This window comes from Erigeron canadensis, chromosome 8 (assembly GCF_010389155.1).
Source record: "Erigeron canadensis isolate Cc75 chromosome 8, C_canadensis_v1, whole genome shotgun sequence".
NCBI lineage: Eukaryota > Viridiplantae > Streptophyta > Magnoliopsida > Asterales > Asteraceae > Erigeron > Erigeron canadensis.
Genome location: NC_057768.1, coordinates 18,746,637 through 18,818,725, shown reverse-complemented (window position 1 = coordinate 18,818,725; position 72,089 = coordinate 18,746,637). Strand labels below are relative to the sequence as shown.

General features: G+C 36.5%; 1 pseudogene; it reads right to left on the bottom strand.

Annotated features, from left to right (window-relative positions):
* Positions 1-32,545: 32,545 nt before the first annotated feature.
* LOC122610370 lies at positions 32,546-65,515 on the bottom strand (annotated as a pseudogene).
* Positions 65,516-72,089: the final 6,574 nt, after the last annotated feature.

Below are 72,089 nucleotides of genomic sequence, written 5' to 3'. Positions count from 1 at the left end.
GATCGGGCCCGCACTATTCCTACGGCTCGTGGTTCCGCTATTAGACCACCGGGTATTGATCAAACTTTCAACTTGAAGCCGAATCATCTTAAAAGCATTGAGGAGCAGAAGTTTGATGGAAAAGTGAAATGGGATCCGTACAAGTACCTGGAGAGATTTGAGAAGTTGGCACGGCTTTATCAATATAGCCAAAACCAAATGAGTGCCGTGAAACTTGAGACTTTTCCCATTACTCTCACCGGAGAGGCTTTAGACTGGTTTAATGATCTTCCCGAGAATTCCATTACTACTCGGGACCAACTTAAGGAAGCTTTTATTGGTGAGTTTTACTCGGTTAGAACTCAAAGGAAGTTAGAAAACTTGATAAGGTCCTTTTTGCAAGAAGATGGGGAAGATGTTGTTGATGCATGGATCCGTTTCAAAGAAATGCTGAGGAATTCTCTAGGGCATGAATTGACCAAAGAAAAGTATGTTGAGTTGTTCTTTGATGGCTTGAATAGGACGTCTAAAAGAGAAATGGGTTATGCTTTTGGAGGGAGTTTCATTAAGATTACACCAAATCAAGGTTATGAGATCTTGGAGGCTATGTTAAAGGATCATACGAGCAATGCTTATGAAGAACGAGGAGCTGAACTAACATTCAAGGACATAAGAAATGCTTATGAAGATCTGGCAGGCGATGAAAAGCGATCCATATATGACATGAATGGGGAGAATGGGCTTAAAGGTGCAGGTTTTGGTTTAAGGAATTGTGCAAAAGCTGATGAACTTTCTGGTTTGATACATATGATTGAGTTTGTTAAACAACTTCGATATGATCAGCAAGCTATGGAGTTTCAAGTCAGAATTTGGGGACAAGGTGTTTTTGGGGGTGGGAGTAATGATATGGATCTGCTGGAAGTTTATACTATTTAGTAATATAATATTAATTTTATTATTATTATGATTAGGAAAGTATTGTCTTTACTTAGATATCTTATGATATCTTTTATATTATTTAGTTACCTTGATCATCAAGCTATAGGATTAGTATAAAAAGAATATTAGGGTTGTAACTCTAAAGTATGGAATATTAATCAGAAGTTTATTGTTCTTGTTTAATCAATTTAGGAGTTTACTGGTTCTCGAATACCAGCCTATCTTTGTTATTGTTCTTATCATTTGATACAAGCCATTGGTTCGTATCAACTTCATCATCGATTACCTTTTATGACACGTTAGCCTCACCAGCTACCGCTTATTAACGGCTTAAAGGTGCAACCCACGATGGTGGTGTGCACATTGATTAACTTTTAAGCAAGTATTATACAACATTGGTTTTTTAGGTGAATGAACGGAGTGATGTCGCATTAAGAGCGATAACTACTTGATAATTGATTTGAATTATCGGTTAAGAACCTTTTATCTCAAATCAATTTTTTTAAATATAGATGGATGTATATGACTAATTTAATATTTTCATTGTTATAAATGTAGTTTATTTATTATGTGATTATTCTTTTATTCTACCTTACAATCTCATTTATGTTTGTAAAGTTACTAGTATCTTATATATAATGGTCATTGTATAATGATGATGTACCCTCCTTTAAGCCCGCAGCTCAAAGGCTACATCCACTGATTAAGCTGGAGCCTACATTCTCAATTAGGTTCCAAACATATTAGCACTAGTATACCAAAATACTTTGACAAGGCTACGGACCAATCAAGGCTGCGGACATATTAAGGTATTTTGTACTATAGATGACGTATGTTTGAAGGACCAAACACAGACATTTTGTCTTCACTCGACAATAAGACGAAGTTTGTTACGCTACAAGCCACACCGAATAACAACCTCTGACTAATAGACGTCATGATAAAGGGGACCAATTTCTGGATCCTTCCTTAAGGTCCTATAAATACCCCCAACTAATCTTGAAGAAAGACCAATGAAAAACACACACAAACACCTCTCAAATACACTTGGTGGCGTGAAGCAACTGTGATACTTCACACCAATTGGGAAGCGCCAACAAGTCTAAACATTTCATTATCATTTCTTACACCAAATCAATCCATAATAATTTAAGAGTAACTTTACCCTTAAACAAGTGGCGCCATCCGCATAAGAATTTAGTCTAAAATGAATGAAGAGGAGCTGAGGTCACCCCCAGGCTTCGAAACCTCACGAACTTCACCAAATGCTCCACCAACCGCCAGACAGTTGGAGAAGCTCACACCACTTTTAAGAGAATTCCTCCGACAAGTGGACATGCAAAGCGTCCGGACACGTCTAAGCTACTCTGACGAAACAGATAATGCTGAAGAAGTGGAAGCCGGAACTCCAGTCCACAGGGCCTCCAGAAATAGGTTTGGACCGAGAGTACATTTCGACGAAGCACCAAGACGATGCTCCGAGCCCACCAACATCAACTACCATCCACAAGAGCCGAACTTACCACCTATGGCGGAGGAATATGTCCGTAACAACGGAGAAACATACAACCAAAGCTATCATGCATACAGTAATGCTCCACCTACGCACAACCATTATCCTCCATCCCACTCCCACCAATATTTCACACCACAAGCCACCAGAGGGTCCCGAAACCTGAATAACCAACATTTTGCTTCAAATGGCAGCAAACACCAAAATGACCCGTATAGGCCGCAACCTCGAACAAACCACCCAGATTATACACAACCTTTAGCCTGGATACCAGCCGAGGAAGACATGATAATACAAACAAAGCCGGGACCGTTTGTGCAATGGATAGAAGACTATCCCCTTCCAGAAGGAGGGTTACCAAAAGGGATTGAGATGTATGACGGGAAAGATGACCCGGATAACCACTTGAAGCATTTCAACGGAATGATCCGCATGCAAAGGTGGACTGTTCCGGTGGCATGTCACATGTTTGCCCTAACATTGAAAGACGTAGCTCGAGCCTGGCTGGATGCTCAACCAGTTGGGAGCATAGTTAACTTTGAAGACCTAAAGCGCAAATTTCGATCTCATTTCAGCCAGCAGCAAAAGTACAAGAAAATCCATCTAGAAGCCCACAATATAAAAAGAAAAGAGAACGAGTCAATCCGGCAGTTCATTACTCGTTACACCGATGAAACAGCACTAATGAAGGGACTTAGTGAAAATAAAAAAATCTTAGGTTTTGTCCATGGTTTACGTTTCCAGCCTTTAATGGAATTTCTCTCCACAGACTTACCTCAGGAGTGCACAGTAATCATGGATAAAACTTACACCTTCCTTGTTGGAAAGGAAACGGCTGGGGGCCTTAATGGACCAGGTTATGGAAAAGAGCCAGACAGAGGACGAAGAGACCGGCGGTTCCGGCGAGAAAGATTTCGAACAGCTCCATTCAATCGATCCCAAGGAAACACTCCCGGAAACCAGGGCATCATCAGTAATACTCAAAGAAACTCAAGAGACATCTTGTCAACAGAAAAGGCTCCAACAAAGGGAGGGTCACGAAACAAAGATCCCTCCAAGTATTGTGAATTTCACAATCGTCATGGACATGATACAAATGAATGCAAAGTCTTCAAAAGTAAAGTAGAAGAAGCCATGAAGTCAGGAAAGTTGTCATCCCTACTCAAAGGAATCAAAGAGCCCAACACTAGGCAGAATAATGGCAAGAATCCAATAACTGAAGCCCCGAAACCAAGGGTGGAACCTTTGGAAGACCCAATTGCAGCCGTAATCACAGAAAGAACACAGCCAGAAGTTTTCCCGCCAAAAAGGGAAGTCTGGAAAAATGTCGCAATTAGCTTCCCGCCTGTTGAAGATGAAGAGGCTTCGGAGGCTCCAATCATAATCAGTGCCATCATAGGCAACCACCCAGTTAAAAGAATACACCTAGATACAGGCAATGGGTGTGAGATAATGTACGAGCATTGTTTCCTGAAGCTGAAGGCAGCATTACGAAAAACAAGGAAGGATAACATAAGTTGTTGATGTACGTTGATGTGACAACAACAACTTAGATTTGATATGTCGTTTAGATTGAGACATTATGTTAATTGATTTCGTATCTATATATGTAATTGATAGATTATGGTCTTTATGTTTTGGTAATGATCGATTACATGTTTTGGTGTTATATATATGTGTTATGTATGATGTTTGTTGTGTGATATACAAGTACAAACATAATATGTGTTAGGATTCCTTAATAACACTTAGGAATATAACTAAGTCTTATATCTAACGAAGATAAGGTATATCTTCGTTAGAGGCAAACGAAGATAAACTTCGTTTGGTACAAACGAAGATTAACTTCGTTACATGGGCTGGGCAGCTAAGTTCGTAAGAACAAAGCCCAACAAGCCCAGTTCGACCTGAAACATATATATACGAATGAATACCCTAAAATACATGATCACATTCGACATACACGTACACCAGACACCTAAGTTCGTTCTATACCTTATAGAAACGAATATAGCATAATACGGCTGATTATTTACTTGATAATTAGCGATATACCAGTTTACTAATCAAACTAGTTATCTCGTGAGGATTCCGCACTCACGACATAATCATAGACGATCTCGAGAGCGATCTGTAGCTATCGAGGGACTCACAAGTGGTATCAGAGCTTTGGAGGATGATATTTCCTCAAACGAGATCTGAAAATTAGGTTTTTGATGAAGAATTTCGACCAGATCTGCTAAATTCGTTTTGAATCTTGCAAAACGAAGATAGGAAACGAATTTAACTTTGAATTCGTTCTAAGTTCATCTCACGAAGATAGGAAACGAATTTAACTTACGAAGTTAGTTGTTCTTACGAACTTAAGTCTTAACTTCGTAAAGATGAGGTCTTCACCTTACGAACTTAACCCAAAATAGCCAAAAAACACCTCACGAACTTAACCTTTTTCACCTCACGAACTTACACTTACGAACTTAGCATTTGGTTGCAAAGTAACTTTGTTCTTACGAAGTTAGATTGCACTTACGAAGTTAGTTGTTCTTACGAACTTAAACTTCGTTTCATGCAGACTTAGTTCTTACGAAGATAACATCTAAGTTCGTGCTGAAGTCATCAAGAAGTTAGTTTAACTGAGAGTTGATGTCATCACAAAGATAGTCGTTCTAGCTGAGACAAGTTCGTATATGGTTCTTATCAGACGACGAAGATGTTCTCAAGCTACTTTAGAGGTTCAGTGTGTTTCAACATCAGAAGATCAATTACATGGAAGCACACAACAGGGTAGATATAAATAAAAAAAAAATAAAATAAAATAAAATTTGGTAATGGTCGAAAAATTTTGGTCTTAGAAGTAAAATTTAATTTCTTGAGTAAAAAGGCGGGAAATCTTGAGTAAAATTTAATTTCTTCTATGGTCTTAGAAGTGGATTTTTACGCGAGATTCAAAATTTGGTAATGGTCGAAAAATTTTGGTCCGTTTTCGCGCATATTTGGCACGATTTCGGCACAAAATTTCGACAATCATCAAATTTTTCCTACCATCTTAGATTCAATAATTTACGTGAATACCAATGTTTCACGTAAAGGTGTTTTTCCCAGAAAATTTGGAGGGAAAATGGTGTACCCTGTTACCGGCGAAGAGTTTGCAGTTGTTATATGCTCTAGGCCATTTGGAACCTCATACAGGATAGGAGATACCTAAGACAGGCTGCAGTTCAAGATTTTTGCAGAGAAATGGGGGGGATAAAACTTTCAGTCCTCGGTATTTCTAAGCAAAAATATGAACTACTCGACATTCATTGAAGATCAAAGGTTATTCTGTTCATTCATTCAGTTTAACGGTTGATGGTGATTAAAGTATTATAATGTTCGAGTTTGAAGATCATCATGTTATTATTGGAGTATTATTAGAAGTTGATCTTTTTGATATAGCGGTTTGAACTGTTGAAATGTTGGTGCAATGAAGCTGGTTACTTGTTGTTGAGTATTTGAAGATTGAATCTTATCTATATTCCAAGGCATAGAGATGATATCAGGTGACTGAGAGGAGCAGTCACGAAGATAAAGATCTTTATGTATGGCAGCGTATACAACTGAAGAGGATATCTGATTAGAAAGGCTTCGGGTGATTGGTAGAGTTGTGAAGATACAAGACAGAGTCAGACACTGCTAGTTGAGACAGGATTCATGATACTACAGTTTGTGATTCAAGCTACAGAGTTTCTTATTTTTTTGAGAGCTGATTGATTTGATGTTGATTGTTGGAAATTCAACTCAGCCATTACATGCCAATTAAGCAAGATGAGCAGAGTCTCCGACAATAAATCCTAGGGTGGAAGATTGCTGATGTTTAATTTGGAGGTGCTACTACTGAGGGGGAGAACTACAGCGAGAAGTGTTGGGATGGTTAGTTTTCATGAAGATATAGAGATTTTGCAGGTTGAAGATCAGATTGCAGTTTCAGAAGATCGAGTCTCAACATTGAAGATCCGATATCTCAAGTTAAGGGGGAGGCTATTCATTTAGACTTTCTATAATTAATATCGGTTTGTGAAGAATTGATTGCACTGGCCAAGGGGGAGTTTGTTAGAGCACATAAAGTGCACAATTTGTTGTCCGATGCAATAATTCTAAAAGGCTGAGAAATTCGTACAATTATGCTTACGAAGTTTAAGTTCGTAAGAACTATTAACTTCGTACATATATGCTTTACGAAGATTAAGTTCGTAAGAACTATTAAGTTAGTAAGGCCCAGCCCGTTTGTACGAATTTGACAGCCCAGTCTGTTTATACAGCCTATAAATATAAGTCTTAGGTCACGAATTTAGGTTGATGATTTTAGTTGCAACATAGAGTCATTCACTAGGTTCTGGAGGTAGAGATCTATACCTCGAGATACCGCCCAAACTATCACGATTCGTCTCAATGATTGTAATTCGTAATCATTGTAGATGTTTTTCATACGGATTCATCTTGTAATCATATGATTAATGATAGTATTTTTGTGTTTATCTCCTGTTCTTATTATCTTCGTGTGTGTTTATCATGATAATCATTAATTAACCCTAAAGACGATCATAGACGGATTCCGCACATCTATGATTGTTAGATCTCGTGTTAATCGATCCGGGAACGTGCTGAAACACGTTTTCACAAGCAAAACCCTAAATCCCAAACTTTTTTCTTTTCTCTCACTTTAATTCGTTTTTTTGATTCATTGTGCAAACTGAGATCTAAGTAAGTGTTTAATGTTCTTTTCATTCACGAAAACGATTTAGGTTTACATGTATCTTCGATTTGATTTGTTTTGATTATGTTTATAAAATTTTTGTAATCATTCACCTGGTTTACTCAAACGAATTTAGACTTGTGTAAACGAATTTAGACTTTAGTTCAAAAGGAATTTAGATGTGTGCACATGGACTTAGATTTTGAATTGAACGAATTTAACTTGGGTAGAAACGAAGTTACTTTTAGATGATGCCTTACGAACATAGACCCAAGTTGATAAGGAACGAACTTAGCTAAGTTTAACACCCTTAGGTTTATTTAAACGAACTTAGACTTCGTTTATAAGTTACGAACTTAGAAGATAAGTTTTATAACTTACGAACTTGCATGTACAGTTTAGTCTTTACGAACTTAATCTTCGTTAGGCGTAAATTTAGATTTAATTCTTACGAACTTAAAATCTATTTTCGTTTGGACATTGCTTACGAATTTAGCTTTTATCTTCGTTCAGTATACTTAACGAACTTAGTGTTTATCTTCGTTCAGTCTTATTTTGAGAAATTAAGGATTAGGGTTTTTCAAATTAGGGTTTTTCAATTCTGCAATTCATTTATCGTGATTATTTATATTTGTTTCGATATTTTGGTTGGTTTTGCAGAAATGGCTCTCGCTCCACGTCAATTTGTGAAAAAGCATAATCTTGCACTGAATCTAGATCCCGATCAGCACAATTGCGAGCATTTTCATGACATGTTCAACTATATTGCTCGCTCGCGATTTTTATTTGCTTTTTGTGATTCGCCAAGACTGGTTAGGCAGTATATTGATTCTTTCTGGTCCACTGCTCATGAAGTCATGGTTGAAGGACAGAGTTTTGTACGTGCTACTGTTGCAGGCACCACTTTTGATTTCAATGCTGAATCGCTCCGCGCTATTTTACATCTAGGAGCAGAACCAGACGTCGAAGAAAAGGAAGACGTTGAGATGACAAACGAGTTCGCCCTTCTTCTTCGTTGCTTTCAAAGGATGGGATTTGTTGGACAGGTCAAGCTTCCTTTCGACAAAAGTGGGTTTCAAGGATGATGGCGTTATCTAGCATATGAATTGCTCGTCTGTTTGAGCAATCGCAAGGCTGGATTTGATCAACTGTCTGCTCAGATTGCATCGCAGATGGTTGCTTTGGTATATAATCGACCTTATCCTTTCTCCCGATATTTTTATCAAGAGTTTATTGATCAGATTAACGCTAGGGGGAGAAAGCGATTTCTTTTGTATCCTCGCTTTGTGATGGCTATAGTTAGACATTTTTGTCCGGACTTAGAATATGACCAAGGTCCTCGCTACGTTCTTCATGCTTGGCCTTCGCGTCTTTTTGCTGATCTTGAGGCCAATACGAGTAATGTGGCTGGTCTCCATGATCCACCACTTTTTGGTCACCTGATTAATCCAAACTATCAATCTCGTCTTGAGAATGATATGTTTGTGGATGCTGTTGATGCCGATTCTGATTCTGGTTCTTCTGAGAGTTCTGTTGATGGTTCTGATGATGATTCAGGGGATGAGTCTGCTGGTTCGGATGATGGAAATGATGGAGATGATATTGATAGTTCCGACGGTTCTGCTGCTACAAATGCGACAGACACAGATGATTCTGTTGCTACTGAACGTCGCACTAAGATGATTCATGATGTCGCGGCTGCTTCTGAAAGTGATCATTCGCATCAGTCGTTTGATAAAGAGGGTGTTGCGTTCCATAGAGAACGTAGAAGCAAGACTTGTCATGCTATTCCTGCTCTTTCAGATTCAGCTAACTCCACTCCTGTTGCTGCTGCTGAGATTGATCCTGATGTTGCAGCTCAGCATGATTCTGAATTACGTGAGATTTTTGAGGATATGGAAGATCCTGTAAACAGAGCAAGCTCGGTTAGTCTGGCGAAGAGGCACGGGAGTATTGATCTTCAATATACCAGAATTAAGCGTCGACGTGTTGTTGAAGCTTCTTCTGTAGCACTGCCTGATCCTCCAAGACTGACTGCTGCTGTTTCTCCTGTTCTTGGTCGTCGTGTTGATCTTTTGGAGACCAGAGTTCGCACTTTGGAGTCTGATCTCACTGATACTCGCGCTGCCTTAACCTTTTTGATCAACTGGGTCAAGAATCAAGGGGGAGAAGTTCCTGAAGAGGTTTGCAGATTGTCAGCGGTTCAACCAAGACGTCAGAATGACGATGATGATGCTGATAATGCTGGTGAAAGGAATGTTTCTCGCCCAGTTGAAGATATAGGAAAGGGTGCAGCAATCGAGGGGGAGACAGGAGGTGATACTTCTCAGCAAGGTGTTTCTGGTTCTGGTGCTGGTCCTTCTGGTGCTCCTCGTGATTTAGGTTTCTAATTTTGTCTATGATAAAGATTTTTAGATAGAATGTATAATTGATTGTGTGTAATAAGTTATGACATTTTATGTAATGAAAATGTAATTTATCTTATTTCAATACAAGTACATTTCATCTTTATTATAATTATCATGATTATTCTTTCTATTCTGGTGTTCATTTTGTGTAAATTTAAATAGATGATCCAGATTATACAGATTTATTCTTTGATGGTGATGAGCTCGAGGAAGGCGAATTTGTCCCTGAACCAAATCTAGATATATTCAAGAAGCCTTATGGGTTTGATGAAGTATGGGACTCAAAACCTGAAGATCCGTTGATTGAAGAGAATAGAGTGTTGGATCAGAAGAGATCAGATGTTAGGGAAAGAATGCTTCAAGTCCCATTCAGCAGCCTAACTCAAGTTCTACATTTTGTTGTGTATGCTAAGAATGGTGATGTGTCGATTCCATCTGACTATGAGATTAATGTGACAAGACCATTCAATTCAAATGATTTTCCAGTTCCTCTCAGAGATGATGATTCATTACATATTGTTGATCGACGTGTTCCCGAGAAAAGAGTGAATGATTGGATAGTACATAGGGAAACGTGGAAACCGAATTTATATTGGACTCATATCTCAGATAAAGATGCTGCAAAGTACAAGACAATCATCTGGAGTTGGTTTTATGATGATGAATTGAAGCTTTTTGTGCTTAAAAGACCAGAAGGTTGTCAGTACTTAGCGTGGTGTGAGAGACATTTCAGAAGTTTATGTGAAGAAGATTTACATGAGCTTGGAAATAACTGGATTATCAATCCAAGCGATGATGGCTTAGCTGATGTTGTTGGTAAGAATCTCAGAAAAGATTTCTGGTTAAGGAAGAACATGAAAGATTCTGATAAACCAAAGTTTAAGATCGAGCCAAGATCGAAGAAAAGAGTGGTTAAGCCAGATAAAACAATTGAGTTTGTTCAACATGATATTAAATGCATGATCAAGGTCCTTGCCAAGAAATGGGCACAAGATGTCTTGGACAAGATGGATAATTGGGAAATTGATCGAAATTCTGGTGAAGGCAAGATGTATGCAGATTCAAAGAAGCAGATTTTGTTGAGAAGAGTTTATGATCCGATGCAGCTGGTGAACTTCTCAAGAAATGATCTGAGAAAGTTGTACGATACAGAGTGTTCGTTTTTGCCATTTTGGAAGCATGAAGAAAGTAGATATCGTAAGATACTTCAGCTCTGCTTACATGAAGATATTCATGCAAATAGCAAAAGATTGTTGTTTGATGAATGATCAGATTTTGAAGACTAAGAAATCGAAGGTGCTGCTGTCAAGGGGGAGTTTGTTGATGTATGTTGATGTGACAAGAGCAACTTAGATTTGATATGTCGTTTAGATTGAGACATTATGTTAATTTATGTCGTATCTATATATGTAATTGATAGATTATGGTCTTTATGTTTTGGTAATGATCGATTACATGTTTTGGTGTTATATATATGTGTTATGTATGATGTTTGTTGTGTGATATACAAGTACAAACATAATATGTGTTAGGATTCCTTAATAACACTTAGGAATATAACTAAGTCTTATATCTAACGAAGATAAGGTATATCTTTGTTAGAGGCAAACGAAGATAAACTTCGTTTGGTACAAACGAAGATTAACTTCGTTACATGGGCTGGGCAGCTAAGTTCGTAAGAACAAAGCCCAGCAAGCCCAGTTCGACCTGAAACATATATATACGAATGAATACCCTAAAATACATGATCACATTCGACATACACGTACACCAGACACCTAAGTTCGTTCTATACCTTATAGAAACGAATATAGCATAATACGGCTGATTATTTACTTGATAATTAGCGATATACCAGTTTACTAATCAAACTAGTTATCTCGTGAGGATTCCGCACTCACGACATAATCATAGATGATCTCGAGAGCGATCTGTAGCTATCGAGGGACTCACATAAGTCCATTGGTAGACTTTTCAGGCGAAAGGACATGGTCGTTAGGGGAGATAATGCTAAACGTAACGGTAGGAGAAGTCCCAAAATCCAGAACAGAATCACTAACTTTTGTCATCGTTAGAGCAGAGTCTCCATACAATGTAATCTTGGGAAGGTCGGCCATGAGAAAAATGGGAATGGTGCCATCTCCAGTGCATTCAGTCGTCAAATTCCCTACACCCCGAGGGGTGGGGTTAGTCAAAACTGAACCTCGTAAAGAATGGCAGTGTGCCCAGATTAGGGCTCTAGAAGTAGGAGAATCATCAAGCAAGAATGAAACCATTGAAGTTGAAACAGAAAAACTCTTCATTAATGATAAGTACCCAGAGCAACATGTGCTCATTGGAAAACAGCTCCCAACAAAGAACAAGAGAAGGCTGAGGGAAGTTCTATAGAAAAACAACGACGTATTTGCATGGACACCGGCGGATATGACGGGTGTACCTAGAATATTGAAGTTAGGCAATGAAACTTTTGATACTCAACATTATTTAAATACAAAGCCTCACATAGAGCCGATAAAATAAAAGCACCGCAGCCTAGCCCCAGATAAAAGTAAGGCTGCAAAGGAACAAGTGGAGGATCTAGTGAAGGCCGGAATTTTAAGAGAAGTCAAGTATCAAATTTGGATAGCGAACCTGGTGATGGTGAAAAAACATGATGGGGGCTGGAGAATGTGCGTTGACTTCACTGACATCAACAAGGCCTGCCCCAAAGATTGCTACCCATTGCCGGAGATAGATTGGAAAGTTGAATCCCTCATTGGTTTCAAGCTCAAATGTTTCCTGGACGCCTACAAAGGCTACCACCAAATTCAAATGAATCCAGATGACGAAGATAAAACAACCTTCTACACATCTGAAGGTATTTATTGCTACAAGAAAATGCCCATTGGCCTGAAAAATGCCGGGGCAACTTACCAGAGGCTGGTGGATAAAGTATTCGGGAAGCAAATCGGAAGGAACCTAGAAGCTTATGTAGATGACATGGTCATAAAGAGCAGAAGTGAAGAAGACATGTTCTTAGACATTGAAGAAACCTTCAAAACTCTTAGGTCAATCAACATGAAGCTGAACCCTAAAAAATGTTCTTTTGGGGTGGAAGAGGGCCAATTCCTGGGCCATGTGATCACAAAAGAAGGTTTCAAAGCAGACCCTGAGAAGGTTAAAGACATTTAAAATTTGCAGCCTCCAAAAACACTAAAGGAAATGCAAAGCCTTAATGGAAAGTTAGCAGCGCTCCACCGTTTTCTCTCAAAATCGGCTGATAGATCACTCCCTTTTTTCAAAACACTAAAAGGATGTCTAGAAAAACAAAACTTCAAGTGGACAAACGAAGCGCAGAAAGCTTTTCTCGATCTTAAAGAATATTTATGCCATCTACCCACCGTCCATCTCCACTCCCCGGAGAGACACTCCAAATATACTTGGCTACGTCAGCAGAGACTGTCAGCGCGATTTTAGTAACAAACAGAAAAGAAGGGCAACAACCGGTGTATTATGTCAGTAGAATCTTACAAATGCCGGAGACTAGATACCCAGAAATAGAAAAATTGGCACTCGTTCTAGTGCATAGAGCAAGGAGGCTCAGGAGATACTTCCAAGCACATCCCATTCAAGTATTAACAGACAAGCCAATTAAGCAGGTATTAACAAGACCAGAAGTCTCAGGAAGGCTAGCCAAATGGGCAGTGGAGCTAGGCGAACACGAAATTGAGTTTCGACCAAGGAACTCCGCAAAGGGTCAGATATTGGTAGATTTTTTAGCCGAAGTGCCCAAAGAAGAACTGAAAGGCAAGAGAAACACTACAATAGAAGAAAAATTAGAAGAGCAACAAGAAACCTTATCAGAAACTTGGAAGTTATTTACAGATGGACCCTCAAGTGCCGATGCATCAGGGGCGGGCCTCATCCTGACAAACCCAGAAGGCCAAGAATTTACTTATGCCTTGCGTTTCGATTTCAAGGCCTCTAACAATGTTGCAGAGTATGAAGCCTTACTGGCCGGTTTAAGAATTGCCAAAGAAATGAAGGTAAAACACATCCATGCCTGTGTGGATTCCCAGATAGTAGCTTTCCAAGTTGATGGAACATACGAAGTAAAAGAACCAACCATGAAAAAATATTTGGAAAAGGTCAGAGAAATTAGAAGGCAATTTGAAAGTTTTCGGATAGAGAATATCAGCAGGAGCAGGAATAAAATAGCTGATGCACTAAGCAAACTCACATCCACTTCTTTCGCTCACCTCACAAAAGAAGTCTTAGTAGAAACCCTGCAGAAAAGCTCCACAGAAGAAGAGGCTACGATGGCTCCAATAGAAGAAAAAGGAAACACTTGGATGACACCAATAGTGGAGTACTTGACAAGCGGATTGCTACCAGCAGATCAAGATGAAGCACGAAAGATAAGGATCAAGGCTCTACTAATACACCCTCAGAGCAGAAGGGTTATACAGGAAGTCATACTTGTGGCCATGGCTGAGGTGTGTGGGCCCGAGACAGGCCCAAGAAGTTATTAAAGAAGTCCATGAGGGAGCTTGCGGTGCTCATGCAGGACCCAGAACTGTGGTAGCAAAAATCACGAGAATGGGGTATTATTGGCCCTCCATGCACAATGACACGCTAAGGGAGATTCAGAATTGCGACTCATACCAGATCCACGCCACAGTCTCAAGAGTACCAAAAAGCGAGCTAATTCCCGTAACATCAGCATAGCCCTTCTCCAAATGGGGCATCGATATTGTGGGGCCCTTTCCCAAAGCACCGGGGAATGTGAAGTTTTTAGTGGTCGCAGTCAACTTTTTTACAAAATGGGTGGAGGCTAAGCCCTTGGCCACCATTTCAGGAAAAAACATGGAAAAATTTGCATGGGAACAGATAGTAACAAGATTCGGGATCCCCCAGATAATAGTCAGCGATAATGGTAAACAGTTTTGCCAAGGAGTCTTCCCGCAATTCTGCAAGAATCTGGAAATCCAACAATGCTTCACTTCCGTAGCCCATCCACAGGCCAATGACTAGGTGGAGGCGGTGAACAAAGAAATTGTGAAAGGTATCAAGATGAGGCTGGGAAGATGTCAAACCGGATGGTTGGATGAACTCCACCAAGTCCTTTGGGCCCATAGAACCACTCCAAAAACGAGCATCGGCGAGACGCCTTTCAGCCTTGTATATGGCTCAGAAGCCATGATCCCTGCAGAAGCAAGCGTACCCACCATCCAAAGATCTATCACAGAAGTTGAAAATGAAGAACAGTTAAGGATAAATCTCAATCTTTTGGAAGAAAGGAGGGAAATAGCCTCCATCAAAGAAGCGGCTTATAAAAGGCAAATGAAGAAATATTATGACAAGCGAGTATGCAAAGTAGAGAAACAAGGCAAGCTAGGCCCACAATGGGAAGGCCCATACCAGGTAACGGAAGCCCGCGGCAACGGGTCATATAGGCTAGCAACACTTCAAGGGGAAGATCTCCCAAGAACATGGAATATTTCCCAACTCAAACGATCCTACATTTAAATGTCATTCAGAAAGGCTGCGTCTTTAGATTTGTATTTCCAATCAAGTTGAAAAGCTCATTTTAATTAAAATGCCCTAGCCTACGGCCCGACAAGCCTAGGTTAGCGGAATTTCATAAAATTTACAAAATATATAAATTATGATGCGCGCAAGTAATATATATAGATAAAGCTAAATCTGACGCGTAGGCTCGCAACCTTGCGTCCCAGGACCCCAATAGTCCTGTGAGATATAGACGGGAACACTCCCTCAGTATCTAATGGCAGTCCTCTATCACGCCCAGGCTAAGAGTCGACTAGGCCATAAATACAAAATGGTTCAAAAGAAACATAAACCCGAGAACTGGGCAGAATTATGTTTCGAATATGCATATCTATAAATGCAAGTATAAAAAGGTGCACATATTACATGGCAATACGCCCAACCCCCGGTTGGAAGGCCCAGGAAACTACAAGGCTCAACATAAGTAGAACTTGCATACAAAATGCAAAACGAGTCATATACGGCTCCAACCTAAGTTTATAGTTTGTTTAAAACACAAAAACTGACAAACACCAAGTACATATAATATAAGGAAAAGACATTGTCATAATTATGGCCCCAATGGTCGCAGCCTTACTTAGGTCACAATAAGTAGCAGTAATACAAAGTCAGCCAACAGAGGCCTTACAAACCAAAAGCATAAATTGTCCGAGTACATAAAGGATAAAACTACATAACGCTAAATACTTAATTGATGCGAACAGTAGAGTTGGATGGAGCCTTAGATGAAACGGGTACTGAAGCAGGTTTGCTGGACTTTTCCAGTTTCAAAGCCAAAATGGTCGCGGTGGGTAAAGAGGAGCCAACAACAATATTATCAATATAAGCATATTTCTTGTTTTGAAACATGTTTGCGGCCTCTTCCAATTTCGTCATCGCTTCTGAATTACATCCAGGCACTTTGGAAATTTCTAAACCCAGAACTTTTGAAGCAACACGTACCAGTCCTTTATGAATTCCCACCGCCATAGCATGACTTTGCACCGCCCCCATCTCACTTGAAAACTCATCACTTCGGTGCAGTTTATCAACAATAAGAGGAATGCCTTTCACCAACTCGATCTTTTCTTCCTCAGCTTTTTCCAAATCATCCTCCAGCTTTGAAATTCTAACCTCATTCCCCAAGGTACAAGCTTTAAGGACATCAACTTGCCTCAACAAATCTTCATTTCGCGTCTTTAAGGCATCCCTTTCTATCTCCAACTTTTGACATTTTCCCTGCCACACAACGATTTCTTGTTCTGCCATGTCAACTTTCTGTTTCTGAATGAGAGCATTGGTCTCCCAATCTTGTTCCCTCGCTTTCACCATGTCAGGAGCTACACTATTCTCCAAACGACGAAGACGGCGTCGCAGGACATTATTTTGGCGGCTCAGCCGAGCCTTTTCTTTCTCGATGAAGTCAAAATGCCTCTAATAGCCATCCTATTAACAAAAAAGGGGGGGGGGGCGACATACACAAAATGTGTCAAAGCAACAATGTCAATAAATAACAGATATTAAAAAAAAAAAGATGCAAGCAATAGATGTCCCTGAATCAACTAACATGAATAAACAAAACGCGAATAATGGTCTCATTGGTAAAATCCTGAAAGCTTCCGTGGGTTTGCATTGCAGTGGAATGAGCATGGGCCGGCACCAACAGATTCTATACATACTCCCTACGTGCTTCCTCGGAATCCAATGGAGTGTTAAACAGAAGGTTGAGGAATGATATCTGCAAAGGAGCCTCACTGGTGGATTAAGTTCATAATGCCCATTGAAGGAGGTCCCTTACTCTGACTAGGATTAAGTTCATAATAACCCGTAACACTGTCACTGTCATCACCTCCATTCGATTCCCCCATCTCAGAACCCTCTTTCCCCTCGTTATCTTTCATATTTTTTTCGTTTTGTTATTTAAGCCCCTGCAACGCTCTAGGACTTTTACCAACCCCGTATAAGGGCACGACAGTTGATGCATCATCCTCTTGCAAACGATAAGTACCACCGCGGGGTTCTTTAAGTTTAATGCCTTTAAGAGTTTTCTTTTTCTTAAAAGACTCGGTAACAGACACACTTGCCTCCACACTTTTCCTTTTGGAACCTCCCCTTTTCTTAGATACAACGACTCCACTGCCCGTAGCCTCAGATTCGGCTGCATCGATTTTTTTGTTGATCTGTTGTTCAGCATGTGCTTTTAGCACCTGCCGTTTGCGAGAGACAGTGTGAGGAGTATCTTGTAACACCCTCACCTCCCCGTCAAAAGCAATGTTATCAACGGTAGGAAGCTTCTGACCCTCAATGACTTCAACCTCAAACTCAAACTCGACATTATCATCGTCGTCCGCCTCCAGATAATCAAGAAAAGTCATGTCTACAAGCAATGATAACAATAATTAATAAAACTGGGAATACAAAAACAATAATAAGTATAATACAAAAAAAAAATTCCGATAAAAACCCAAAAACAAACGAGAAGTAACATATAATCTACTAAGAAACACGATATCCTAGGCAAGGAAAAAAGATTAGTCGCGAGAGACGTACCCCTCCCTTCAGAGCTGCAGATAAGGGGAGTAACTGGATGATGTGCCCACACCGGACTCAACTTCGCCAAATATAGAATAGGCTCAGGAAGGATACGGCTCCGGATAGCAGGCTTGCACAGTTGTTTGGCAACCTCAAGGTCACACTCTATCGGTGCCTTCGTATCGGCTAAAGTACCACGAACCTCTCCTTCTCTCATGTTAAGAACAGCTCCATATGCGGAGGGATAATAGATGAATCCATATAAAAAAAATTAGTTTTCCAACCTTTCACAGACTCTTTCACACCGAAAATACACTCTGCTAATCCACTACCGGCCCTCTTCTCTATGGTATACCAATCTCCAGTAACCCCTAATCGAAAGAACTTATGAAAGAGCCCGAGAGTAGGCTCCTTCCCACGAGCCCTACACGACGCTTCAAACATAGTAATACGCAAGGCCCCAAAGGGAGTAATTTGAGATATATGACATCTAAAGTGTGCCAACACACTCAAAAAGAAATCGGTAAAAGGGAGACGAACATTCCCCTTTTCAAACATCCGAAAATAAAGCCCTATTTTGCCTACGGGAACCGACTTAATAGTATCTGACGGCCGCGGCACAGTATAACCATACCCTGGCGGGAACCTATATTCCGATAATAATTCTAGAAGTTCACCTCTAGTGGTGGTACAAAACTGGATATGTAGATCTTTTCTATTACCCACACCCATATATAACAAACAAAATATATATAAGAAAGGGATACACTGGAACACACCTACGACGGGATCGAATAAATGGTTCAGCGGCAGGGTCAAGATAAATGGCTGCAAAGGAAGATAATATTATAATAAAATAAAATATATATATATATGAGAGAAAAGACTTGTAAAAGATGGTCAAACAATGGGATAATGGATCTATTTATAGGGGAAGGAGACGGATAGGATATCCAAAGGAGTAGATTGGAATACGTGTCATGAACCAAACAGATTTAATCTAAAGCCCATCAAACGAGGAGACACTGTTCAAGCCTGACAAGCCCACTATGCTTATCACTATTATTGTAAATATCTTTTCTTTTCAATTTTCAAAAAAAAAAAAGGATAGAAGTATATAACAACTTTGAGAACGTATAAGTATGGGCAAATAGCCTAATTTTTGGCTCCACGTGCTCCAGCCTAATATTTGGCTTCAACATCATTCTAGACTCCAATATTATTCATGAAGCAATTAACTTTTCATCACTTTACTAAGGCTCCATCACTCCTTGTACATTTTGGTGATCCAAGTAACTAGCCTATCACCCCAAAGATTTGCAATGCTAGGCTGGGGGGCTTGATGATGTACCCTCCTTTAAGCCCGCAGCTCAAAGGCTACATCCACTGATTAAGCTGGAGCCTACCTTCTCAATTAGGTTCCAAACATATTAGCACCAGTATACCAAAATACTTTGAAAAGGCTACGGACCAATCAAGGTTGCGGACGTATTAAGGTATTTTGTACTATTAAATGACATATGTTTGAAGGACCAAACACAGGCATTTTGTCTTCACTCGACAATAAGACGAAGTTTGTTACGCTACAAGCCACACCGAATAACAGCCTCTGACTAATAGACGTCATGATAAAGGGGACCAATTTCTGGATCCTTCCTTAAGGTCCTATAAATACCCCCAACTAATCTTGAAGAAAGACCAATGAAAAACACACACAAACACCTCTCAAATACACTTGGTGGCGTGAAGCAACTGTGATACTTCACACCAATTGGGAACCGCCAACAAGTCTAAACATTTCATTATCATTTCTTACACCAAATCAATCCATAATAATTTAAGAGTAACTTTACCCTTAAACATATAATATAAACCATATCAATGAAAGAACATTTTCTTAATCCCTAATTCACTAGTCGTGTCATTTGCAAGTCCATTTCATTCCTTGTACTAAAAATCAATTATGGTAAACAAAGATAAGTTCACAATACAACAAAAACAAATAACTAGTACGTGAGTTTCTAAACATGACAACCAAAATATCTTTTGCCAATATTCTCCTTGTTGTCAGATTATATTCTTTGTCATCCCTTCCTTGTTGTGCTAGCCAAAATATTCTTTTGAACATACACACATTATAAAAACAAGCAACCCTTTTTTTCTATTGTTTCTTTTAGCTAATCGGTCTCAAGGAAGAGCCATAGACATACGTGACAAATTCCAAATATTTACTTTGATTTTTAAATTTATGGACATAAACCTTCTTCTTTTAACTAAATCTTTACCAGGAACCTCACTATTCTAAGAGCCATTATAGAGCCACCCTCCTTGATCCCCAATGTGACCAGTTTTTGGTCTCCCTCACCATTTTCCAAACCATCTATCCTCAACCAATCAACCTCCAATTAATAAAACCATGTATTTCACTTATTGCACCATATCTCCACTATTGCAACACTCTAAAACTCCTTTTTTATATATTACTTCTTACTGCTTTGGAGCAACAGAAGCAACCACATACTCATTACGAGTTCATCACCCAACACCACTATTAGAGGTGCACAAAAAAACCGGTTAACCGAACCGATTCGAAAGTTAACCTATAACCGTAACCGGTTAGTAACTGATATCGTACAAATCGATTATAGGTTAGGAAAAACCGCCGGTTAGTAATCGATTTGCACTTTCAAAACCAAAAACCGATTCTTAATCGGTTAACCGGAAATCGATTTTTTTTATATTTAATCGGTTAACGGATTAATTTATAATATTATAAATTAATCGATCGGTTTTCTCTACAGGTTGTTGGTATGTAGGATAATCGATCAATATTACTCTTCCCTCATCTTTTCACTTATATGATACCCAGCAGGCAGCAACCATCGATCGATTCACAACCCAAAATACAAAACCCTAATAAAAAAAACAATCGACTATCAGTCTATCAGAGAAATCGATCATCCCTTTATTTCTTTCAATCGCAATCCCCAAATCAATCATCCCTTTAATTCTTTCAATCATTTTAACCTAACCCCAGATTATAAACTCTTATTATCAGTAGCTTTACAATACATGGCTACCACTAGTGCTCACGATTCTAGTGATGTTGGTGCTTCCACAAGTGAATTAACTGTGGTGAATATCCTAGCAACCACAAGGAAACAAGAAACATGGGTAAATTTTGATTTATGCGAGATGTCGAATGGAAAGGAGAAGGTCAGATGCAAACATTGTAGAACTTTTTTGGCTCCAGGTGCCAATTCCACTTTAAATTCGCATATTAGTGACCATTGCAAGGTATTGAAAGGCACTGCAAAACCCGGTCAATCACAAATTTCGAAAGAGGGGGTATTTTTAGTTATAGTGTGGAAAAGGTTCGTAAGAGGATGGCTTTGTTTGTTATTCAACAGGGTTTGCCATTCAATCACTTTGACAACTAACGGTTGACTTCGTTGATTCGTGACACACTTCAACCTTCGTATACTCATGTAAGTCGTACTACCCTTAGAAAGCATTGTATAAACATGTGGAAAGAAGCTAAGGAACAATTAATTTTGTGTTTTGAAAACTTACAAACCGATGTTAATTTAACCACTGATGTTTGGTCCTCCCCCCATGGTTTACCGGAATTGTACCTTTGTGTTACAGCACATTGGGTCGATCCAAAGACTTGGCAATTGATGAAAAGCACAATTGCGTTTGAGATGTTTGGATATCCACATACCGGAGATGCCTTATTTGAAATTTTAGATGAAGTGAAACAAACTTATAAGTTGGAAAAAAAGATTTTGTCAATTTCTTTTGATAATGCTTCAAATAATACTAGTGCGGTAAAAGTTGAGGATAAAGTATGAACCTATCTGTAATGGTGTGTTTTTTCATAGTAGATCTGTTGCACACATCATTAGTTTGGTTGTGCAACATGGACTAGATGTTCCCGTGATTAAGAAGGTAAGAGATGTTTTTAAAGAAATGTTACAAGATGTTTTTGCAAGTTCTAAAAGAAGACGCAAGGAGTATGAGAAATTATGCAAGGACTTAAAGAAACCGTGTCTTGGTCCTAATTGGGATGTACCGACTAGGTGGAATTCTACTTGGAAAATGTTTGATAGCGCTATCCAACAAAGACCTACTTTAGAATTCTTCCATGACGGTCTTGTTTCGAAAGGTTTGGCACCTCAATTTCCTACTTTGGATTGGGATAGTATTGTTAAATTAACCGAGTTACTTGAAGTTTTTAAAACTTCAACCACTATTTTGTCCGGAGTTTGTTATCCCACTAGTAGTTTGGTACTAAAACAACTATATTTGATGTGTGGAAAGATAAACGGCTTTCAATTTGGGGGTAACGTTTATGAAACAATCATAGGTCCAATGAAAGCAAAGTTTAAAAAATATTTTGAAGAAATGCCCCCCTTAATTACTTGTGCCGCCGCATTAAACCCGTGTTTAAATGTTGCGAGTGTGGAGATGTTAATAGAAAACATATGTTTCGATTTGGGTTTGAACGATAATGACCCCAATTTCTCGGATAATGCAATTAAACATTTTAAAAAATGTTTAGAAGATATGTTTGATGTGTATTTGGTTAAATATGTTTCGACATCAAACATACGCCAACAAATGGTTTCGGAGTCGTCAAGCTCACCGTCGAACCCCAAGCTAAATTTGTATAATACTTTGAGAAATGTTAGTAGTAAGCGGTCTCGGGGTAGCACCCCAAGTAGTGAGCTCGGAAGATATATAGGAACCGACTTTTTGGCAACAATGCTTCCTGAAGAGTTTTCAAACTTTGATAATTTGGCTTGGTGGAAAGAAAAGGAAGCCCACTTTCCCGTTCTAGCTGCCATGGCACGTGATTTATTAAGTGTCGAAGCTTCCACGGTAGCTTCGGAGTCGGTTTTTTTCTCTTAGTGGAAGGATTTTATCGGTTAGAAGAACAAGGCTCACTCCAACTTCTCTTGAAACGTGCATTTGCTTGAAAGACTACTTGGACACCGCTGAACGTATACAAGATGTGACTAGTCTTGAAGATCAACTTGCCATAGAAGAACCCATACATCTCTATGAAGTATCACAAGGAAAGGCCGCTCCACTGTCTGACGATGAACTTGATGAGTAAGTTCTATTTTGCTATTCTGTTTTGTCTTGCTGTGTTATGTTTCTGTTTGAAAATAATGCCATTTTGTAAGTTTCTGTTGTGTTTGTGATGCAGCTGATGTTGCTGCTTGCTTGATATCTTGGAGTGTTGGCTGATGATACTCTTTAGTTTTATGTTCTCGTTAATGATACATTGCTACTGTCTTGTTATGTTTCCGCTAGGTTCTGTTTCGTAAACTTTATGTTTTGTCTTGCTACTGTCTTGTTTGCTACTCTCTGAGTATCTGCTACTTCTATGAATCTGCTACTTTATGTTTATGCTAGTTTTATGTTGGTTGATGCTTGTTTGTTATAAAACATGTAATGTGTGTTGGTTATAAAACTGTCCAGGTTATGAATTTGTATAAAAATGGGACGACCACATGCTACTGCAGAGTTTCTGTTTTGCAAGAATTTTTGGTTAACTGGCATAGGTTAACCATTTCGGTTAACCGGTTTTTATAAACCGAAATCGGTTCCATCGGTTTGATATTTTTCATGGAGTAACCGGTAATTAACCGGTATCGGTTAACTAGAACCGGTTAATTTTTTTTTACAAAAAAACGATTACGATTACTAGAATAAATAACCGAAACTGGTTGACTTGTTTTTGCACCGCTAACCACTATTATGGCCAAGGTTTCTCAGCAGGGGAGGTCTAGAGGGTGTGGAAACCCGATTCTCGGTCTGGGCATAAATTTTAAAGGGGCATAAATTTTTGAAATTTATATGTATAATATGTTAAAAGATTTGTTAAAAGTTATTGAAATCTTATTTTCGATCAACAATGTCTTAAGAAAGACTTAGTGGATTGACCATGATAGTTATTGATAACAAAAACATAGAGAACATAAATTGTGAAGAGCTAATTAACTCATCTTATATGAAGAATGCTAGGAGAGCTTCATGGATCATCGGATAAATTAGTAACTATTATGGTATGTAATTATAAAATTATGATCTTATTATGCATATATAATTTCTATTATAATGCTAGTTATCGTTTATAAAAAAAGTTATTTATATATTTGAATTCAGTTAAAGTTAGGGCATAATTTTCTTTGTTCGGTCGGGGTGTTAAAATTCTCGGAGCCGCCACTGTTTCTTAGCCAGCCGAGATAGTCTTTTATTGATCTTCGTTACGGTTTCGGGTTCCATTCTTGAACGCATAGTTAACTCTAGTAAGTACGCATGTGTTCTTGTTATGCCATTCAACTATTCCTATGTTTCTAAATGTGTCATTAAACTCAAACTTCTTTTTGTTGTTCATTAGTAGCACGGTTTCAGTCGCCACCAGGCAGGAGTTCGTCCCTACGTACACTTTTCGTCTTGTGTTACTGTAAGTTCTATGAACCTTACTTAATAAGCTAATTCTCAAAGCCGTGTCACAAAAATTACCTTGTCAACACCTTAAACGAGCCTTACTGATAGAGTTTATGGGTATTACCGTAATAAGATAATATATATATAAAAACAAATAAATATAAATAACAATAAACGGAATATTAAGTACTCGTAGTATTCATTATGAAACAAATCAATAACTAAACTACTTTGATCAAACAAATATAACAATGGAGGCTGGCGAAAAAAACCCTAATAGCGCTTACAAGTCGGCGGCAGAAAGTGAAAATAATTTCATCAATGGACAAACGGAGGAAGGTTGGAAAATTGTTAAGAACAGGAGATCGAAAGAGATTGGTGTTTCCAAGGGGATTAATATTGACAGGAATGGGAAAGGTAATGGTCAGATAAGCAACCCTAAGAATAATAAAAAAACCAAACTCAATCTTTTAGAAAGAATGTCGATGTCCTTTTTCATTACGAACTTTCCGATGAGGGTAACAGCGAAAGAACTTTGGAATCGATGCATGGAGTTGGATTTGTCAGGTTTATTAAAGTGGATAATGCGGCTAAACTTCTAAAGGATTTGAAATCTATGTGGTTTGGTAATTACTTGGTTTTCGCGGATATAGTGAGATACAGCAGAAACATTGGGGTGCGAAACTCGGCTGCGACTAACCATAAGGTTGAACAAAAGAAGGAATATGTGAAAGTTGGACAGGCAAACTCGGTGAACAAACAAAACCATGTTATGTCATATGCGGATGTGGTGTCTGGGAAGAATGAAATGGAGAAAACTCCTACCAGTTCATTCTCGACCAAAGGCAGTAATGATTCCTCTCCTATAAATCCTAGATGTGTTAAAATTTCTAGAGTGCCTAATAATTTTCATGAACAAGTTAAGTTGTCTGCTCTTGTTAAAATTAAAGACCCAGTGTTAATCCCTAAGGTTGGCATGTGGCTTCATGACGAAGGTTTTGTGGATTGCAAAGTATCGTATGTTGGTGGTCGTTGGCTCTATGTCACCTTTGTGACATCGGAGGCGAAAGATCTTTTTATGGCCAATGATTCTCTCAAATGCAGATTTTGTTCGTACAAATCTCCATGCTTTTCTTTTGTGCCCGATGAAAGAATGGTTTGGGTCGAGATCTCTGGGCTGCCCTTTGGGGCTTGGACTACCGAGAATCTTCAGAATATCTTAGAAACTTGGGGTAAATGCATTTTCTTTGCTAATGATTGGTCAAATGAGCTCTCTATGTGCAAAGTTTGCATCCTGGTGCCATCTTCCAAATACATTTTTGAAGAACTCAAAGTTTCAGTGGATGATAAATTATTTGACATCTGGATTAAAGAGTTTTCCATGTGGGAGCCGAAAATTATTAAAGATACAAGCATCTCGTCGTCTGATGGTGAATCCTCCTCGTATATGGGTTCTGAAACTTTTGGTGATGAATATGACTCTTTTGACGAAGATGGAAGTCCTAGCGAGCAATTTGATTCTAAGCTTTGTAAAGATAATTCAGAGATATCTACCAATTCAGTTCATGATGCTTCTCTAGGAAAGAATCAAGTAGAAGAGAAAGATAATATAGATGATTGTGATAGGGGATCTAAGGAGGGCATGGACCCTTTTGAGGGTGGAGGTGCCACCAAAAATGTCGTCACTGAAAATTCTCCATCTTCTCAAGGTAGCATTGAGTGCAAGGATAGCGAAACGATTGATGATATTTTCTTTCTGGATAAAATTTTTGCTAAAGAAAAGGAAGAAAGCAATAAAGGTCCTTATCTCTTATGTGGGGACTTTAATTCGGTTAGAAACACTGTTGAACGCATGGGTACCGGGTTCTCTAAAGTCAATGCTTCGAATTTCAATTACTTTATTGAGTCTGGTCATCTTGTTGATATTCCATTGGGGAGACATAAGTTTACGCGCTTTACTGCTGATGGTTCTAAGGAGTGATGGATTTCGTAACTCTAATGCTTTTTTACACCTCAAAGATGTGCTTAAATTAATGAAAAATGAGGTCAAACAGTGGCGGGTTCGAGGTAAATCGACTAACTTTGTTGCAGAGATTACTAATGAGATTGCATTGATTGACAATCAACTTCTTACGGCCCATGACAAATTGGTATTGTATGAAAAAAGGAGAAAGCTTGTTAAGGATCTTCTTGAACATGAATTTAAAAATAACTGTGACTTGAAGCAAAAGGCCAAGATTAAATGGAGTATTGAAGGTGACGAAAACTCGAAATTCTTTCATGCGATAATTAATAAGAGAAGAAGAGTGAATTCTATTCAAGGTGTGAAGCACAATGGGATTTGGTTGTCAGAGCCGAATGAAATTAAAGAAGGTTTTAAAGAATTTTTTGCAAGCAAATTCAAGAGATTTAATGGTATTAATTTCGAGCTAAATGAATCTCACTATCATAAAATCTCTAGAAATCAGAGCATAGCTCTTGAAGAGCCTTTTTCTATGGACGAAATCAAGGCGGCTATTTGGAGTTGTGGTGGAGACAAGGCACCGGGACCGGATGGTTTTTCTTTTGCTTTCATTAAAAGATACTGGGATAAGGTACAAGGTGACATTGTTCGTATGATGAATGATTTTCATTGTAATGCCTCCATCCCTTGGGGATGTAATTCATCTTTTATAGCTTTAATCCCTAAGGTGAACAACCCTTTGCTGATGACCGACTTTCATCCAATTAGTCTAATTGGTATTCAATATAAGATAATTGCAAAAATATTAGCCAACAGGCTTGCTAAGGTTTTGGATGATGTTGTTAGCCTGGAACAAACTGCATTTGTCAAGGGGAGGCAGATCCTTGATGGACCATTGTTGTTAAATGAAGTCATAGATTGGTATAAGAAGAAGAAGAAAAGTGCGATGTTATTTAAGATCGACATCGCTAAGGCGTATGATTCGTTATCATGGGATTTTCTATTTCCTATTCTCAAAGCTATGGGGTTCGGGATTAAATGGATTGCATGGATTAAAGGATGTCTTTCTTCTATCAAAGCTTCGGTTCTTATTAATGGAAGTCTACTCAAGAGTTTCCAATTCAACGGGGTCTCCATCAAGGGGATACATTGGCCCCCTTCCTGTTCATTATTGCCATGGAGGGCCTGCACATTCCTATTGAGAACCTGGTTGCAGCTGGTATGTTCAAATGTGCTAACATTAATAACGTTTTGGTGTCTCGTCTTTTTTACGCCAACGATGTTATGCTTGTGGGCTATTGGAACAAGAAGAATCTTGATGTTATATCAAATGCTCTTAAGATCTTTTATTGCATTTCTGGATTAAAGATTAATATACAGAAGTCATCTTTGATTGCTATTGGTGTTAATGATACTGAGATGAAGCAAATGGCAAGTAACTTTGGATGTAAAATGGAAAAGTTGCCCTTCACTTATCTTGGCATTCCCATAGGTGGAAGCTCGGCGAGAATTAGTACATGGGATCCCATCATCTCTAAATTTAAAAGCAGATTATCGAAATGGAAGGCTAATCTTCTTTCCATTGGAGGTAGATCTACTTTTACTACATCAGTGCTGGGATCTCTTGGTATATACTTCCTTTCTATTTATCGTATGCCAAAGAAAGTGAATAAAAGCCTTGAATCGATTAGAGCAAATTTTTTTTGGGGTGGGGATAGCTCTAGAAGAAAGATTGCTTGGGTTAAATGGGACACGATTGTGACATCAAAAGATGATGGGGGCGTGGGAATAGGTAGTTTAGAGGCGATGAATAACGCCCTTCTTTATAAATGGAGATGGCGGGCACTTAATAATTCACATAATTTGTGGGTTCGTGTTATCGCGGCTATTCATGGTACAGATTGTTTTACCGAGCTAACTGCTAAAGGTCGCGGGCTTTGGTATAGAATTGTAGAAAGCTGTAAAACAATGCACAAAACAGTCCTGGGTTTGTCAAAATGCATTAGTCGATCGATTGGTAATGACATAAATACATGTTTCTGGAAAGATGTATGGTGTGGGGAATCGTCATTAGCTACGACCTTTCCGAGATTATAGGCTTTAGCTACTGATAAAAGTTGTTTGGTTAGTGAGTGTTGGATTAATTCTAATTGGGTTTGTAAGTGGCGACGTCCTTTGTTGACTAGTCGTGAGCTCTATCTGCATGAAGATATGATAAGTAGATTACCCTTCATGTTGCAAGTTGATAAAGATGATAAATGGACTTGGAGCTTGAATGGTAAGTCAAAATTTTCGGTAGCACAGGTAAGGAGTTTGTTTGAACATCACAGAATCACCACAAAAGTTGGACCTGCTACAATATGGAACACTTTGGTTCCCAAAAAGGTAAACTTATTTGTCTGGAGATTAAGAAGAGACTGTTTACCTAATTATATGAATCTTTCTGCAAAAGGAATTGATATTACAAACACCTCATGTTTCAAATGCACGAATGGAGTGGATACAAATAGTCACATTTTTCAACATTGTGTGACTTTTAAAGAGACTAGAACCATGTTGAGCAATTGAGTGAGACATGTGATTCCTGATGTTGCATTGGAGTCCATTTTCAGTTGGTATGATAATTTAAATATTACCACTAAAATTCGAAATAGATTTGAAGCGATTCTCTCTATTTGGTGGTGGCACATTTGGAAAGCCAGAAATAAAAAGGTTCATAATGACTTGGACGAGAGTGGTTCCGTTAATTTTAATTCGATTGTATCGCAGTCGTTTCAGTGGATTCACTTTTGAGATAGAAAGAATCGCTTATCATGGGACGAATGGGTCGTGAACCCATTGGCTGATTGAGTATGTCTTTGCAGGTGTTGTTTCGAGAGTCCTTCTTGTTTCCTTAGCACTTGTGTGAGGTTGCATCAAAAACATCACGAAATGTAAACCGGTAGCTCGGCCTTCGCTGATGGGGTTTTTTCTTAGGTCTTGGATTTTTCTGTAAATGGTATGAGTTTTTTTCCACCCTTTTCGCAACCTTTGCAGTTAAAGTTCTAAGAAAAGTCTAGATTGTGTAAAGTGTTGTACTTCTAGATTTGTATTTTGTATATTGATCACTAGTAGCTTGCTAGTGATCGGTTATTAATATAATTATTTATTGCTGTTCAAAAAAAAAAATATATAATATATATATATATTATATAGTATTCTTTTCCAAACTTACTAATAGAGTTTTCACATGTAATAAATTGCATAACTCTATTGTAAGTATTATTTGTAGATAAATTTCGAAATGGATAAATGTATGTATAAGTATAGTCCACGGAGAAAATTAAATAAAACCTCTAGCATCACATTACTAATTACTAATTATATATATATATATACACATAAAAGGGATGGTAGTATAAAGTTGTTGCATACCTAAGTTCATGTGTGAAATACTCATATACTAATCTTTTAATCCATAAATTCATGAGAATCAAACATTTATTCATTAAAATATATATATATATACTAAAAAATTAGTATGTGAGAGGTTCCATACAAAAACTTAGGTGTCGAACAGATTTATATAACTTTTCCCATATATATATATGATGAGCTCGAAAGATGCATTATGTAGAAAGGGTCATATTAGATGTTAATGTACTACGGATGGCTACAAATCGATATAGGATATAGAGTTGGCATATCGTGTCCGACACGACACGATAAGACACGAACACGATAAGACACGAACACGACACGATAGCTAATCATGTCAGTTTTTCCAAACACGAAACGGCACGATTTTTAACAGGTTACACGATAAGGGACCTGTTAAAAGACCTGTTAAGAGACTTGTTAAAAGTTACACGATAAGGGACCTGTTAAGGGACCTGATAACGTATCTTATCGTGTCTTAACGTATCTTATCGTGTCTTATCGTGTCTTAACGTGTCCTTAACGTGTCTTTAACAGGTCTTTAACGTGTCTTTAACAGGTCTTTAACGTGTCTTTAACATGTCCATATATATATATACTACTTATCTTATCGTGTTATATCGTGTCTTAACAGGTCCGGACCTGTTAAGACACGATAACTATTCATGTATTAACAGGTCCGGACCTGTTAAGACACGAAACACGTTAAGGCCAAACACGAAACACAAAAAAACCAAGTCGTGTCGTATCGTGCTAACAGGTCCGTATCGGAAATTATCAGCTCTAATAGGATATGGAAGCTTGGAGTATTGGATTAGTAGTCTCAAATTTAGACGCCACTATATAAAAATAATTAATTGTTTAGGCTAAATAAACTAAGGAAAAAGTGCACAACTTCAAAGGTATATAGTCCTCTAGAAAGTGAGAAGCGACTTAAAAGCTATATCTTAAACGATCTTATCATATAAATCCTCATGATTTATTTAGGACTTATTTAACTCGGATCATCTCTTTTGCTCTTCTTATCGTATTAAGGTGACTTTATAACCCTTTTTATGTATTTCATATATGGGGTGTGACGATGTACCCCTCCGAATCACTATACGAAAGATAACCAATAGCGAAACACATTTAGAGCAACTTTACGAAGATACTTAAAATGAACGACCAAAGGATAAATATAAAATAAATACAATCATCTTGCCTAGTCCGGAATATTCTATGATATCCTCTTAAGGAAACTAGATCGGATAAACATGGCAATAAGAGTTCGATTCAAAGAAGAAATAGGAAAACCCTAACCTTCCTCTACAAGGAACCTCCTCCTATATAAGGAGGAGGACTCCTTCATTCGATACGATCATTCATTCGGAATATTACCGAATAAACCCTAACTCATACGATCACCGATCGAACCAAAAACCTTAAAGTCGGATACAATTCGACTACCACTTTCATACACCTTCGTTGGCGTAAAGGAACACCGTTCCTACCTTTGGGGAATCGCCAACAAATCCTAAAAACCCCTTTATATCATTCACCATTCTTACCTACAATCCCATTCATCAGGCTTACGTGATTCGGTGCACAATCAGGATGAGAATAGATGCATTTTTTATATTTATTTTAAGATTGGACACATATATTTTGTTACTATATATTGACTAAGTTGTTTCTTATCCACCGAGAAAGATAATAACATCATATCATAGTCATAATATAATGATAGAAGTACATGACAACTTCTTAACTAAATTTGGCTTTGCACGATTAGTTAATTGAAGAACCAGGGATGCCTTTCTTCGTAGTAAGCCTCTCTACATGAATATCCGCATCAGGCTGCTTCCATCCCATGCGTCATGCGCGTCATCGAGCTTCGCCTTGGGGAGAAAGAAGTGGCGTGATGCTGATATAGGAGTGAAGAAGAGAAGAGAGGTGTGTCACGGCTGGAAGCAGGGGCGGTACTAGAGGGGGGCAAAGGGGGCAAATGCCCCTCCTCAAAATTTGAATTTTGTCATGTATTTTTAAATTTTTAATGAATTTTTAATTTTTTTTTTATAGGTTTTTAACATTTTGCCCCTGTTTACATTTACTTTTCACGGAATTTTTAATTTTGCCCTCTTTGGAATTTTTTTTTGCTACCGTCTTCGGCTGGAAGAGGCCTCATTATTATTCATCGCAGAGTTTACCAAGATCCTTTCTTCATATGAATATTCGCTTAGCAATGCCACTTTGCCACCACATTAGACATTGTTAGCTTTGCCGAAGCCTTTGGTTCTGCACTCATCAAGGCTCTCACACATCAAGGCTCTCTAATATTTTCTTTGCAACTTCTTTTATATATTCACTTGTAAGTAGTGATACATCCATGAGTTTCGAGTATTGCATTCCATTCTCATAACAACAAAAGATAGTGTCCGCGCGTTGCGGCTGTGAGATGGTGGGGGTGATAAGTCAAGTCATAGAGTATGATAGCCAAATGCCTTATCCGTACGGGTTCCACCCTCAGATTTAAAAATTCGTCAAAAATATATCGAATGACATCTCTAATGAAAGAGCATGAAATTTTAAGAACATCCTTACAATTTTTATAATTTATCGATATACGATTTTTGAGATAAAAGATTTTTAATGAATTAGAGGAATAAAATGATTTATAGAGGAGAGAGAAAAAATTGAGTTATTGAGATTTGAGGAGAGAGAATAAATGAATGGTTGAGATTTAAGGGTATTATAGATATATTAGGTAGAGATGTTTAAATTAGTGAATAAATAAGAAAGGTAATTTAGGTAATTCAATTAATTAATTGAGATTTGAAAAAAGAGCAAAATACTTTATAGGATAGTATTAAATAATTAAAGAAAGAAAAGTAAAATGTATACAGTAATATAGTGCATTTCATACGTACACTAGTCACTTTGCAATAAACCATGCGAATGAGACATTTTAGGTATTCAATTTTAAACAAATCAAACTTTGAATGTTAGTGGTATTATCTACCAATACATCATACTTGTATTAAAATTTAAAGCTAGTAACTTACATAATTGATGAGGTTTAGTGAGACTGACTAATTTTTGAAGATTTCATTGCAACATTTTCCACTAATGATTTCAAGAACCAAGATACCAAAGCTATATGTATCTGAACTCTCGGATAAATGCCCATGAATTACATATTCCGGTGCAATATATCCATTCGATCTGGTATGTCGACAATGACAAACTTGATTAGTGTACACGTATTAATCTCCAGATCCAATAAATTGAGAATTATAATTAACTAAATATAACATATTACAAGTTGGCTGTAGCTTTGGTGCTGAGATGAGTCATATCTTCTGGCAACAATCGTGCTAGTCCAAAATCTCTATTTTTTTGGCTTATATTCATTGTCCAGCAAAATGTTCTTGGAGGTTATATCTCGATGAATTATTGTAACATGATATTGTTCATGATATGCAATACCCTTAGCCATTATATTCCAAATACTATGTCAAATCTTTGTTTCCAATTGAGAGTGTCATGTTTGTCACCTAATGATAAGAAAATATTAGTTAATTAATTAGTAATTGATCGTTATTTTGGGGCTGTCAATTTTCTGTAACGTACGCCTGCTTAAAATAATGTATTCTACCTGGAGTCGCACTCATGAAAAACTATAGTACATTTTGAAATACTTGAAGAAACTAAATAAATAAAGTGATATCGTTTAATTGGCTTGGCTTACCAAAGAGAAACTTGTTGAGGCTGCCATTTTCCATGTACTCGTGGATGAGATATAGGTGACCCCCTTTTACACAGTATCCAAGAAGCCGTATAAGACATCTATGGTGAACGTTACTTATGATTTTGAGTTCACCATTCAAGTAAGCTTTTCCCCTGTTATATTTCATGTTCGTCTTCTTAATTTATAGCAACGGTTTTTCCATCCTTGAAAACACCCTATTTCAAATCCGTCATATTCAATAAAACAAATTACTGTAATTGATCCGTAATGTTCATTAGCATGAAAAAAGTAGCATCTTAAATTTTACAGTGTTATAATAATTAATGACTTAGGTTTTTGTAGGATTAAGCTTGCTCGAGTAATATGGAATTATGTTTTAGTATATTGTTAGATAGCCAATTATAAATCGGTTTGATTTGTATGGTTTGATTTATCGGTTATGAACCTTTTATCACAAATAATCGTTCTAGGTGCCAATGATGATTAGTTTAACTCGTGAAAGGCACTTCTAGGTTTTACCCGAGGTCTTGAGTTCTATCCTTAGTGTAAGGTGCCCTATTATTGCGTGGATTGTAATAAGACGTGATTCGTTATGTCAAGAGTGCGGAATCCTCTTGAGATAACTAGATTGCTATTGTCTTCCGTCGATTAATAAGCAATTAACCAACCCAAGGAGATGCACAAGGCTTGTGGTTCGTGTAGTATATCACACGAAGGAACAATTAACCTTAATTCGTAGTTTTACCAAATAATACATAAACAGATATAATATTGAAGTTCAAACGTAATCATTAAATATTAACACAAGTTCTTATTTAAATGATTACAAACATAGTTCCTAAAACATAAACAATAATCAAATCTATGTTGCGATTGTCACAAACGAATCTGCATCTACAGACTCCCCCTTGACGATTGCAACTAGATCTTTTTAAAGTCTTCGAACTTGAACTTCAAAGCTATCCATTAAACAAAAGTCTTGTGCTATTCGCATGAATTCTCTCTTGCAAACAATGTGCGAGAATGTTGTGATAGCGCCTTTCTTCAACTCTCCAAAAGTCCACTGCTGAACAAGGTGTATCCAAAAGTCTTCTCTGATCACCTCTTGACAAGTTGACAACCTGCATTGGATCATACATGCGTAGCAACATTTGTTCCTGTGAATCATCAACAAACATCTGTGCTTCGCCTGACTTGATATCTATTTGCCAAAATGTCATCTCTGTCAGCATATCTTGATCCCATCTGATAGCGGAAACCTTCTTAACACATTTAATCCTTCTTTGGACAAAACGAAATGTGCCATCTTGATTCTTAATCTTCTTAAAAGGTGTTGGCTTAATCAACCTATCTTCTGGCTTTAGACCTCTATCACTGAAATTTCTAATTCTTTCATCTTTGAATCTATTCCAGTAGAAATCTGCAAGTCCATTGCTCTGAAGATTAACGAACCATCGTCTTCCCAAATCTATCATGTCAGAATCACTGAGAGAGTGGAAATGTCTTTGACTCATCGACATGTACTGGCATCCCTCCTTTCTCTTGATAACAAATAAATCGATTCTTTGATCATAAAACCAACTTTGTATCACTGAGAAGTACTTGGGTGCATCCTTGTCTGAGACAAACTCCCAAAACATCGATGGCTTATACGCATCACGTATTACCAAACCAGTATGTCCTCTATAACCTGGAATCAGTCTATTTACAATAAACTCAGAATCTTGCTGCACCGGAGGTATATAAAATCTTCCGAGATCAACCTCTTGCGTAACATCTATGTTCCAGAATAGATCAAAAATATTATCATGTCTTTCATCTATAATATTTGCATATACAGCAAACCTCAAACTTGCTGCATTCTTAGGTTCATCTGGACTGTCTATGATTGGATTGAGATTGAGATGTTCCACTTCAGCTATTGGTTCAACTTGAATGACTTCATCTTCATTAAAGACACGATCAAAGTCATAAGGTATATCAAGCAACCTTTTTCTATCAGCTTCTGAAGTAATGAACTCTCCTTCTTCCATATCTTCATCATTGATACTTTCTAAGTCTTCTTCAGCATCAAGATCGTCTAATGCACCTATCCTTTGAAGTTTATCTGCAATTCAAACGATTTACATATACAAAGATAAAGAACATAAATCATAAGTCAAGACATAATAGTATAAATACATAAAAGAAATTAAAATAAATAATACTATATCATAAATATAATGCAACAATTACATTAATATTTATCTTATAATCTTTATCTATTTTAACTTACAACAATAATATTATATCATAAATATAATGTAACAAATACATTCATATTTATCTTATAATTATTACAAAAACAAAAACAAAAATCATTAGCACTAAGGTTCATAATCTGAATCTGAATCCGAATCTGACTCTGACTCTGAAGATGTATGAGTAAACCCTGATTGTTCTTTCATTTGATCCCTAAGTGATCCTGGATCATAATAATTATCATAATCCATAATCTCTGCTCTAGCTCTCATATGAGCATGTAGATCATAACCCAATCTCTTTTCTAGTCTATGCACAATTAAAGGGTGCAAATCTGACTCTGTAGAGGCATTGGTAGTAGAATCAGTCTTAGTTGACTCACTATCTTGAGTAGATTTTCCTTTGCTAAGATTTTCTTTTTCTATATGATTATGAGGATCATTCACTAGCTTTTCTCGAATCTCCCTTTCTATTCTATCAGAATTAGAATCGGAGTTACCTGAATTGGAATCTTCCTCATCATCATTGTTAGGATCATCAGGATCTGCATCTGGAGCGACCATCACAGCTTTGCCTTTATCTTGAGTCCTAGAAGTACTAGCACCAGCTGTACCAGCAATCTCCGACTCTCTTTATCTTGGCGACTCCCCCTGAATGTTTGCAGTCTCTGTATCCATAGCATCACCAACATCTTCTTGATCTTGACCCTGATTCTCTGGCTCACCAACATCTGGTTGTCGTTGTGGATTTGGATCTTGAGCTCGATCTTGATCATCATGATCATCATCTCTAGTCTTCTTTGCTATCTCATCATCCTTACAACCATCTTTATCTCCCCCTTGAGCCAAGAATTGGTCAAGTCTAGATCCAAGAGAATGAACAAGAGCTGTCATTACATCCATCTCTTCTTGATGCTTAGCAGCTTGGAGCTTTAGCTGATTCTCCAAAGCTGTAACCCTCAACTCTAACATCTTTTTCTCCGAAAACAAACGACTCAGCTGCACTCGAACTGGATCAACTGGACGTGACGTAGAAGCAACATCAGATGTAAAGGCATGAGGTGGCATCGTAGCTTCAAATGAAGGCATACGAGCACTGAAAGTTCCTGTGGGAGGCATCTGAGGGCGTTGCAAAGGAGCCAACAGACGTCCCATTATTGTAGAAACAGGAACTGTTGCCTGAATAGGAGCAGATGAAGGCCTAGGAGCAACAAGTGTCGGCTCTGGCTCTTGATGAACTGTAGACTCCGGAGCAGTAGGAATCGTAACAGTTGTAGCCTCAGTAACAACTTGTGCGCGAGAACCAATTCCTCTAATGATAAACTTTGGTCTCGACCTTCTCTCCCTAACAACAACACCAGCAGAAGTAGTAGACACAGAAACAGGAACATCAGAAACTGAAGCTCTTAAAGCAGCAACCAACGGAGTATCACCAATATTAGGTGCATGAGACCTCTCCATGGCTTCATTATAAGCAGCAAACTCTCTATCAACTTCAGCCTAAGATCGCTGAGAAGTTGGAAATCTTTCCACAGCGTCAACACCTTTTCCTTGTCTTCTTCTTCGCTTCGGCAAACGTTCTTCCTCTTCTTCATCTTCTGAATCCTCAACAACATTAACAGGTAATTCAGAAGGACCAACATCAACACCAACTGGAGCAGAGGTAGAAGCAGAAACTCAAGTAGTTGGTGGCACAAGATTTGCGGGATCATCAACATCCTGCATAAGAGCGTCCATATCTAGATCGTTCTCCAGATCTCCAGCATACAAAGGAACATCATTAAGTCCCTCAAACTGATCAGTTCGCTCTTCTTGAGCTTGAGCCTGATCATCATCATCATCAGCAGCAACAGGTTCTTCATATTCCCAACCTTGTCGAGGAGCAACATAGTCAGGATTTATGAGATGTCCGAACAATGGTGGATTAGCAACATTATCAGGAACACCATGACCTGCAAAGCGTTTCATACTCTCAACAAACACCTTATGAGTCAGACGACCCAAATTGAAAGTAGGACCATAAAACGGTAAATCTGTTATTCCGTGCCGAATGATTATCATCACAAATCTTGGAAACAGAAAGAATTTCTTATCGTTTCCAAATGCTCTCAACTGCTTTACAAAATTATCATATATGTAGTGAGAAAAACTCTAGGGCTTGTTCAGCACAAGAGCAACCATCTGAGAAGCAGTAAAAATGTTCAACTAATCATGACCTGCACTCCGATGACTAAGGGACCTCAATAAGTAGTAGGCAAGCAATCTCCATTTGCTTAGAAGACGATTCTTGCGATAAGGATGAGTAATATCACCAACATATCCCATACGCCTAAGAGCACCGTCACAAAAGCTTTCTTCAAACTCAACAGTACCTTGCTCCATATCATTAGTACCTAAGTCCAAAATAGTCCTTAAGTCTCCAGCAGTAAACTGAATGTTACGTCCAGCAACAGTAGTGCGAATCATAGTATGATCACCAACTTGCACCAATCTGGCTGAGTTCCAGAATTCAGTAATAAGACTTATGACCAGCGGAGGATTCTCGGTCAAAGCAAAACGAATACGAGAGCGTGCTAGATACTGGAGGACACCGTGAAACTTTGGTGTGCATCCTGACTGCGTAATGCTGAGATCAATTGCAGCATTATGTTTCTTGATGAACACGCGAGCACCTTGTCCTGCCATACCTGCACAAAACAAACAAAAACGACAAGAAAAGCATAAGTTAGAATAAACGAAAAACAAAAATTAGGGTTTTGGTCTTCTACGTCGTGATGACATCATCACGAGGAGGATCTCCTTCGTCGTGACATCAGCACGAGCAACTTATGAAACCCAGAACACGAAGAGCAAAAATATCTCCATATAATGTTAAAATTGATCAAAATCACGTTTAAAACATCATCGTGGACTTGTTTATGATTCGTGAATGCCCAGAAAATTGAAAATCGAAACAAATTCAATTTAGATGAACATGAAGTGGATGTTCTTCGTGTTCTTCTTCTGATTCGTGTGAATAGTAAACAAGCCAGAGATTCTTCTATTAATCTTGATTTTAAACATGTTAATGTGAACTTTGATTAGATTTAAAGTGTACAAACATCAATTAATCCAATTTTATGTCCAATTTTAGTCCAAATCATCAAAAATCAAAGATTCAATCCTTAGTTCGTTCGTGGTACTGTTCACGCGAAGAACAAGTCAAACATTGGGCATTATAATGACTTAAATCTTACGATTTTCGAAGTTAAAACATCAATCCACTATCCTAGATTATGAAATTACCAACAAATCTGGATAATAATCGAGAAAAACCTGTATAATAAACTCGTTACCAAAAACTTGTATTTACTCGAATATGCAATCGTAGATCATCCGTACTAACTTGTCATCACAATAATGTATCAAATAAATCTTACATTATTATCTTGACATAAAATCGATCATTTCTTCATTGATGTTTAACTCAACAAATGCAAACTTACATCAAAACATATTTACTGTATAATGCATTATAAATACATCAAAATATCATATCAACAACCTATCACATTACATCTTAGGTTGTGATCTTGATAATAAAATTATAACCTATCACACTAAGTCTTAGGTTAATAAATACAAGGCAATCCATCCTTGTAGCACAATTCTTGTAATTTCTGAGCATCTTTTATTGTCCATCGCAATGCAATTCTAAAAGCAAGCGAAAACAATATTGCCTTCAATTACAATCTGAAATTTTTGATGCCAATTTCATTGTAAAATGAGTTTATCATCTGTAACCTGCACACTTAACAAACTCCATCAATGCATCAAAAACAAAAAATATCATAAATATGAAAAACAACTAAAATCTTAACCTAGCAATTATTACAAGATTTAAGGCAAGTCCAATCTTTATCAAGCATACTTATCAACCAAAAACAATTGAAATTTCAAAAATTTACTTGAAACACATTCAAAAAGATTTTGACTTTTCAATTTCAAATCCATTTCACTTTCTACAATAAACAACTTATGTATTAATTAGAAAATCCATCTTTTAATCATACTTACCATAAGCAACAAGGCTCATTCAATTCACTAAGAATTATAACTTTTAATGCTTATCAAATGTCTCGTGCAATAAGAACTAATTTGACACACAAACTGACACTCATTACAAAAAATAAAAATAAAAATAAAAACAAAAATAACTAAAATAAAAACTAAACTACTTTATTTATTTACAAGAAATTCTAAGTTTTTTGCATATTAGATCAAATTAGCAATTACATAAGTCTGCAAGTGAGAAATAATTCTCTTATTATTAGTTATGAACAGTGACCCAACCACGACTACCGGTATATTTGTCCTTTTAAACACTCGGTACTTTCAGTTTCCTTTGAATTATGACACTTTCGACATACCATGGCCAAGGACAGTCACCATGTAACCCGAGTAGCCTAATATGCCATTGAATAGTTTGCGAACTTATGTGACCCACATTCAGATATACTTCCGTAATCGATACAAGCACTAAGATAACAAATATTCAATATACATTCAAAAACATCCTTAAACAAATCATGAGACACTTTTTAGATAACAAAATTTAATTACTTTGTGATTTAACTTATTTGCATTTGTATTTCATTATTTATAAGGAACCCGTGATTTTCTATGAGGCCCATGTAGCGTGCTTTCTGACAACCTATCCCAAGTTGGAAGCTTTAGGTAGGCTAGGTATACAAAGACACCCCGAGGACATACTTGTCCGAATCTCAAAGACCACATTAGCCCCTTAATTAACATTCATTTCATTTGCATAAACAATATCACATTTAGCTTTCATGCTCATGAGTTGTAGAGGTTTTTGCCTATATTTTGAACAAATCCTATAGTAATGCTAGATCTTTCACAAAATTTAAGGACTAGATCAATTCATTACTAAAAAGCAAGCATTCTCAGCAATATATCTGAATATGTTTCCCACAAGAACATTGTATAATTTAAGTTCAGATTAAGGAAACCTTGCTACTTTGTGTCAACCAATATATCCCAAATTGTAATCACTGAACTAAGCAGTTATATTAAGATTAAGCAGACTTAAAAGCTAAGTATCCTCACTTCTAATCATCTGACAGCATTAACTTAAATCTCTTCATATTTTTGTCATTTTCTCATTTTTCACATTTTTAAGGTTTTCATGACACTAAGAACTCTTTTCGTATTTTTATGACTCTAGCTATTTACAGACACAAACTTACAAAATTTGTTCCTTGAGAGATAATATGAATCAGCATTCTTCATCCCATTGAGAAGAATTAATTTCTCAAATCGAGCCTTATCAAATGCTTTGGTATACAGATCAGCTAAATTATCATCGGTTATAACCTTTTCCAAATGAATTAACTTCTTTTGGGCACAATCACGCAATAAATGATGTCTAATATCAATATGCTTGGTGACCTTATGCATGACAGGGTTAATTGTAATGTCTATAGCTGACTTATTGTCTATTCTAATAGGAGTATCAAGAAAATCCATACCGTAGTCACGAAGTTGTTGCTGAATCCACAATACCTGGGAACAAGAGCCTACCAGCAGCCATATACTCTGCCTCACATGAAGATTGAGCAACACATGTCTACTTCTTGCACTGCCACGATACTAGTCTTCCTCCTATCAACTGACAACCTCCAGTCGTAGACTTTCTGTCATTGTTACAACCGCCAAAATCCGAATCAGTATATGCAACAAAATCAAACGTTCCTCCCATTGGATACCGTAGACCAAGCCCTTGGTTTGCCTTAAGATAACGTAGAATACGTTTTGCTGCAGTCAAATGTGACTCTTTCGGACTAGCTTGAAATCTAGCACAAAGACAAACAGCGAACATAATATCTGGACGCGAAGCAGTCAGATACATCAATGAGCCAATAATAGCACGATAATAAGTTGCAGCCACAAGTTCATCTTTCGGATCAAGAACCCCTAAACCATGATTTTGCTTAATAGGAGTACCATATGTCTTGGATTCTAACATTTGAAACCTCTCGAAGATGTCATCGACATACTTAGATTGGTGAATAAAGAATCCATCTTTCCTTTGATCCACTTGTAGTCCGAGGAAAAATTGTAATTCCCCCATAGCACTCATTTCAAATACATTTATCATGCTCATTTCAAACTCTTTTCACATCTTTATATTAGATGAACCAAAAATGATATCATCCACGTAAACTTGTACAATTAGATAATCTCGCTTCTTCCACTTGATAAACAATGTGCTGTCTATCGATCCTCTTGTAAATCCATTTGTCAACAAATGTGTTGACAACTTTTCATACCACACTCTGGGTGCTTGATGCAATCCATAAAGAGCCTTATCGAAACGATATGCTCTTCTTGGATAATTAGGATCTTCAAACCCCGGTAGTTGGTGAACATACACTTCTTCTTTGACTTCACCGTATAAGAAGGCACTCTTAACGTCTAACTGATACACCTTTATACCTTTGAAACTTGCATAGGCTAAAAATAACCTTATAGCTTCAATCCTAGCAACTGGCGCAAAAGTTTCATTATAGTCATATCCTTCTCGTTGTGCAAACCCCTGAACAACTTAACGTGCTTTATTTCTAGTAACGATCCCTTTGTCATCTCGTTTGCATTTATATACCCAACGAGTTCCAATCGGTTCTTTACCTCTAGGCACATCTACTAACTCAGTTATCAATCCAGTGTCTTGAAGTGCTGCCTTAACATTCTTAGGTTCTACTTGTGAAATGAAACCAGAAGATAATCACTCAGTTATCAATCCAGTGTCTTTCACTTCACAAAACAAACTAGTCAGATCCTTATTCAACTGATTTCTAGTTCGAACAGGTTCTGTAGCATTACCAGGAATATTTTCAACTGGATGATCCTTATTAATTCGATATTGAGGAACCGAATCAACATTCAGACTTTCTCCTAAATTTGTTCTAATCTGAAACTCAGGAGAGCTAAAATCATCTTCCGATTCTTCAGAAATAGGATCATCATCAGGCAGTGTAACCTTCGATGGAGTAAGTGGTGTAGTGTTCTCAGGTTCACTATTATCTGAATCTGGTGTCTTATTCTTGTCCTTACTACTTTCATCAATATCAGTAGTAGACTGAACTTTGGTTGGAGTAGTATCGACATTTCGAGTAGGCGGAGATGTAGGAGTATTATCTATGTGATCTCTTAAAATAATCACATCATCAACCGTCTCAGGATCTGAATAAGAATCAGGACCATGTAGTGAACTAAACACACTATCGTAATCGAAGTTTTTACCACTTCCAGAATGAATAGCGGGCTTATGACTGACAATCTTGACATTTGTTCCCAAATCAACTTTGCCGGTCTGTTTATTGTAAACCCGTTGAATTGATGATCCTGGTTTATAACCCATGAAAAATCCCTCTTCAACCTTTGAATCAAACATTGACTGAGATAGATACTTCAAGAAAGTACACAGTACACCAAATGGTTCAACATTCTGTAAATTCGGTTTCTTCTTATTTAGAAGCTCATAACATGTCTTATTATGAAGCTTAACTACAGTAACCCTATTTAAAATATGACAAGCTGTATTCACTGCCTCCGCCAAAAACATAGTAGGAAGCCCTGAATCTACAAAATCTGCGGAGTTTCATCTTTCGATTTAAGAAAGAATACCCATGAGAATCTCGAGTAATCATCGGTAACCACCAAACAGTAATACATCCCACCGATACTTCTTACATTTACTGGACCAAATAAATCCATGTAAAGTAACTCGAAAGGATTGGCAATAGAATTTTCTTGCTTCTGTGTATGTGCAGACTTTGCTGTTTACCTTTCAAACAAGGTACACATTTGTCTTCCATTCCAAACCGTTTCATGGGAACGCCATCAACCAAACCATGTTTGACAATGTCATTTATCTTTCGGAAATTGATATGTCCCATTCTTCTATGCCATAACAAAGATTCAAATTCGTTTGCTTTTGATAACAAGTAAACAGACTCCTTTGGATCATCAACACCTAACACAAGGCCATTGATGTCTCTCTTCCTAGGAGCTTTTAGCAGGATCCAGCCTTCAAGAATAACATATCCTGGTTTCAATATAAGTGCTTCTTTCTCAGTAAAATGGACATTGTTTCCCTTGTCACAAATCTGAGAGACACTTAATAAATTATGTGCTAACTGTTCCACATAATTGACTTTCTCTAGCGTAATCTTCCCATTGACAACATCACCTTGGCCCGAGATGTTGCCGCCCTTGGGACCTGCGAAACTAACATACGAACCATTTACATCTTCATAATTGGACAACACATTCTTGTCCCCTGTCATGTGCCAAGAGCATCCACTGTCAACATACCAAAGACTGATAGGCTTCCTTGGTTCTCCCTGCACACCAGACAATAAGATGGTTAGTTTCTGAATGGAACCCAAACCTTTTGAGGTTTAGGTTTTCCGAATTCATCTCTAATGATCAATTCGGTCTAATATCCATCGCTCTGTAATGGAGCCTTGGATGAGGATGGTGTCACAGACTGTTTCTTAGGTGAAATGAAACGAGTCTTAGGAGGTGAATTCCTTGGTGAGTGAGTACCAAATCTAGGTTGACTCCCTAATCGATCATAGAATTTAGACGAACTATTAATTCTAGAAGGAGGAGATCGATTTTGTTGAGCCGTCTTCCTAGGTGAATAACTCCTTTGAGGTGTACGAGAACGACTCGGACTTACACTACTAGAAGTAGTATTCTATGAAGGTCCCTGTCGTTTTGGAGTCTTAGATCTATTGTTATTAATCCCTTGATCTGTAACAATAGACTCACCATATGACACATTTCTAAGTAACTTAACATAGTTCTGTGCATTTTTATTATCAGGATGTCTTTTTGCATACTCCTCATAATAATCTCTTTTATATGCACTCATAAATTTTGGTGAAGCTACTTGTTCAACTAATTTACCCTTCCCTTTAGTATTAGGAATATCACTAACATCCTTTGACTTGACTTGACTGTCATTCTTAGGATTCTTGACCTTCCTATTTAGGACATTCAATAGCTATATGGCCTTTCTCACGACAAGTATAACACTTCTTTACTTGTTGTTTTCTAGATTGACCATTTTCTATTTTAGGGATTGGTATACCATACTCCTTCATTTCATTTATGGTATCAAGCGTCTATATTGCTTCTTCCATAGTTCTTACTGGTTTAAAAGGAGCATAATGTCTATCGTTATATGGAATTTGTTCAGCTAACCATTCTTCTTTATTTTCCACACACCAAACTTTATCAATTTTTGATTTAGGTTCAATCCTATTTATAGATACTTCTTTATCATAGAAAACTGTATCACAGTCTTTCAATGTCTAGTATACTACTTCATCTAGATTAAAACCTAATTCATTTTGTTGGTGATCTCTTTGTAGAAGTAAATCAGAATCTTTAGTCACGTTACTTTCCTTCTTAAGAATAACATTTTTAGTAGTTAAATTTTCTTTCAATTTCAATATCTCAAGTTTCAAATCTGACACCATTTTACAAACGTCAATTATAGAAAACAAAGAACAAGATACTTCCTGATCTGCAGCCTTGCAATCTGCCATATATGCAACAAAGTCTTCAGTTGTCATACCTTCAGGTATCACGAAGTTCTTCATTTGTTCTTCACTTTCAGATCTTACAGTCTCAGCAACATTACATACATTCTTCTGAACTATCTTAGATGCACTTTCTTCACTTGAGTATACAGCATAATCAATTATTGCAGCTACCTCATCATATAATTCTACCTTGTAGGCATGATTCGAGGTATCATCGGATTGTGTATCCCATTGATAAGTACCTTCCGGATTCTGAACAACAACAACCTTTGACTCCGAAAATGGTGACGAAATTGGCTGGTGTGGAGTAGCAAGATATGTAATCATTGCTTGAGTTTTATGATTACTTGGAGTAATACCGCCTTGATTGTAGTTTTGATGACCAACAACGGTATTATCAATCCTCTTAGGTTGTTTACATTCTCTTGCAAAGTGACAAAATCCATCGCAGTTATAACATTTCACCTTGGATTTGTCAAAGCCTTTAGTGCCATTACCTATAGGTCTCCCAGTTCTCTGAGTGAATCTTCTGACCTTAATAGTGAGCATAGCTAGCTGCCATTGTAGATCCATTTCTTCCAAATCATCAGGATCTATCTGATTGTAATCCTCATCAATTACTGCAAGATCAGTAATCTTCCCTCCGATAAATGCTTCATGAGCATTACAAAAGGCTGAGTAAACACTCATTCTACCTTCTGCAGAACTCATACTCATTGGCATAGAGTGGAAAGATTGTACATTGCTCTTAACATTCGTATGTGCATTGTCATAAGCAACATATCCAGCAATACCTTCAGCATCTACTATTGGTGTAGCTTCTGCACCACTTAGAAATGCATTGTTTCCCGAGCTAGAACTTACTAAATGAACAGACTTAGCATTATATAAAGATGGATCTTGTGTGAAATCCGAGTGAGTATCTTTAATTCTTCTCTTCATGTCTCTGTTCTTCAGCTTGGAAACTACCTTTTCAAATTCCCATGTACTGTATTCCTGATCATCTTGAAGTTGATGAACATAATCAGTCCATGTCTTAGGCAGTGAGTCCAAAAACTTATCGACTAGCTCAGTTTGAGGATAAACAACCTCAAAATATGACAACTCAGTGGTCAAATGACCGAATCGAATAATAATCTCGTCAAGAGATTCTCCATTCAGTCCATTGAAGGCTTCATACTCGCGCTTCAGGAGTTTGATACGATTCTTCTTCAAGGTTACATCGCCCTCACAATATCTCTCAAGAGCATCCCATAAGTCCTTTGAAGTAGTGTACTTTTTGAACAAATGTACACTATCTTGAGGCAAGGCCATAGTAAGAGTGGACAAGGCCTTTCCCTCAATTGCGTATCTTTTACGTTCTTCAATCGGCATATCAGCATAACTATACCTACCGATCACTCCATTCTTCTCATACGAAGGCCAATCAAAACCTTGAGTTATCACAAGCCACATTTCCATGTCAGTGAGACGAATGTAGTCTTCAAAACGTCTCTTCCACATCCAATAATTTTCCATACGAAAAAGATTTGGAGGTGTATTACCCCGACCAACCTTATGATCGTGCATGATCATCTGGCTGATGAGTAGGGCATTTGGTGAATTTGCAGCAGCTGGTATGGTAGTCATTTCGAATCTTTTGGTGACAAATTAAACGAAATAACAACGTAGATCGTGTGGAACGAAGTCACACGAGGAGTACGTGACACGAAGAAGACGAAGTCACGTGAGAAGCACGTGACACGAAGACACACGAAGTCACGCTCCTGAGCACGGAGATCAGTTTGTGCAGACGTGGCGCGAAGTTCACACGAAGTCAGGTTAGTGCTGACGTAAGCCCTAAGCAAGGATCACCTCATGCTGACGTAAGCACGAGGTCGCGCGAAGTTACACACGAACTAAAGGAAAAACTTGAATTTTGAACGAATTTGCAATCAATAGCAAATCAAACAATCTTAAACCTTCTGGTAATCAACCTTAGGGCTCTGATACCACTTGTAAGGTGCCCTATTGTTGCGTGGATCGTAATAAGACGTGATTCGTTATGTCAAGAGTGCGGAATCCTCTTGAGATAACTAGATTGCTATTGCCTTCCGTCGATTAATAAGCAATTAACCAACCCAAGGAGATGCACAAGGTTTGTTGTTCATGTAGTATATCACACGAAGGAACAATTAACCTTAATTTGTAGTTTTACCAAATAATACTCACCATTAACCTAATTCCGTAGATTAGGCCTTGTATTTATACTAGTTATGTATTGGATCGTATGGGCTTAGGCCTTAATCGTAGGATTAGGCCCGAAACAATAATCAATTCGATCTGCCTCGTGCTGACGTCAGCAAGAGGCCAGTCCTACATGCTGATGACGTCAGCACGAGGTTCGACCCTTTGATTCTTTGTTTTACTTCGTTTGACTCGTACATAACATCGAATCATCGTTTAAGTATTCTATGACACTTATAAACCTTGATTCTATGTTCTTGTACCTGCAAAACAATATATAAAACACAGACACAATACAAAACATCAACAGATATAATATTGAAGTTCAAACGTAATCATTAAATATCAACACAAGTTCTTATTTAAATGATTACAAACATAGTTCCTAAAACATAAACGATAATCAAATCTATGTTGCGATTTTCACAAACAAATTTGCATCTACACTTAGGGATGGTAAGTCTTGAGGTCCTTCCTCTGAATACTTGTAACAGCCTATAGCTGACATCTCGTTGTCTAGGGTACGTGCAAAGCTTAACCATTATATGGTGAGATTTTCCAAAATCGTTCTAATTCTTATTATAGGCAAACTGTAATTTTTAAACATGGATGAATATATGTGATTAACTGAATATTTATATTTGTGTGATGTTGACTTTTAAAATTGTTTTGTTAACCAAAAATAACATGAAGTATAAAATTTTCCTTATGAATATTTGATTATATATATATGGCTACCACTACAAAAAGAAAAAAATAAACAATGTTTTGATCTAAGCCATTGAAAATAAACCAACAAGTTAATCTTTACCATTAAAATTAATAGTCAACTTTGATAGTTGATTATGGCAATAATGCATTCATCCATAATTAAAAAGTCAATTAGTTATTAAGAAATAAAACATGGATAATAAAGATCCATCAAGTTGCCCTTCAAACAAAATTGCATCCGTAATATATATATATATATATATATATATATATATATTATATATATATATATATATATATGTTATCTAAAACTATGTTGATTATTAGATTTGAAAAAAAAAGAGTTCGTATAAGATCCAACTAAAACATATTGAAAATTTGATTCTAATTAAATAAATAATTAGATATTGATTTAATAATATTTTCAAATTTGGTTGATCTTTATCTTTATCTATACTAAAAGGTAACTGACCAAATATCAATTGACCAATTAAAATAGTCGATTTCATTAAATTATCAAATTAAACATGTGACTTAATTCAATTTATTAAAATTAACTTATGTTATCTACAATTAAAAGCAAAGCAGCATGGTTGGATCAGTGATAAACATCTTTACCTCTGGATACAGAGGTCATGGGTTCGATCCTCATCCCATGCAAAGGTTGGAGGGCCTTTTCTACCATTTAGGTAGAAACTGGAAGCAGCCTCTCTACTTAGGTAGAGGTAAGGTCTGCCTACATCTTAACTTCACCCATACACCGTCGAAGTATTGGGGCTCAAAACTCATAGAAGTCGGCACTGAGCAGTTACTTACTAACTTTCTATCTACAATTAAAAGCAGATATCGATAAAATAAAATTCTCTTGATAAATACAAATATTAGATAACTTATAATCTAGATAAATATAACTATCAAATAAGTTATCATATTTGTTGTCGACCTTAATTTTTTTAGCAAAAAACCCCATCTAAATTAATAAAACTATATAGATAAATACAATCAACTAAAAAAACCCAATTTATATAAATAAAATTAATTAATGATATACTCCTCAGTACATTACAAATTTTAGTCTCACTAGACATAATTATATAAATTTTTAAATTAATAAATCAATCCGTAAACCCAAACCCAATAACCAACCTAAAAAAATTGAGTTGACGGGTTAAATGAATATGTGAATTGATCTCAAGTTATATATGAGTTGATGGATTGATAGGTTGGCGGGTTGACTTCAGGTCATATAGGTTAGTAGGTTGACCCGGTCACCGACCGGGTATTGATTTAGTTTCTATTAGTTGATGAAGGTTGATGTATTGTATATGATTAATTAGTAGCTTTCCTATCGGATCCCTAAAAGATATAAATAAATAAAGAACCAATAGCTTTCTTATAATAAAATTAATATTGTTTCATAATTTAATATTTTCATTTGTATCTTTATGATACTACATTGGTGCCCGTGCAATGCAGCGGTAGTAACGGCGATAGTGATGGTGTGGTTATTAATATAAAAGTAATTTTATTGCAGTCGGAGATGTGATGAATTGTTGCGGTGTGATATGAAAGGGAGGATGAAGGGGACAAATTTTGAGTTATAGTTTTTGCTATATGTTTCTGCGTGAGGAAGAGATAGAGGTTGGATTTTTTTAAGACATTTTAATCACGGTCAATAAATGGAAATAAGGATATATTAAATTGGAGGGTAGATGTGTCATATCAGGTTCTTGAAATTAAGGAGGGTGGGGTGGGGTTTTTTTTTTTTATATAAAGGAGTATGGATGTTTGTATGTTTAATTTCAACAAATGATAATTAATAGATTTTATATATTAATCAAATTACAATTCCTTTCAAAGAGTATACTAAGAGATTAATATCAACTTATTTGATAGAGCTTTCAGCACAAATAAGCGTATTTATGAGCTGTAATCTAGATGTTACATGAAATTTGTCATTCTAATAAATTGTTTTAACATTTAGATTTAAATCTCGATAAGTTGATGTAAAGTAAATTAAATGCTTTACATAGAGAGTTACCTGAAACACTACACTACTAGATTCGCCTCCAATTTTGCAATCTGTAGAAAAATTATTTGTTGCGGTTTTCAAATCTATATATATATTCATAAACAGTTGTTATTTGTAGCATATCAGTTACTCTACTTGATGAGTAGCCTAGTTCTGTAAAAGTTAACATATATAATTGATGAGCGTCCATTTTGAGATAAAAACCCCTATTGAAAGACTTCATTTCTATGTCTAAATGAGTTTTTACTCCGGAACTATTAGTACTTAATGAATCGTATGTTTATGCAGGTTTACGGAACATGCGAGAGAGGGTAAATGACATCAAGTGACTCAAGAAGGAAGCCTATGAAGATTACAAGACACAAGGAAGTGATTCGGGCGCCTAACGAAGATGCGAGAGCTGCAACAGGAGTCACCAGCGCCGCTGGCCAACATCTAGCGTTGATCCTCAAGGAGCCAGCACCACTAGCCCATCAGAGCCCAAGACCAGCGCTGCTGGTAGGCCCACCAACGCCGCTGGTCAGCCAAGTTCAGCAACCGACTTTCATCTCTATAAAAGCCGAGCTAACCCTCAAAACCCTAAGAGGGAGCCGATTCAACATCTCTAGCCGTCCAACATCAACCCTAGGTCGACTTTGCAGATTTCCAGAACGTTTTGCAGCTTCTAACGCCTTTCGATCTTCATCCTCGGTCTAGATCTAGCTTTTCTATTTTACTTATTTTATTTGAACAATGTCTTTTATCTTCACAGACTTTGTTATTCCATTAATAATGCTAGGCTAGTAGGTTGAATACTTGTTTGGATCGATGTGATCATGTAGACGCTTATTGTTTTATTGTGTTTGTTAGAATCTATTGGAGTGTGTTTTACTGTTTATCGTAGATCCATGTTTATTAGTAATCCATAATATTATCGGTTCTATATCTGAACATATTAGATTAATTCTAATGGTTGTCTGTGATCAAACACTAGGACTAATATGCTAGGACAGAAAACGACTGGTCGGTCTATAACTAGAAGTAAAAAGTGATTCACTTATAACCGAGGGATCCAGAACCATAGTAATTAGGATGAATTGAATGTGATGCTTAACAATGTCAGACGCGATCCTTTGATTTGGAAACAAGCACTGTGGCCACCGAAGATAATTATATCTGGCCATGGCTTAAGAGCTGGGTAATTAAAAGATGAACTAGTAACACAAACTTTAGGTCATTAATGCTTAAACAATGAATCTAGTGAGAATTTGTTTATAAGTTAGTGTGAGTCTAGCGTCAACACTAGTAACTAGGCAAAGTGAATCTAACAAGAATCTGAGCCTTGATGAAGTTTTCAAGAGTCTAACACACCAGTAGGATAGTATTTGGTCGTACCATGACATCGGAGATGCCAAACAAGTATTTTAATTTAATTACTGTTATTAGCTTTTCTTCACTATTTTCAGACTAAGCCTCTCGCTGAATAAGTGGTTGTGGCTATTTTATTTACTTTTATTGCATTAGTATAATAGGAAATCGTGACAACCCCCAACCGCTAGAATTACACACATTATTAGATTAGGTAGTGCAAAGCGTCCCTGCGAACGATTCTGTAGCTTATCACTAGACTATACTACATTGACCGGGTTCTCTGCCCGTTAGTGTGGTGTATATTAAGATAGTTACTTGTACAATATTTTTATAAATTTAAAGATCCAAATAAAAACACCCATCAATAATTAAGACTTAACTAAAAAGAGATAATTAAGATGAAGAAACCGAAATACATTTTCAGAAATTCATTGTATGAATTACCTTCTATGGGGTTATTTGACTTGTTTGATTGGCGATACCAAATGAAGAATGCGAAAATAACAAATAAAAAACCTATAGCACCAACAAGTACCCCCAACTATGTTGCGCAAATTGCTAGAATCTGCTGTCAATTAAGTCCATGATATATATGCAAATAAGCTTTAGTTATATATACAAATAAGATATATGCAAATAAGTTGGGGATTTCTTCTGGAAGCATAAGATACATCTAACACCCGTCATTGTAAAAACCTGGATTTCAAAAACTTTTGTCAAACGACGTTTAAAACGTAGTGGAAATAGGTGTTAGACCTAAAAATGGTGTTAAAATGTAATATTTTAGAGATGGAAGGGGCATTAGTGAAATCTTAGATTTATGGTATAAATACCCCCTTCCACACCTAATTTGTAAGACTTTTACTATTTTCTTAATTAAAAACACACACATTCCACACATTTTCTCTCTAATCTTCATCCCTAACCTCCATACACACACAAACACCTTTTTACACACAAACTCCATAAATTGCACAAATCAAGCTTAAATTTGTTAATTACATTTGGTATCAGAGCAAAATAACTACACGTTAACGATCCAGAGCTCAATTTGTTGCAATTTCTATCAATTTTTCATCAATATTCAAATTTTTATCCAAAACCGTTTTCTTCACTGTTCATCATTTGATCATCTCACAAATCACATGAAATCACAATTATTTGTTCACCAATAGATTCCTGATAGTTAAAAACATAATCCTCTCAAATTTCACGTTCTAATTCAATCCGAATTGCGAGTTTGAATTTTCTGATTTTTTGCTCAAAATTTGGATTTTGAATCTGTTATGTTTTGAGGTGAATTATGTTAATCGGATTGTTGCTAAGGTGAAAACAAACAGTTTGCAAGTGGTTTCATGTTCTAATTCCAAGAAAATCAAAGTTATTGAAGTTTTAAGGTTCATCAATGGAGTTTTATGTTGAAACTGAACTGTTGGAGAAGATGAAGTGAAATTAAAACGATCTAATTTAGATCGTTTCAGTTTTACATACTTCATATTTACTTCAGTGATGGTAGCTTGTAAAACGATTCAATTTAGATCGTTTTGACAAGTGTGGTTGTGTTGTGAAGAATTGATTGTGGCTAACTGATCCTTTGGATTGGTTTTGGTCAATTCAATTTCTTGAAAATTCTGATAAGAAACCAAAACGATCTCTTTTAGATCGTTTCAGTTTTGGTGAAACCAAAACGATCTCTTTTAGATCGTTTCAGCTCTTTGATTCCAAAACGATCTAAATTAGATCGTTTCACCTACAAGTTTCCAAAATGATCTCTTTTTAGATCGTTCTACCTTTCATTCCTTTCAAGATCGTTTCACTTCCTAATTCCTTTTAGATCGTTTCATTTCCAATCCTAAAACGATCTTCATTTAGATCGTTTCAACCAAGATCATTCCAATTCAGAAAATCCAAAAAAAAAAAAAAAAAAATTCCCAAAGTTTACATTTAGATCGTTTCAAACGATCTTCATTTTGGCGGGAAAAATATTTTTTGCTCTTATGATCATAATATCCAAAGTTTACATGAAATCCAAAGTTTCGTGAGAACATTTTTCGGTGCGAAAAATTTGGAGGGAAAACCTGAAATTCAAAAATTCCCAAATTTCATTCTTCATTTGAATTTCAAACACAAATACCTTTCATTTCATTTCACCCTTGCTAAACAAAATGTCATATCCAAGGTTTTTAAATTCAGTCAAAAATGATTTCGTCTTCAATTTGTGGTTAACTTCCTCACCCAAGACACCTACTTTATCCGAAATAAAACTTCATAAAGATGGATTGTGTTCATGTTGTTCGTCGAAACCTTATCCAAGTCCCTGTCAGGTGATGAAGACATTGATTCATTCGACTGCAACTGAAAATAGAATAGAAGCCTTAGACCTAAAAATGGTGTTAAAATGTAATATTTTAGAGATGGAAGGGGCATTAGTGAAATCTTAGATTTATGGTATAAATACCCCCTTCCACACCTAATTTGTAAGACTTTTACCATTTCTTAATTAAAAACACACACATTCCACACAATTTCTCTCTAATCTTCATCCCTAACCTCCATACACACACAAACACCTTTTTACACACAAACTCCATAAATTGCACAAATCAAGCTTAAATTTGTTTATTACAATAGGATCACTTAAAAACTGCCCTAACCGAAATGGTCGGTACCTTTCATAAACGGTGTTACTAATAGCATCATCAAAATAATGTAAATGAAATCCAAGTCATGGCACCAATATAAATGCCATTCATTATTACATGTATCATAAACATAGGTAATCTAGACGATACATAGGTTATGGGAAGTCTAAGCATTGAACAATTTATGCTAGTCTTCTTTATTGCATCTACCCATCTCACCAAGCTAATCTTTTCCTAGATCAAACCCGCTTATCCTGAAGGACATAACATATTCATAAAAGCAAGTGTTAGCTAATAAAATTAGCTAAGTAAGATACACACATTTTGGTAAAACGTTCTTCATTTTACTTTCATAAAAATTTGTCATATTTTACTTATCAAAACATAATCACATTACATATTGTCCACAACAATCATAGATCAACCCATACTTCCCTTTCCCACATTGCATCACATTTCATTTCATATCAACATATACATCATATCATTTTATACTCACATCTTAATCGATATCTTATATCATATCAACATAGACTTACCATCTAAACATAACTTTATATCATATCTTGGCATATCACACATAAACGTGTCACACGTATTCATATTAGCACATATTCTCACGTCACATTATGATCTCAGAACGTAAAGCACGTATACTTCTCTCACACATATCTTATTATCAACTTAATCAACTTAATCAAATTCATCTCACTTCTTACATATCACACATAAACATATCACACATATATGTATAGCACATGTAGGACATATACTCCTAATTGTGCCTATGCATCGTTCTTATCACACGTCTCAACATATCTTATTAAATCCCACATCACATTGTAATCCCACGTCTTAAGTTACATGTACATCTTTCTCACATATTCATATATTTATCTTAATCAACTTATTCTCACGTCTTACATCTTTACATATTACGCACTAGCTTTACAACTAGCATGATTTCCCACATTTTACGCACTAACATTACAACTAGCACGTTTTCCCACGTCTTACGCACTAGCATTACATCTAGCACGATTTCCCACGTCTTACGCACTAGCATTACAACTAGCACGGGTTAAGCTTAACACTTCCCATATCAATCTCACGTATTTAGCTATAGCATTTCCCACGTATTTATATCTTTCTTACTTTTACTCACTAACACTAAGGCTAGAACAATTTCTCACATTTCACACTTTGCTTTAACATTAGGTATATTCATTACCTAACTAATCACACATCTACTTTAACGTTTTATCCCACTAACGTGCACAACTCATAGAAATTCCCACGTGTATTTAGTGAACTAGACATATCATACTTAAGTCCCACATATAAGCAATCACATATCAATATCAAGGCATATCAACGACATTATCAACAACACATATCTTAAACATATCATAGCTACGTCATTATAGGTATCATACTTCATATGCACATATATACTTCTACTTTAAACGTCATCATATCAACATAAATCATTTCAACATGCATATATTTCCACATAACCTCCCGCATAACCTGGAAAACCCAACACATATAAGATAATCCGATTAAGAGGTTAATTATAGAAAACCACATTTTGTTGTGCCTCCAGCGTGAGAAAAGTCGTGTATCTTACCTCGTAGAAGCACACAAGACAATGATTACAAATGCTACCAAGCCTTCAAATATTCTTGACTACCTATAACAAGTATAGAATCAATAATCTACCATAAACGAAACCCAATTAACACTTAGTACCTACATATGTCATATGGACACTTATATGTCACTTAACACTTATTTTAAACCTTAATAGTTTGGAAAGACACTTTATGAGTCTCATGAATCAATCATGAGTCGCATATTTGCAAACAGTAGCAAGTATAATACGACCATGATCAGTTTATGAGTCTCATATTTACAAAAGGAGCAACATAAATCAAACTTGATTAGTTCATGAGTCTCATACCCTTTTATGAGTCTCATATTAGCAAACAGTGGGAAAACATAACCGACAATTATCAGCTTATGAGTCTCATCCCCTTGTATGAGTCTCATATACTGTAGCTTCGAACAAAACTTCGTTTTTACAAACCCTTTACGACTTTAACACCCATTAACGACCTGGAGACTTACAATTAACATCTTTTATGGTAGAATTGATGACTTTAATTCATCAATTGATCACCCGAATGACCGAAATCGATAACGAATTGCAATTATCCCATCCCAAACCCTAAGACCAGAAACAAGATCAATATAATTGACTCATATGGTCACAAATCAAAGGGAATTCATCTATATTACCTGTATATAATCACAAGCACGAAAGATCTTGATCAAACTTCAATCAAACACCAAGAAACGTAGGGCTTTAGATGGAGAATTGATTTGCAAGGGAAGAGGGGGAGGCTTAGGGTTTCTTTCTTACGTTAAATCTGAAGAATGATAATTAGGGGAACCTAATTATCATATAACCCCTGGCCATAACCTCTTTAAGTCCCATCTTAAGTCCCTCAACTCTATAAACGTTACATCTAAGGTTTTTCTTTCTATCGTGAATACTTACTTACCAACACTTGACTTTCATAATTTTACTTTTAATTACTCTCATTCAGCCTACTTTAATCATAACATATTAAATACATAAGCATTTAATCACACAATCCAATTAAGGCACATAACTTGACAGAACCTATTGTTAACTAACGGACAAGTCAACAAGTCAAACATGAAAAGTTTAGGATCGTTAAACGATCTTGACAAACACGTTGGCTCAAGTTGAGACCGCATTGTGCAATGGCATACACTGTTGCATTACTTCGAGTAACGAGTCTTTTGGAACCAACAAAGAAATTTGATACTTTTGGTGTTTTTTGTATTGCAATTTAAAGATCTGAAAACAAGGTTTGTGCTGTTTTATCGAGCTGTTTTGGATAAAATGAAGTTGTATTACCACATTTTGCGGACCTGGTCATAGACTCGGCATAGAAGTTCCTATTCTCATACCTGTTTACATCTGAAAACCTTTGTGATTAACATATTGCATAATATTCAAAATGGACAAACGATCATCCTTGTTTACCTTCATATACAAAACACAATACATATATAGTATAGGTTATAAGTATAAAACAGAAAGTAAAATCACCTTATCTCACAATTGTCATAATAAATACAAGCATCATTGCCAATGCCACATATTTTTAGTTGATCAACAACTGTGTCAAAACAAGAAACACAATCTGCGGTCGAGAGATAATCCTTACACAAAGCTAGGCCATGGATGGATTCGCCACTGATTATTGTCTTAGCAACAACATGGTAGTTATTATCTTTAGATAACTGTTTTCTTAGGCTAGAAAAGGTGGTATTGAGGTTCTTTAGAAAAATTCTCCTATTCATAACCTTGTAAAAACTACAATCAGTGGTATTGAGCATAGTATTGTTTGTATCAATCTTTTGGGATGTCACTACTATGTCATGACTATCAAAAACAGAAGCCATAAACCAGTCATATACCACCATGATTGACAATTTGTTACTGGTCTCATGTTTTACCGTAGATGTTTGAGTTCCAAAAAGAGACAAGGCTTTGTTTTATATTAGGATTGTAGATATAGATATATATTCCATAATTTTAAGGTTCATGAACCATTCACATATGAACATAGATAATATTAAGTATAATTTGATCTGTTCATATGTGAACAAATATATGTTTACATATACCATTCATATATGAACATCAAGTTATAATATAATGATTCTCTCATGGTTCTTGTAATTTAAATGGTTCTCACATGAACCTTTTCATGTATATATATATTAATATATATTAAGAGAAAAGTTAATATGTGGTTGTTAGATACTATACCTAAGCTTAATTATAAACCCCTCACATACTAATTTGTTAATAGATAATTTTTTTTATGGATTAAAATGTTAAAATGTGAGGAGTCCTATATCGAAACTTAGGTATATAACAACCACATATTCCCTAAACTTATACATATATATATATATGTATACACGTGTATGGTCTCAAATAAATTAGGGAGTTTGCAATGGTCATGTGGTTGTAGACAGTGGTTGTCTCCTTTGGATGCCTGATGTTTATTACAAAAGTGGTAACATCGCAGCCACAAACTAACTTATTGCTTGCAGCATGTAGCCAACTGAATGCTACTAACCCAAGGAGTTTGTGAACGACACTTTTTTGGAGATTAAAAGGCAATTGTCCAACAATAACACATACTTTGCAACAGCCGAACGGCTACGCAGTTCAGAACCGGTCTACGTGATGGCACAGTGCCGTCGTTAGCATTAGGATGAGAGAACGTCAAGAGGCCTTTGTGGACTTAAAGGGAGCCTGGTTACCTTATACATACATATATAGATCATACATACATATATGCATGCATGCATACATACATACTTTATACATACATATAAAATACTTACATACATATATACTTACTTTATACATACATACATACATACACACATACATACATGTATGTCCTACATACTTCCATGTAATATGATATGGAACATGGTATTCCCATATAGTATTATACTGAAAAGGTTTTTGGTCATCTCTCCAATGATAGAGGTGACACATCTTCTTGGTGGTCAGAAAGCTAGAGTTCTCTTAGGAATTTGAATACTTCTTCTACATACGGAACACAATATGTTCTGATTTGATGTTGTTAGTGAACAAACCATTAATTCTTGAACTCGTTAAGTCAAGTTACTAAGTTGTGTGGATATATAATTGGTGGAATTATGTGAGAGTTGTGGAGAAGTGTACATGGCTAGACTTCAACTGTAACATCCCAAAACTTTTTGACGTTGACCGTTAACTTGCCGTTAGCGACCGTTAGCTACTATGCATTTTATATGTACTTACGTGAATTTAATGATCTACATGAGATATGTGTTACAGTGATTTAAAGTAATGAAATTAAAGTTGATAATAATTAATAAAGTCAATTAATGTTCCCGATATGATATAAGGGTCGATAAGTGTTCCCGTAGGCGTTAAAAGAGTCGTTAAGGGCTGAAACGAGTTGTAACGAAGTACGAGGGCCTAGATGTAAAGTTTTGAAAGTTCCTCCAGTATATATAGAGCATGTAGGTCTACCATAATTCTGGGAAAACAGATCTAAACCTTAGAAAAGTCTTTCACACAAAACCCTAGGTCAATTCTTCAATAACTAGTCGATTTTGGGGGATTCCGGAAGGATTTTTGCTCGGTTTTCGATCATTTCATCAACCCTACATGTATTATATCATCAATTGATTGTTGATTAAGTATTAAAGTAGGTTTTGTCCCTGTAGATTCGACCATGAGGGCTGGGGTTGCTGGAAGTTAATGTTTTCGGTTAAAAACGACGTTTTCGTGAGTAATATCATTAATTGAGTTGGATAACTACATCAAGATCCTAACTTTAATGATGAATTATGTTGATTATATGTATATGAGTAAATCCCATGTGGTTAATTAGATCCTTAAGTGTTTAATTAGGTTTTTGTATTAATCGTTGCGGTTTCGAGTCGTTTTGATGATGAAAAGGGGGATTCATGTTTGCAATTGATTCAAGGATCAATTGATGTTTTCAAAGGGTTAAGTAAGTCCTATTCAATGTTAATTTAATGTATAAAAGTCGTGGTTGGGGGTTGGGATTCATTTGGAAGGAGTTTGAAGTGAAACGGAAAAGTCATTGGCTGATCGCCCAGTTAGTGAGGCCCACTGGAATACTGGTGCACCCCACTTATGGCCATTTTGTGGACAGAATGGTTTTAGCGCTACCCACTGACTTTTTGGTGAGGCCCACTATCTGCACTTCACAAGTTTTGATCCGTTTGACTTACATAATGGGTATATAAGTGTCCTTAAGTTAATGAATGGTTTTATACTCTAGTTATAGTGGGTTTATACAAGTCTATTGACTATGAACTCGATATAGGTCACTTGGGATATTGTGAAGGTTGTTAACTTGTGTTTGGTGTATCGTTGCGCGTTCTTGAAGTAAGATACATGACTTTTCTCACTCTGGAGGCACAACAAAATGTGGTTTTCTATAATTAACCTCTTAATCGGATTATCTTATGTGTGTTGGGTTTCCGGGTTATGTGGGAGGTTATGTGGGAATGTATGCATGTTGAAATGATTTATGTTGATATGATGATGTTTAAAGTAGAAGTAAATATGTGCATATGAAGTATGATGCTTATAAATTACGTTGCCATGATATATTTAAGATATGTGTTGTTGATAATGTTGTTGATATGCCTTGATGGTGATATGTGATGGCTTATATGTGGCACTTAAGAATGTCTAGTTCACTAGATGCACGTAAGAAATGTTATGAGTTGTGCACGTTAGTGATATTAAATGTCGAAATAGATGTGAAACTAATTAGGTAATGAATATACCTAAAGTTAAAGTAAAGTAAAGATGTTGATAAGTGATTAGTTTAGGTGAAAGTGTAGCCTAAGCTAATATAAAGTAAAGTAAAGATGTTGATAAGTGATTAGTTTAGGTGAAAGTGTAGCCTAACCTAATATAAAGTAAAGTAAAGATGTTGATAAGTGATTAGTTTAGGTGAAAGTGTAGCCTAACCTAATATAAAGTAAAGTAAAGATGTTGATAAGTGATTAGTTTAGGTGAAAGTTTAGCCTAAGCTAATAAAGATAAGAAGTCTCGAGCATATGTTGTGTTAAGCTTAACCCATGCTAGTTGTAAAGCTAGTGCGTACGTGGTCGCTTGAGTGGCTCCTTGCGTCATAGTTATGTTAATCTAGTATTTCCGGGTGGAGTGACTAACCATCCAGACGGAATACTAAAAAGTGGTCGCTTGAGTAATTTCTTGCGGCATAGTTACGTTGATCTAGTATTTTCGGGTGGAGTGACTAACCACTAATGTTTAAAGCATAACAGAATGCTTAAAGTTGATTAAAGTTGATAAGTTTATCAGTTGAAAAGACGATAAGTTGACATATTGATAAGTTGATACGTTGATTAAAATTGATCAAAGTTGATAAGTTGATAAGATGATAAGTTGATAAGTTGATTAAGTTGCTTACGTTGATTAAGTTGATTATAAGTATGATTTATTATTAATAGGCACAATTAGGAGTATGTACCCTACTTGTGTTAGCGTGTATATGTGGGATATGTTTACGTGTATATGCTAAGTTATGAGATGTTGATTATGTTGAAGGTATATGATTATATGATATGAGATGTTAACTAAGATGTAATATATGTTGACATGTTAAGAAATGTTCATTAAGTTGTATGTACTCGTTGATGTGATGTGAAATGTGTTCGAATGTGGGAAAAAGGGAAGTATGGGTTGATCAATGATTGTTGTGGATGATATGTAATGTAGTTATATTTTGATAGGTAAAATATGACGAAGTTTTATGAAAGTAAAATGAAGAACATTTTATCAAAATGTGTGTATCTTACTTAGCTAACTTTATTAGCTAACACTTGCTTTTATGAAAATGTTGTGTCCTTCAGGATAAACAGGTTTGAGCTAGAAAAGGATTAGCTACTTTCATTTACGATTTATGAACATGTAATCATGATGGCATTTATGTTGGTGCCATAACTTGGATTTCATTTATATTGTTTTGATGATGCACTTTAGTAACACCATTTTATAAAGGTACTATCCGGTTACGGATGGGGCTGTTTTTGAAAGTGATCATTTTCCGCTACCATTTGAATGCCATTTGGCAAAAGTTTTTTGAAATCCAGTGTTTTTAAAAAATGACGGGTGTTACATCAACTAATGGTGGATGGAGTGGCGATGTGATGCGGAGGATGGGTGTATTTAAACACCGCTTGTGATCCACGTTGATGAGAACACCATGGGGTGGTAGATTGTTGTCATGAGTGAATGATCACTATTGAGAGCATAGTGAAAGATAATTATGGCAAACGAATGGCGGATTGTTATTATGAGTGAATAATAGATCATCGTTGTGATCCCGGGGGGTCTTTCAACGATGTAAAATACCAATTAAGTTAAATGGTCTTCTGTCCTTTGTTGTCGCCAAGCTTAACTTTTAGTAGGGTGAGTCAGATGTAGCAGTAATGGTGGAGTGAGAGTTTGTATTCATCAAAGTCGTTATACCTAGGTTTCATTCCAATGACAGGGATATCCCTATCACTTAATCAAGTGCATCGATGCTCTTCATTAAGTGATTAATCATGACACCTTTCTTATTATATATGGGTGGAGGTGGGTCAACTGGAGCAAGGTTTCACTTGTTTTGAATGCTCGACAGTTGTCTTGAGATCTTCACCAAGATAGTATGGGTTAAGCCAGATCAGAAATTTGCTTGCGGATATACTTGGTTGCGGAAAGAAACCATGACTTAAAAACTTTCGGCGAGTTAAATCTTTAAAATGCCATTTTCTCTTAAAACATGTTATTGTGTGACCCAAGTGTGGCAAAGGTGAGCTGTATATTTTGTTTATGTTTATCGACTTTAGCTTTGCTTCTATTGAGATTGGAGGTATCGGATTCAAGGCGATGGGCCAAGTCGACACATTGTGCTTATACAAAGTTCTAAAACGACTGAATCCAAAGTTTGTTCTTTATCATCATCATTTTTGTCAAAAGATGAGATTTTACCTTTTTCATTAGGACGTCAAAGTCATTGGAAGGTAGAGACTTGAAATTTGTCAAGAGGCGCATTTTTATTGTAAGCTAGAGTCACGAAACACATGATGTGGGTTGTCTCGATTTCCTCTTCCTCGTCCAAAGGGTGCCAATCTTTTTCTTTAGCCACTAGCCTTTTTTCCTTAGACTAGATTTTAAAAATCAACACCTTAGACTTAGCTTTAGTCTTGATGTAACACTGGCCTACTATTATTCGTGCTATATATTGATTGTAAATGGTGCAAATTGTCTAGGACGATACTAGCGTGACAACTATTTGAGAAAAATCGAGTTCTAATGCTTTGTGGACCTTTGAATTAGTTAGAAACTGTGTTGTTGATACGCCAGTATGTTGGTATGTGATCACGTTATGATAAACGCATGTCCGGAAATAATTTAAGCCTATGGGGTCACACGAAATAACACGGTAACTCTATATTATTAATTATTATATTAAAGTAATATATAGATTAAATATAATCACGAAATGATTAAGTAAACTAATTAAAAGGATTAATAGTGTTTAATTAATTAAAGAGGAGGTATTGGAGTGAAATTAGGAATAAAGAGTTGTTTCCTAATAACACTATGGGGGCCGGAAATTCCCAAGGCCTTAGACCTTGAGATTACTTGTCCACCAAGGTAAAACCCTTTTATCTAAGCCTATAAATAGAATGCAAGGGTTAAGGGTTTTTACATACAATCATACAATACAATTAGTTGTAGGTTTTCTCTCCTCTCTTCTCTTGGGTTCGGCCAAAATCCCCTCTCCATAAGGGTTTCAGTTTTTGACTTTTGGGTATTAAAACAAAGGGTTGTTTGGTTCGTGATTGGGTACTAGCATACGGTATAGGGGTGTCTAGCGTACGATCGTAGAGGGTTTTACTTTAAACCCTAAATAAAAATAATCTTATTAATAATATTATTGGAAGCTTTGTGCAAAGGTACACGTTTCAATTCTCTCTTTGTTAATTAATTTGATTACATATATGATTCTTTCCATTACGCACTTGTGAATTGCTACGTGTTTGTATGCTTATATTCTAACAGTGGTATCACGAGCCATATATGTGATCTATTAATTACAAAGATCAAAACTTGAAGGGAGTGGGGTTAAGGGTTGGTTGTTTTTTAATTAATTGTAAATTAGGTTTTCTTATTTTTTTTTAATTAAAAACGATTTTAATTAAATAAAAACAAGGGTTTTGTTTAATTAATTTAACTTAAATCAATGGATAATTGAAACCCTCTTAAGCAAGTTTTGAGTTTGTGAATTGACATGATTTATTTGATATAAATTGCATGTTGTATATCTTTTTTATTTAAAGTTGTTAAATAAAAAGTAAAATCACAACGAATTCATACAAAATTATTTGTGATTGATACTTATATATAGAGATATAAATAGCAAAACATGACAGTCCAATAATTAGGGTTTATTGTGTGACTCTGTGAATTTTTTGTGTGATTTTCCTGTAATGCGATAGTTCACTAAAAAATACATATCTTTTAATCTGTAATGAGTTAGAAGCTCAATTTTGGACTGTAGATAGTCGACACATAGGGCTACAACTTTGTAGTTCTGGTCGAAAGATGATTCTGACCAGAAACAGGTCTAAACATGTTGTGAAGATGCTTGAATTTTCTGGACAGCAAGTTTATGTGAATTACTTGTTCATTAAGTTGTTTAAAGGCCTATGCAATCAAAGTAACTTGATGTATGTGGCCCTCTTCTTCGGAAAGGGGGAGCCGACTTTAAACATATGCATGAACCATAGTGACCATGTTTAGGTGGTCCACCTTAACTTGTTACATGATTAATTAGTTCATGAGTTAGTAAGTTGATAATTGTAGAAATATTCGTGTTTTGATGCGGAAGTTATGTGATCAACAATGGTGGTTATGGTGTGTTAGTGTGTGTTCTTGAGATAGAAAGGTGTGTGTGAAATGATATGATTTCATATAACAAAGGAATGAGTTGTTAGCTTACAAAAGGTTATTAGGAATGAAGGATTGAGGAGTTTATATATCCTAAGGAAACTTACAAAATCTCCCCCTCAACCTTACAATTATTACATAAAAGTTCATAAAGTTAAATACAACTAAGCACTATTTTTGTATCTCTAACATTCTCTCCCTTAGTGCTTGGTTGTGAGCTTGGTAATCCATCATTTCTTCCTTTGATATCTTCTCCTCATGCTTGCTCTCCTTTGCTTGTTCTTTCTTTTCTTATAACTTTGAGCAGCAGTTGATGTTGATGGTTAGTCAATCTTAGCACTCCAGAAGGCTCTTTTCTTGTAACTATTCCAAGTGTCTTTCCAAAACTTCTTGGGAATGAAATGCCAGTTATCACCTTTAGGGCGTTCATCTGGCAGTCGGATATTGTCTTGAAAATTCACTGGAGGAATGTTGTGAGGACCATGCTTGTGACTAGGATTCCAAAGAACCCATGAGCCTGTCTCAGTATGTCTCACTCCTTCTTGAGCCTTGGGAGTCCTTTCAACAATAAGATCTCTTACTCTTTGACGTATCTCAAGAACAACTTTGATAAGTTTAATATGATTTCTCCTCTGAGACTTGATGTTGTCATCTTCTTCATCACCAGCATCTTCATCTATTGCACTCATAATGGACAAGCAGTAGTTCAAAGTACCATCAGAGTACTTTGGAAAATCTGAAGCACAAATGAAGATCTTTCTCTTTAAACGATTAATGAAGACGAAGCCATCCAAGTCTTCAATCACATCTCCAATTTGAAATGAATCTAGCTCATAACCTCCAGCTCTTTGATTTGGTTTTGTGAGGTTAATCATGCTAGTTCTTCTCTCTAAGCCGATCTAAAAGTCATTGAATTCATAAAATCTGATTATAGCTTGAATGTGGCTTTTCAATGCTTCATAGGCTTGAAGTTGATCTGGAGTCTTAATAATCAGATAAGCATATTGATTGTAGAGGAACAGAACGTCTGAGATCTTCAAGTGTTGAAATGATTCTTCTTGAACCATATACATACAACCATCTGCTCTGCGAACTTTGAATCTAACAAGTCTCATGTTGTGAGACATCAAGGGAACAAACAACTCTCGCACTTGTGTGATTGGTCTTTCAAACTGTCTATACCACCATTCTTCTCTCACCGAACTAACAGCATTCATCAACTCCATGTACTTATCTCTTTGATCTTTATGTCTGAAAAGAAAGAATGCTCTCAACCGATTCAATGTCATGTTCAATCTTTCAACAGGTGTGCAGTAAATCTGGAAAGCTCTTTCTTCAAGATATCTAGCTTTGCACACAATCTCATCGGGTTTTGTGCTTAGATCCAGAATTTGCTCATAATTCTCAACAAAATACCCTTCATTGATCTGCCATATTCTGCTTCTTGAGATTCTTGGATGTCTGACTCCTTGTGCAAGCTCACTCGGAGTCTCAAGATTCTCTGGGTTTCTCAAATGATATATAATCTCTTCAAATATATCTTTCCCATATGTTTCTTGCTGAGATTGTTCACTTGTTGGAGCATTATCAGGATCATCACTTGAATCGGATGAATCAGACTCATCATCTTCAGGTTGAAATAGATCAGGATCACTTGACTTGTCAGAAGTTGTGGAGTAATAATGTGAAATATTTTTGACAAGTGGAGGTAGATCATTTGAATCCGATTCATAAACATGAGTTGTAGAAGCTTGAGCTCGTGTTTGATCTTGATTGGTTTGTTCTTGATCTTGAATCACATCTTGTACAATTTGTTCTTGACCAACTTGTTCTTGAGTTTCATGACCCTCTCTGATATCTCTTCAGCCTGTTTAGCTTGTTGAGTTTCCTGATTTGACATGTAAGCAAGAAGTGAGTGAAAGATTGATCGTTTGTGAGAGGTGAGATGTGGTTCTTCGGACCTCAACCGATGCATGAGTGATACAATGAGAGTATCGGTTGATAAACCACTGGTGGCAATTCGGTTTGGAGAACAATCACTTAAGTATTCAGATTCAGAAGATTCGGAAGAAGAAGAACTAGAAGAATGATGCGGTGAACTAGGATCAGGAAATGATTGAGTAATTGGTGTTGGTGTTGTTGTTTGTGGAATTGTTGAAATTATCGGTGTTGATTGAATTGGTGTTGATGGAATTGTTGTTGTTTGCATTGTTGTTGTTGGTGGTGTTACATGGGAAGGTAATGACGATGCTACTAGAGTACCAATGCGTAAAGCACCTCCAGTACGCAATCTTGGCGATGGTGAACTTGTTTCGGTGGCTGGTAGTTTTCCGGTGATAACATTTCTTGCCACAAGGAGTTCACTTCTCTGACCTTCTACAACTCCTTCAACAAACTGAGATACCAACCTTTGAGCGTCAATCGGTAAGGAAGAATAGAATCTGGCACTTTAGTAGCCTCAAGTGAGTCCACTGAGTAGACATCAAACTGTCTCAGGATTTCCTGTTTGTTCAAGAGTATGAACAACAGTTGATGATTCGGCTTTACAACCTGAATCTTATGGGAAATGAAGGTGAATAACTCCGAAGTCACTTAGACTTGCCGTTATGCCTAAGGCACGAAGAGCTGACACAACAGATTGAGCTCGAAAGAACTCAGGCTGTCGCAGAACCGATCTAGCCACTAAGACGCCTTCGTTCAAAGCTGGCATGACGTTAGCAATGGAAGGACTTCCAAACAATCCTCGAGAGGGCACAATAGCCAATCTCTCTATGTTTGTTCCGGAAACATCACCTAGATGTGCAAATGGTATTACAATCGGTGCCATTGGTGTCCTAAGTGGGGTTCTAGACAAATGTGCAGAAATGAAGTTCCAGAGAGGAGCAAATGTCTCTTGTGTTTCAACATTCACAGACTCAGAAAAAGAATGGAATGGAGTACGTGGATTTTGCTCGTGCATGAATGAGACGTCAGTCTGTAGAGAGAGTTCCGAATGGCTTACGGAGGTTTGACCTTGCGAGAGTTGGGAGCTCTCGACTTCTATCCTAGGGCGAACCCGGCGTTTATAAATGTTTGTATCTACGCGGAGGCCAACGTTTTCTTTTTGCCTTTCTCCTAGCCCGGACCTCTCATCCTCTCTGGTATTTTCAACTCCTCCCTCATTTCCACCTTGTCCCTCCGGGATGTCCATGACATCATCTCCAAACTTATTTGCATTCTCAGAATCAGACTCAGCATCACTGGAGTCATGTGCATCTTCTTGTGTTGTTGATTGAAATCGATCATATTCAAAGAGAGATCTTTTGAATTTTTTGCGAATATTGACAGGGATCGATTTCTTTCGGCCTTGAAAATATGTAGGTGGAGGAGATCGAGGAAATGATGATGATCAATGAATTTGTGAAGCAACGAATTGTAGGTTGGTTTTGTTCCATTGTTGGTGGTATTGGTGAGATGATTTCGGGAAGTGGTGATGATTGATGAATAGGTGTTTGTGGTGTTTGAGGTGATTTAGGTGAAGATGGAGATGATGATGAAGTTGATGATCTTTGAGGTGACGGTGTTTTGGGTGAAGATGATCTCAAAGTAGTTGTTTTTGGTGGTAGAGATCTAAATGGCTTTGCAGACCCAGTAACAAAAATTGTCTCCTCAGAAGATGCAGGTGAAGAAGGTTCATCTGGAGTTTTTCTCTTCAATTTCTTTGACGAACTCCCCTTCTTATTTTTCTGAAAAACTTGCTTACTTAATTTCAACTCAAACTTTTGACCTGTCACAATCTTTCTTCTCTTAGGCTCACTGGAACTGGATACACCCTCACGCTTTTTTCTTTTTCTCTTTGACCCCTTACTTGGTGTCCTATGCACAACTTGGGCAGGAACCAGGAGGCTTTCCGGTCCCAGAGTTGTTCTAATCCAGTCCATGTAAGCTTGATAATCCACATTATTCTTAGAAACCAAATCCAGCAAATGAGATGGAATTAAGTATGTATAACTTGCAATTCCAGAGTCTCTAACATACTTATACTGCTGAAGTATCACTTTTGTATCATCATGAAGTCTCGGAAGACTTTTCTCATGTCTGATTGCTGCATAGACAATTACTGTCAGAAATCTGATGAATGGAATATACTTCTTGGGAGTCGAGATCTTGCCATTAACCATACTATCAACTGGTCCCACAGAAGTTGAGCGATATCATAGTGTCAATTAAAGACAACACCATAGAATATATGCAGCATGGGTTGAGTCAGATTGTTTATCCCTCTGGTGTATGGAGTCAATGAATTGCTGAGGATGGAATATACATAATACCATATCTTGGGTAGATTCTTCAGCTTGAAGTCTCTAGTCTTTGTCAATGGACCTTCATACCCAAGAGAGATCAAAGCAGCAAACATGATATCATTAGACTCAAACTCATCAAAATTAGCATGTCCATTAGAATCAGCTTCAGGAAGCATCAAAATTCTTCTGAAGTCATCAAGGTTGAACTCAAAGTCATACACTCTATCTTCAGAGCTCAGTTGGTATTGAAAGAAACCTTGACGACGAAGTTCCGGAGATTTATGTTTTGGTTTTGATCTAGAACTTGATGGATCTTGAGGCTGAACAAAGCTCATGGTTCTCCACATCTCAAACAAATAAACTTCCAGTAAGTCTCTTTCGACAGTGAGAACATATGACAGTGGATGATTATGAAGAATTCTTGGGACAATTGGGAATCCCAGGGCAATAAATGGATCAGAAAGAGCTCTGTTGTTTTTCATATTCTTTGAGTTGCCAGCAGTGAGAATTTCTTCAATTGATGCATTAAGAGCAATTTCCTCATCATGTTGGATTTCTTCTTGGTGATCCATTATTTTTGATTTTCTGATTTTAAGACACAAAACAGTTTAACGCACACATAAAGTAATGTTTGAATAGCAAATAACAAGTTTCATACAAATTATTTATATAAAGTACAAAGAGGTTCACAAAGGCGATCAACTCAGTGTATTTCATATAAATAACTTGATGTGAGAAAATAAACACAGAATAGTTAGATACATATTCCCATATATAAACATAGCAAGGAAGTACACAAAGGCGTTCAATTCCTCATATTTTTATATATAGAAATATATATATAACTTTGAAAAATAAGATATAATCATATAAGTACAAGATATTTGAGAATAATAAGGAAGTACACAAAGGCGTTCAATTCCTTGTATTTCAAATATATTGCAATTATATGATTATATAAAGCACTTTGTCACACCACACAAAAATTAGGGTTTTTGAAAAAAAAATTCTAAGAAGGGAAAAATTTTCTAAGTATGGGAACCAGGACAATCTTGATGAGATCGTCCTAAGTTTCAACTCAGGTTATGACAACAAGACGATTATGGAAAGATCGTCTGAACCTTTGAGAAAAAGTTTTAAGTATTGGAAACAGATAGGTGGGACGATCTTGATGAAGATCGTCTTATCATTTGAAAAGAATGTTAAGTCTTAGAAGATCAGTGTTTATGTTGATGAAAAAGGTTTAAGTATGGAAAAATAAATGGGATGATCTTTGAGAAGATCGTCTTAAGGTTTGTTGAGTTGAAAAACGAATAAGTATGGAAAGGAAAAATGAGACGATCTTGGTGAAGATTGTCTTAAAAACCTTATTGAAAATCCTTTTGAAGTAAAGGAATATTGAGACGATCTTGGCAAGATCGTCTTGGAAATTAAGTGACAAAACACTTCACCTCAATTTTGAAAAATTCTAACACTTAAAAACGTAAGTTGAAATTATGTCAAATTCTGGGAAAAATTGAGCATAATTTCCCCTTATATTTGAAAGTATTAGTTTTGAGCAAAACCGATTTCTTTCGAAATCAGTTACCCATTCAATTGATTTCATCAAATTCTAACAAACCACACAGCGTACAGAACCTAAGACGATCATGACAAGATCGTCTTGGTCTTGGTCTCAGGGGTTACAAAAGGAAAAAACATATAAGAGACAATAAGACGGTCTTGGCAAGATCGTCTCATTTCCAAGTCGTTTTGGAACCAAGACGATCTTGGTCAAGATCGTCTCAGAACCAACCCAGACTTGAAATCAAGAGGATTTTGCCTAGATCGTTTTAAATTCAAGCAGTTATCACACAACAAATGTATCACTAAATGATTCAAATCAACATCAAAGCTCATTATAAACACTTATTACTTACACAAATCACAAAAATCATCAAAAGTGACCTAAACCAAATCGAAGACCGTTCTAGGTCGTCTTCTCCACTGAAACAAGGGGTATATATTTTTGAATTTCCAAAAATTCAATTTTAGGCATTTAATCATGTACAACTCATACACACATAGCCTAAACATGCTTCTAAATCATTCCACATACACAGAAACATTAACAGATGCAAGAATTTCGAATTAAAATGAAAATATGAGATCTAGATTCGAGTTTAAAATCTTACTTGAAGATGGAATTTTCTGAAGATGATGTTATGGAATGAAATGATCAGCACGAAAAATACAATACAACCCTTAAATTGTTTCAATGATTAACCCGATATGATTTTTGAAGTGATTTTGCGAGAGAGATAAATCAAATGATTGTTTTTTTCAGGAAAGTGGAAATGGGATAAAATGGATTTTCCCTTCTCCTTATGGAAGAAGGCATTGGTCGGGTTTGACCCGGTTTGAAACGGTTTGGACTAAACAGATTGTTAATGGACTTCAAAACTAGGCTTTTTGAAATTTTTCAAAAATTAGGCTTAACATAACAAAACACATAATAAAACAAGTACTAAACAACTAAACAAAAATATCAAAACAAATAATGAAGTAACATAATCAAAGACAAATTTTGGTTTTTGATTTTATCATTTTTATGTATTTTTCATTTTTCAATTTTTTATTTGTTTTTCTAAAGGATTAATAATAAGTTTCTCTTCAAATAGTGCAAATACACCAACTCCCCCTAGATACATGAATTATCCTTTTTCTCCCCCTCAAACATTGCATGATATTTAAGCACATTGCACATAAACATAGCATGAATGTTTGACAGATAATGAATGAAAGAGAAAGAGATGAGGGATTTGAACAAAACATGCAGAGGCAAGTAAGTGCATTAGTAATGAGCACTTATTCGAGATTGTTTCTTTGAAAAGAAACTCATTCCAGGATCATGTGTTGAACAACATCCAGGATGGGAATGCTAAACACAGACCTTTATTACCTGCAAAACAAAATTAAGTCTTTTTAGGTACCCACTTTTGAATGGGTCCTTTTGGGTTAGAGGAAACATTCAAGGTATACAAATGGGGTTTTCGAACAAGAGGTTTATTCTTAAAATTCATCACAATCCCCTTAAAATCAACAATTAATGGTTTAGAAATCACAGTAGAAGATTTGGAATTTATTACAGACCATGGTTTAGCTAAATTACTCAAATTTGAATCAA